This window comes from Mytilus californianus, unplaced genomic scaffold (assembly GCF_021869535.1).
Source record: "Mytilus californianus isolate M0D057914Y unplaced genomic scaffold, xbMytCali1.0.p SCAF_4, whole genome shotgun sequence".
NCBI lineage: Eukaryota > Metazoa > Mollusca > Bivalvia > Mytilida > Mytilidae > Mytilus > Mytilus californianus.
Window position 1 is genome coordinate 56365815 of NW_026262690.1, and position 62002 is coordinate 56427816.

At 30.9% G+C, this 62002-nt stretch overlaps 1 protein-coding gene across 1 annotated transcript; it reads left to right on the forward strand.

Annotated features, from left to right (window-relative positions):
* Positions 1–423: 423 nt before the first annotated feature.
* Positions 424–50381, forward strand: LOC127698452 (uncharacterized). The gene is made up of 6 exons (XM_052201904.1): positions 424–1049; positions 11698–11838; positions 24411–24463; positions 32198–32326; positions 44132–44276; positions 45151–50381. The coding sequence occupies exons 1-6, from the start codon at positions 866–868 to the stop codon at positions 47352–47354; spliced, it is 2856 nt and encodes a 951-aa protein (XP_052057864.1). The 5' UTR covers positions 424–865; the 3' UTR covers positions 47355–50381.
* Positions 50382–62002: the final 11621 nt, after the last annotated feature.

Genomic DNA, 62002 nt, shown 5'->3' on the forward strand with positions numbered 1-62002 from the left:
ATCTGACGATTCAATATTACAACTTATAAATATACATGCCACATCGTTTTGTCTGTTTCTTGTTAGTTCTCTGTTTGCAATTAACCTTCTAAATTAACACAGTAATAAGTAAATATCCACTTCGTTAATGTACAATTTAGTATCTATCCTTCATTTTATGGCATTCTACTTATTCTATCAAATTATTTCAGTGACATAAGAAATAACCGTTTTATTTGCAGTAGGTATTAGAACATGTCACAGTTTTTATTGAATTGTGAAAATATATGTTCTTGATAAAATCACCTTTTTGTCCAATAATTGCATATGAAAAGTGCCGATAAAAAGCCGTTTGTCTACTATCAAACGCAGTCTTATGTTTATTTTACACCTGTAGACAGGTAAATTCAAAGGAATGCGGTTTATCTACCTTAGCATATAGATCAATATTTACATGTGAAGAGACCGGAGGAATTCCAGTTATTTAAATAATATATCAACAAATAGAAGAACAAATTTTGTGATAAAAACATGAAACCAAAACCAAAACGGGAGCGCCAAAAACTTTTACCTTATATACTACAAAGTACTTGGTAATTAGTTGTTAATTAGTTTGTTCAGCGGACTATGACCACGGGTCAAATTCTTATAATTGTTACGTAGAAAGGGGTTGATATGAACTTACGAGGATTGTAAACAAGACAGTTCACGGGACCGTGAAGAACTCGTTTCACCGTACAACTTTGAATGACATATGATCATATCTCGCTAAGGAGTAAAGAGATATATATAGGTGTTTTTGTTCATGGAAATACGATGTAGATTTATCTGTTGAAATTCATCTTTTATTTTGAATTGCTCATTTCGTTGGATTTTATTTTTTAAAATGTGGAAATTTATTATTTTATACGTTTTAGTTATAATTCTTTCATTTGGAATAGTGCAGTGTGATGAGTGTGGTGGACAACCTGATGTTGCTGTTATAGTTGTTGCTAGTGTTTTTAGTACATTAGCTGTTGTTTTACTTATATTTGGAATTATTTTCTTTATATTGTGGAAAAGGAGGAGAGGTAAGAAATATTAATCAGTAATTACAATTAACAATTGTTTCACGGGATGCTAACAGATACTAATGAAAACCCGTCGAAACACTCCAGTTTGAAAACAAAATTGTTTATAATCTGAATATACACAGAAGACTATGTATGGTAGCTTTTAAACAGAAAAAATACATAGATTTTGCAATGCTCAGATAAATACTTTACACCTGATGGACAAGTCTGCAAAATAATCTCAATTTTCCGTTACTATACATAAAAAATTACCGATAATGTTTAGAATTTCCAATATAAATACAGATAAGTCTTTTTCGTAAGCGCCGCGCTCTATAACTGTCGTTCCTAAATGAATATTATTTTTTTTTTTCTCTTCTAATTTAAAAACCCCAAAAAGTTCACAATATTTCAACTTTTGTGTGTATCTTTTTCTTAAATAGAAAAAAGTCGAGGTTCGTTAAAGAAGTTGACGATTCAAATGAATATGAAAATAATTATTTTGATTTTTTTCTCCAATTTTTTATATTAGGTCACTATTCTAACTGTACGAGGACAATGAATATTGCCAGTTTCGTGACAGCAAACACTAAAACTTCCAAGACCATTCCAACGCACATTATTTATTTTAATTGAATTGAAATATCATGTCCCGACAATGCTACTACATGTACATGTATGCATGTCTGTGTGTTATCTAATATTGCAATAAATAAGGAGGATTATGGCATCAACGAGACCTTCACTGTCGTGTTGGACACATCAAATGTTGTTTGGTGGCTTTTGATGGATGGGTCCTGTTTGACTGTCATATTGTTTCACGAATTAGGATGGACAGTTTATATCAATGCGTCTTAAAACCTCTTACAAAAGAAAAAAGATTGACCTAAATCCATAAAGCATGTAGCTTAACCTTCGTTCTTTTAACGGAAGGCATTTCAATTTTTCTCTTGCTTCATATGTCGACGAAAAAAATATACCATCTTAAAAAATATGAATGAGGCAATTGTAACTTAAAAAGGGGTAACAGGAATCTGAGATAAAAGAGCACCTAAAGATTTAGACACCCTCTTGTACCGGGTTGATCATAGTGATTAGAAACTGATGTGATCTGTGTATTGTTTAAAACAGTCTTTCCATTCTATTCATTAATGTGGAAATCAATATTGAATAATGAAAGCTCAAATTTAAACTCATTCAAATTCTGAATAAGTAAATGCTGCACATTTCATTAAACATTTAAGTGGCTTATCCTTCCACAACACTTTTAATCTCCATTCAATAGTCATACGATTTCATTCATTAAAAACAACCTTTGTCAATATTATAGTATAATTTGACTAGCATGGGAATTATCTATCATAGATTTAAAATTATATATCAAAACACTGATTTATATATTATATAACCATGGACCTTAAGTTCGACTGATAAACCATGTAATTTCATTACATTTCCCACATAATGTATGAATATTTTCTTTGGCTTGACATACATTGTTTGTTCAAGTAAGAACTAGAACTCCCCTAGGGTGCGGAAGATCTAACTTCATTTTTAAATGTATAATTTAATTTTAAACAAAGTTACCAAAAGTAAAAATACTCTGATATCCATCGATGATGATGATTCCTTCCCAGTTTCTGTCGATTGAATCAAGCCATAATATATCCTTTGAATATCCCCACCTTTGTTCTTTTATTTTTATGTATGCCCTGGAAAAAATAAGGTACGAGAGAACGAAATCTGTTAATTAAAAAGAATCAAAAAGAATCAAAAAGTATAAATAATATTTTTACACACCCAACAAAAAATGGTATATAATATTACTCAATTTTCATTTTTACATAATTATAAGAGGGGATAATGATTTTTTTTTATCTTTCTGCGAAGATCATGGCATGCGATTTGTTTGCAGGATGTAATGAGGTATCCTTTTTATAAAACAACGTTTTAATGCGGCAAGCAAATACAATGTACAAAAAGGTCTCAATTCTCATCCTGTCTTTTTATATTTGTTGCCGACAATATAATTAATATTGAATGAATGTGTAACATTTTACATTCATTTCTAGCAAGAACATTTTACAAATATCTTTAAGTTCTTTAAGGTCTCTTTTAGTGTTCCTAAAGACTCTTTCACAAAAGTTTTCCATACACACGCTTGTAATATTTGTGAGGGGCAAGATTTTCAAATATTGTTTTGTTTTTTTAAGGATTGGAAAAGTTATTGGCCAGTTTGTTGGTGAAAGCGATTAAACATAAAGTCTCGGAGAAGATGGTCTTGACAATGACTTTATTGTTCTATGCTTTGATTACTAAAGCACCTTTTATCACGTCCTGGTATTTTAGGTGTATTGCAATTTCCTTATTTCTACATGCATGTAGCTTTGTGCCCATGTTTCTCTGAAATGTCTTTAAATCACTTAATAGGCCTTTATCAATCTGCAGCAGGTTAGTCCTAGTGGCATTCTTGGAATAAAACCTAATAAATTTCGATGATTATAACAAAAAAACTGAATTTGAGTGTCAATCCTGGAACAACACCTGTTCAGTAATTTGGGAAGACAACGCTCCTAGCTGTTTTACTGTCTCTGGTGTTATCACCGACACATAATCTGATTGAGTAGACCCCGGTCTCTTTGATCCAAGCATGAGGTCTCCACAAATGTCATGACATACCACTTTTCATAAGGTTTGTATTTCAATAACGTATACCCTTAAGCCAATGTATACAAGCTTTTAGCTTCATTATAATTCGAATAACATCTTCATCTTGGATTTCAAACTACAGAGCAATGTTTGATCGGTAACCAATATTGAATTACTTGAGGAATTTTACTTATTTTGAAAAGTTAAGAACTGTGTTTGTGACATGCTATCTTGTTTGTCAGTTACTACAAAACTGTTAAAAAAACTAATCATTAGCCATATACCCATGTATAAGATGTAAAACAGGGGCGGATCCATGATTTTGGAAAGGGGGGCGGAGTATGTAAAGTTCGTCGAGCGGAGCGAGGCGAACATTTTTTTGGACCTATTTTTGGCTAAAAACATAAAATAAGTGTAAAATGCACTTTTTTAACGGTTCCTAACGTCGGGCATGTATATTTTATAGTTAAAGTGTAAGGGTTGGACAGTTTTGATGCCGTATTTTCCCTATTAATTGTCTATTATAAAATGATTGGATGGTTCCAAAGCTATGTACTAATATATTTAATGTGGGATTTGTCAGTAAAAAATGGACATGGAAAAGTCTCTTTTGTTGTAAGGTTAGTTAGCATAACCTCTCAGATTTCTTGTTGAAAACAAGATATACGGCCATTCAATGAAATTTACAATACGACAGACACGAACAAAGACAAACTAGCAATTTTTATCCAAATGTTTGGTTGAAATGTTTCACCCAACAAGGGAAGTGAGGGGTTCCAAATCAACCAAAGGCTACGAATGAGTCTGAAATGACAACGAAGTTGTGAATGACGGTCGACAAATGGAGACATAAAGGCCACACCGAGCAGGCAGGTTGAAGTCGGGCCTTGAAAAAAGTATTCAGCATATCAGTTCGGAGAAACAGACATTCCGGTCAGATATGGGATTTACAACATGCAAACCCCCGGCCCCAAAAAAATTACGCCCGTTTTTCATTCAACATGTTCATTTAATGCTCAATAATTCTGTTTAAATCTTTGTTTCTAATAGCAAAAAAGTGGACAAGATTACCGGTATTGTTTTCAATCCAGATACGGCCAGAATTTTTTGTTTAAGGCAAAAATCAGGGTCAGAATTTTTTCTCTAAAATATCTGACTGCCCCCTCAAATCAAATGGTCCGTACCTTAGATTTTAAATCTATCTAGAGCTTACTGACTGGGGATTATTATTCAGCAATGTTATGAATGGGCTGGGGCGTGTGGGGTTAAACGTGTTTTTATAGGTAAATAATATTGCTGTGAACTTTTTTTTTCTTGAGAGTGTAATAGAGTATTACTTTCTGTTTGGTGGAATTGTGAAATAGAAGTCAATACGTTCTTGCTCGATCCTTACTCGCTTTAAAGGTGTCATGCTTGTCATCCTCAGCCTAAGCAATGTGTTACTGTAATTTGAATTTCAAAATGACTGAGTGACGTTTTTTCGACGCACTGGTCAACTCCACCGTAGCGAATCACATGACTTTGACATAATCAATAATATATTACAGTAAATACGAGAGAAAAATATCTTTATAAGTAAAGAATTGTCGCATAAAAATTAAATACGCGGGAAATGGCAAAGTTCACGAAGTCAAGTTTGATTTATAATCATTTTACCAAAAAAACAAAAAAAAGTCCAAGCAAAGGGGGGGCGTACGCCCTCTACGCCCCCCTCTGGATCCGCCACTGTAAAATATCCACCTCATGTTCATCAGGGGCGGATCCATTATTTTTGAAAGGGGGCATAATTCCCGATGATTGTATATAAACTGTCCAGTGGACAAACAAATTTTTGGACAATTTTATGATTAAAAATATATATCGTGAAAAAATGAGATTTTTTTTGCGATCAGAAGGGGGGCGTACGCCCTCTAATATTATTTTGAAAATCAGATACTGCAGTCTGGAATAAGAACAAATAGTTAAAATATACAGTAAAAGCCGTACGCTATAAATCATCGAATTTTAACTTTGAACGCCTTTTTGGGGAATTTATAACAGCAGAAGCAACTTTCAAAACCTCAAAAAGGGGGCCTCGGTGCGGTGGTCTAAGTTGTTCAACTACCGTATCACTAGCCTGTCAACACTAAAGTTGTGGGCTCAAATCCCGCACGTGGCAGGTGCGCTCGACTCCAATCTTTATTGACGAGGATTGTCATTTTCCAGCCGATGGTCGGTGGTTCTTCCAGGCACTCCAGCTTCCTCCACCAATAAACGTATTTACACCTTTTGGTATTTAGCTGAATTTTGTCTCCGAATGACCTTAGATCTGTCTCCGAATAACCTTCTGACGTCAAGCAACAATCACTTTTTAATTATGACGTCAAATTTTTTAAATTGTGATGTCAAATTTTACGGGAACTTGTGTGATTTTAAGTAATGGCGGACAAATTTGAATACAAGTGTAAATAAGTCTATAAAAACTGACCACCGCGAAATAGCAATAGTGCTGAAAGTGGCATGAAATACTAATCAATCAATCAATCAATCAAACAATCAATCAATCAATCAATCAAAACCCCCAAATTTATAAGCCGAGGATCAAGGATTTGTCTGCTATGATACCTTAGCAATACACCTTATCGCTAATCCCGCTTGACCCGAGAATCAGTCCCGCTCGAACTTTTGACGTCATACAACAATCACTTTTCCATTGTGGCGTCAGATATTTTCTTTTATGACGTCAAAATTTTACGGGAACTTGTGTGATGTCCAGTAATGGCGGACAAATAGCGATAAGGTGTATATGAACAAAATGGAACATAATAAAGATTAACCAAATCCTTCTAAAGTCAACCGATTGCTGAGGTAATTGGGAACTTAGTTCACTAGTAATTTCTAAATTTCTCCTGAGACTACTAGTTATAGCTGGGACTATTAGTATAATAGTCCCAGGTTATAGTAGTCTCAGATTTCTTGTATCTGAGACTACAACAGTGAATATTAAAGTTTTATTTTGATTCGGTTACATCAGAGACATATAATACAATTGTATTATATATCTCTGGTTACATCTGAGACTACTATAATGTGTTATAGTAGTCTCAGGTTACATATAAAAAAATACAAACATTGATAAGCTCTCTAAAGCTTTTTACGGAAAAGTGTTGTAATAGTCAGCTGTTTGCATATCGGATGTAATCCGATTTGATTTAAATATTAGTATTGTGCTTTCCTGTTTCCACAAACCATTCCGTAGACAGTCCTACCAGAGACATATAATACAATGTCTCTGGTCCTACTAAGATGCAACGATCGAATATATGTGAAGTCAGATTTTAGTCTACTTATTTTATCATCGATACTCATTAGCTTAAAAAAAATTGATTTCATTTTACTCAATTTTAGCATGTAACGTGAGGGTACCCAAATTGCACCTATGTTGACAGTTTTTTCGGCTACGAGCCTACGTTTTTTTCAAATACTTTTATTTATGATCCAGACAAAAGTTTCAATTCTGTGTTTATTTTGTAGATGTATCCTTATTTTACTATATAGTTACACCAATTTAATTTTGAATCCATATTGAATCATAGAAAAATGGGTTTGAACCGACCTCCAAACGATCCATGATTCTGTAATGAGGAAGGTATCGGGTCCGTTCGCCCTCAGTCAGTTCGCCCATAGAGTCCGTTCGCCCTGGGTCCTTTCGCCCTAATTTTTATAAAAAAAATAATATTAATGCTTTAATTTAAAGTTTTGTAATCTTATTCAGATATTTAAATGGTAAATATTAAAAATGTATATCTCCAAATTAATGAATAAACATTGAAATTAAAGAAAAAAGTTTTTTTTTGGAGCATTAATCAGGCTAATTGACTTCATTGTTACATTTGTTTTTATTCAGAATTACTTTTAAAGACTGTTGATTGTAAATAAACTCATCATAGATACCAAGATTAAAATTTTGTACGCCAGACACACGTATGTTTCATCTACAAAAGACTCATCAGTGACTCTCGAATCAAAAAAGTAATAAGGCCAAAAAAAAATAAAAAATTCAAAGTTTTGTAATTAAGAATGCTGATTAGATATGATTACGATGTCTTTGATATCACTGATTGTTGTAGTTATTGTTTTGGATGAATAATGAAATTGTTTTTTTTTAAATAAACAAGTCAGCTTGGAATGAGTTAAAACAATGATGTAAGAATTGTAAGACATGAAAGGGAAATTGTTTTCCCAGCTTGGCTTCTTTGATCTCAAGGTGTTGAGTGAGTTGGATCTTGTTATACCTGTTTGGATTGTTTTGTAATTGTTACAAGGTTTCAAAAAAGATAAATTCATACAGATAACTTGGTCTCCAGTTCTTGAACACTTCTTCTTCAAAATACTGTCCACATTCAACATGATGAATATTCTGGCAAGAATATTCAATGCAAATCAAAAGAAAAATAATTATCTGGTGGCATCAATACAACATAAATATTTTCCAAATTTTCAACAAACTTTAAGATAATTAATTCAAATAATTTACATTATACAAGACAACAAAATAAAATAGAAATCAGGGCGAACAAACTCAGTGCGAACAGGAATTAGGGCAAACGGACCCAGGGCGAACAGGTATTAGGGCGAACAGGTACTAGGGCGAACGCGAATCAGGGCAAACGGACCCGGATTCAATGAGGAGTACCCCTGGAGGGGTTACTTCCTATATTTTTAGTGGTACGAGTGTGTCGCAAAACATTGTCGCTTTTTCATGCCTTGCTGGTTAGAACAGGGTCCCTTTTCATGTCCTGCTGGTGAAAACGAAGTATTTGTCTAGAACAGGATTGCTTATTTAACTGTTTCAGATACAGTCTAGAACCCGGGTCTAGAACAGCATCTATTTTACATTTTCTTGAGTGTGTCTAGAACAGGGTATGTTTTTCAATATTTCTGTTTAGAATAGGGTATATTTTTCAATGTTTTCTGGTTAGAATAGGGTATGATTTGGCAAGTGCTATCGGCACAGTTATACCCAAAAGGATAGTCAGTAACCCCCCGGGGGAGTACCCAAATTGCCTCCATGTTTAAATTCACATCCTTAAAAATTGAATAACAGATGTTTTGTTTTATGTCTTCAAATATTTTGAACAATTTGACATTATTCCATGCTTACTATTAATTTTTTAAGAAATGGATGCTTGTAACATGTTTAATTTTCTCATTTTTAAAGATGACATTTTGAGAACGTCGCGACGTTTCAGTAGATTTACTTTTTCCAGGGAATGCTTCATCTGTTGATATATACTGTGAAAGTTTTGTGTATATTTAAATATATTTACCTATGTTGAAAGACGTGTATAATGTCAAATCATATAAATACCAATTGTTTAGTCTCAAAGAAAACTTGTAAGATTTCCACAGCTATTTTGTTGAATAGGTGCAATTTGGGTACTTGTATTTGCAAAAATCCAAAACACATAATTTATATAAGGAGTGTCAAGCTTTCAAAGTATAAAAACATGAATGTTTTCCCTTGTCTACCATATCCAGAAAACCACATGAAATGTTCAAAGGAGCGTAAACAAGTGGAATATAAAAATGCTATCCCATGTGCAGTACTATGTTGTGAAATATTTCACTGTCATTAGTTAATTACCATATTACACTTAAATTTACATAAATAACTATAATGACTCTCTGCTGAAATCATATTTATAACTGTCCAGCAAATGAAAAATATATATATATTATTATACGCTTAACTTCACAGAAATGATGTCAAAGCAAATTGTGTAGTCGGGTATGACAGGTTTTAGGGGAGGGAAGGAAGGATACAAAAGGCACATATTTTCATGTCATTAGGTCTTGTACGTCTCATAATTAATCAACCTAGATAAAAAATAGTATGAAATTAAAGCATCACCAATATCCAGCATATTTTTTTTTCCAATATTGGCCAGGTAACAACTAATATTGGACTGGTGAATTAGTGTTAAACACCTCTAAGGGCATAAGCCTGGTGGGGTATTTTTTTAATTACAATAAGTTTGGTGCAAAATGATAGCTTTAGGTAGTTGAGGCAGCCTTGCGGATTATTAAGGAATTGACCTTAATATTTTAGGACAATCATGATAAATGAAGGATATCCAATTACAGTTATTGACATCATGGTGTAAGTAAAGGTATAATTGGGTAATGGTTTTATTAATGGCCTATGAATTGGTCCTTGGCCAATATCTATGCCAATAATATGAAAAACTTTGAGCAATTATACAGTGTACTATGAAATAAAGAAAATAATAAATGTATATTAATATGGTACATGTATACTACAGTGGTACATACATTGTATCATATCTTCTGGTACATGTATGCTACAGTGGTACATACATTGTATCATATCTTCTTTATAACATCTGCCTCAAATTATGTTAAATAAAAGGTATCAGTTCTAGAAAGTTTTATGTTGTATATCTGAGTATGCTGAGTTTGTATATTCTGGACTATTTGGTCATCCATTATTGATATGATTGTAGCTTGTATCAGCCTCTTTTTTGTACATGCAATTGACAGTATAAAGAAGTAATGATTTGCAGCTCTGTGTTTTTTATTTCTATTATATTTATACATTACTTCTAGTCCCCAAATTAAGACAGGTATATTACATTTACACCACAAGCAGAAGTTGGAAAAATTTGAATAGTGTTTTGGAAATTTCTTACTTGTAAAAAACAAATTTACAATTTACAATTTAAACTAGAATAGATTTTTTTTTCAGCAAGTCATTCTTGTTTGTTCTAGAATTCTATAATTTCACATTTGTAAAAATTTATTGTAAACCAGGCTGCACAGAGATCTTTACTGTTAAGCATATAAAACATTTAATGACTATTCAGGCATTTTGTTGCTCCAATAAAAACATATTGACTTGAATTTCTGCTTTTTAATCTGAAATTGTCCAAACTTTAACTACAGTTATTTATAATCTATTGTGGAAGTATTATTCCACCTTCAGGTCTTCAATTAACACTGGTATTTCTCTTGTGAATTTTATATGGTAATATTATTTCTATGGCAAACAAGTTATGGGATTGTCATTAAACCTTTCTGTTAGGCTTAATAGAATATTTGATGAAAGTTGCAATAATACTGTTGTTGTTCAATCATTGTGTCTGGTATTTTTGGGATTAACATCATTTTTCTGATTTATGATTTGAAACAAGACTTGTCTTTTTCTGCATTGAAATTCACCATACAAAGATACTCAAATTTCCATTTTTGGTATTTGCTGTCTCTTTGCCAAGCAAGGAGTGAGTACATAGGAGTAAGAGCAAAGACTGGTCAGCTGGGAGTCCAAATAATGTGTATACCTAGGATGAAATGTCTACATGCAGACTGTTACCTTGTAAGCTAGCAAACTATAACTCAACCTGTCAGTGGAGTATTCATACCTTATCATGTTATCATCCTGAATTTGCATGTAATATTTGCAGCTGGACCCTAAGCAGCCATTATCATATGATCAATCACCCCGATATGGAATAAAAAATAGATTGGAATAAATCTACTAGTATGACTGACCACTTGGAACAATTGCAAAAATTTAACCATTCATAAAAGAAAGACAGAAACATTGCATGTCAACTATCAATGGTTACTTTTCAAACCAATAAAAAAGAACAGATTAGTTTAAGAGAGAGATATTGCATCACCTGAAATGATTTTTGGCCAAATTATCAAAGTGAAAACAGATACAAAACTTACAATCTATTATCATACAAATAGTCATTAATGGTAAACCATAAATCAAAGATATACACATTGTTGTATTAAAGCCATTATTTGTATCAGCAATGTTTGTTTGCAGATACCGTGAATGTATATGCCAACTGGTTGCATTACTGCATTTCATCATTGCATTTTCTTATTAAGTACTCATTTACATTTACTGCTAAATACACTGATATACCTGTTCATTAAATCATGGCATATTTTTTTTTTGTGAATTAATTTTAATTTTAAATATTATTTTACAATATTATTATAGATCTTTTAAAGCCTCAGTCCACACCAATAAAAAAGAATAGATTAGTTGAAGAGAGAGATAGTGCATCACCTGATGTAGGACATACCAATCCAGGGTTCAATGACAGTGACATTCCTGTAGATATAAGTTTAGCAGAAGAAGGTAAGTACAAATACATGCTGTTAAGGAATCTCCCTTTTAGTACAAAGGGTACTCTCTTATATTATGTATATGGTCATATATTGGAAGTCAAGTGGAAGAAAATACTTGAAAATGTAAGAAAAATATAGAATTAAGATGTAAATTGATCTGTTATATCTATTTACATGTTTTTTCAAGTCTAGAAAAAGGATTTGGTAGTAATTCAGTAAAGCTTTTTTGTCAGGAGACTTAACTTGTCATGAAATAAAAAATGCTCATTAAAAATTCATATCAGTCAATTTTTTAAATGAAGAAATCAGGTTAAGAGAAAATTTTTGGTAGCATAGGGTTGTCACAACCAGGGCATTTAAAAATGATTAAATAGAGTTTTAATTATGTAAAAACAATATGTTAGAACAGCCCTGTCAAATCTGTTGATGCAGACATTTTTTTTATCACGCACCATTAGCACTCAATATTTTATACCCTTCATATTTGAAAAAATAACTGAAAGAACCAAGGATCATAATTAGAGTCTATAAAAATGTGCAAATTATGCCAATTATTGTGATTTATGTAAGGTATATTTATGGTATTCAAAAAACAAGCAATCAATACCATAGGAAAGTATGTTAATCTAACTAACTTGTGAAATATTCAGTAAAATATAGCCCCTAGCTGTACATTATTTCACTTTTATACCTTAAGATGCATAAAAATAACATATCTGTTCATGTAATAAACAGCTGAATTATCTTAAGGTATTTTATCAAGGAAAGCTTTCTTTTCAGTACTAAAAATTTTCCAATTATTCAGTCTTCAAAATTTTATTTAAAATTCACATTGTTTGTAGTATGTAATACAAATAAATTTATTATTCCTCAAGCAACAAAGTTTTAAAGGTAACTTTTTGTCCGGTTTGTCATTCTGTCATCATTTTGTGTTGTAAAGCTCAATATGCCTTACTGTAACTTTTGTTGTTGGATCTCTTCAATTTTGAATGAAGGTTTACACTCATCAAAACCACCAATGAGAATGATAATCCTAAATGGGGCAAACATTTTGGGGAGGGGCCTTGTAAAAATATCCCATTTAAAATTTTTATTTAATGAATAATGCAAAAAATGTGAGTAAATATATATTGTATAGCAAGTTATTTTCGCGGGGTGTAAACTTTTGCCTATTTTCGCGGATAGAACAAAATCGCCAAAATAAATTCCGCCAATTTAAAAGTGCACATGCAATGGTATTGTATATAAGTTTTGAATCCGCCAAAATGATAACAGCCAAAATATTTTGCATACCTTTATCAATGAAAATTGCGAAATTTTACACTCGCGAAAATAGCCCGCTATACGGTATTAAGGTAAGTTCTACTTTTGTGCCAGAATGTTGAAATCAGTTGAATAAATGAATGTGGTACAAAAAGGCACTTCATAGCAGTTTGATATGTATGAAATCATTTTTATGTTATTTTCCCTAATTTTCTAATTTTGGAAACAGTTTAAAGGATTGGGTTATAATGTTACAAAGTGAGGAAATAAAGTCCAAAATCAACATGTTATATGTATTCTATTTAGGTGACTCTTAGCTTGAAAAAGGTATAAGCACATATAGAATTTCCATTAAAAGATATTGTTGAGATGTCAAACTTAAACTACCATTTTTTGAAAGGAGTTGAACTGAAATGAACCTTATCATTGAAAATATGTATTTTTTAACATGATTGATTTCTGACAACATGCTAATATATGTTATCATATAAGGGTTAGGTGTATCTAAATATTTAGATATATCTATGAAAATAGAACTAAATCTCTGATATAAAGAAAATTATTAGCAGTGTGAATTTAGCATTATTGTATACCTTTTGTATATCTTTTAAGTAAATGTTATTTTTATATTTTGAGTGCTTACGTCATTGAAGATAATAGGAACTTCTCAAATAGATAATTTACATAAGAAGTTAATAGTCTATATAAATATAATGTTACAAGAGCATAATAAATCCCCTTTCAGCTAAAATATAATTGTCTGATTTCACAAGTTTTTTAAAAGGTCCTTTGGCAATAGTGCAGTTTCACAAATCTCTGTACAACATTCTCTAAATTAAAGAATTTTATATGCTTTTGTAGTATAAAAATAAAACTATCAGGGAGTAACTTTTTACAGTTGGTGGAGGACTTAAATCTTGGAAAAAGTAATAGATGCATTTAAACAGTTTAATTAAAATTCTAAATATTTTGAATAACGTGATACATATGCATACTCTTATGCCGTACCATGGAAGTAGAAAGAAAAGATAATACTAATTAATTAAGAATTTATATTTCACAATTATTATCCGATGTTAGGCCCCAGTGGAGGACATTTTAATGAAAAACATTTGATCTTGTAGTGCCAAAATATAACCAATTTTAGCAACAGAAAATTAATCTGTATTTTACTTTTTACAACATATAATAGAAGAATGATAAATTACAATGTCAAAAAAGCACAACAATAAAATGTCATATTTATTCAAATACAGCACTAAAAGTCTAAATACTTTGCACAATAAAGTATTTTTCATGGAATAAGTACTGTTACAGTGACTTTATTTCATTTTTAAAAGATTTTGCTAAATGGGCTGTAGAATATACAGGGGAATGGATTATACCAACTCTGAAATGGGCTATATGGTCATGCTAAATTGATGTCCTGCACCCTTTAAATCCAGCAATTTCAGGTCACTTTTATATTGTAAATTCGCCTAAGTTATGTGTTTCTCAGAATATGCGAATAAAGAAATTTAACCACTGTCATATTCTGTTGTAGCACAAAATATTTCTTATGCATTGGAGTCACTATAACATACATTTGAAACTTGAGTGACAATAATTTCTTGATATATATATACACATGCTTTCAGTCAACAATTAGAACAGGATTATGAATTACACTTTGTTATAGTACCTTAATATATGCAGATGCAGGTTTTAGAAATTCATATAAGTCTTTTAAAAATTCTTAGATCTTTTTTTCATAAAATAAATTCAAACTTTATTGGTTTACACTAGAAACCCACATACAAAATTTATACCTATTCTAAAGATGTTCAGGGGCACAAGATAAAATTGGAGAAAGTGACATGTCTTGTTTACATAAGTAAATGGACTATTTTTGTAGGTCCTACTGACAATTGACAAACAAGAGATAGTTCATAAAGTTAGAAAAACATTTCACCTGTTGGAATTTAAAACGTTTTCATTATTTTAACCGAGTTTGAGATTGTTAACATGTTTCTCTTGTCATTTTAAATTGTAAGATTGAAGTTGTAACACAGAAACACATGAATTTAAATATTGGTATCAAATAGGATGGGCTTATCATAATGGGAACATAGGTATTTTTAAGGAAATTTCTCTAAAAAAAAATCTTTGTTGGAAAATGTGTATGCATTAAATGTATTTGAAACCATTTGATATTTACTAAGAAGTTTTTTTGACTTGTTATGCTGTAGATTTATAGTTCACTAGTCTCTTTTATAAATTCTAGTGCTTGCTCTTCATCAATGAAAAATTCAAAATGATTGAAACTAAGTCTTGTTAACCTCACATGATCGATGTACATGTATATGTTTTGACCCATTACAAAATTGAAACTGAAAAAAATTAAAGATTCTTAAGAACACATACACTATAGTTTCATTTTTATTTCAGTAATTTTCATGAAATTGATGGGTAAAGGTGATCTACAAATTGGTGTTCAATGAAATACAAATTTCCAGTAACTTGTATGCAGAATTAAAAAAAAAACACAAATGCAAGTTTCCCCCCAAAAATACAATTTTTCTCAATCCTGGAGGATTGAAACTCAAGAAAATACAAAAATCTGTAGTTGAGTTCAAGAATGATGTGCACATTTTATTTTACTATGAAGGAATAGACATTTAGAAACTAAAATAAAACCAAAGCAGACTGTTATTTAAAGAATTATGTTTTCTCTGACAGTACATGTAGTATGCATTGTTATAAGGGTTTTCCTGAGTGGTGACTAGATACTAAAAGTTTATGAAACATTTGTAAGACAAGTAAAACACCTGTCTTGACCACTCCTACATAAGGACAAAAATTTACATGATCATATAAATGTCAGTCAACATGGTGCTAAATAACTGACCATATCTAGATGGGTTAATACCATTTATCATAAATAATGTCCCTTTCGACTTTAATATTTGTCTCAAGAACCTGTCACCAACAGATTTTAATGAATTGGTCAATAAAGTTAATGACAAAAAGACTCTTTTCATCACATTCACAATGGTTATATCTTTTTTCAATGACCATATGTTTTGGACTCTTTTTGTTGTCTGTTTCTAGCGTGTTTGACCTAATTTTAAAACGATAATTGAAGTATAGATTTAACACAATTTTAAAAGAGCTTGCTGATTTCAAAGATAACAGCAAAATATATTTTGCAATCAAATCTGAGATATTCAAGGAAATATTATTGAAGATTTTCCCAATTTAGTGCAATATAGAAATTTTGTCACATATGTTGTGGTTTCAAGTGACACTGGACAATAACAAACATTCTTTTAAAAGCCTTTTAATCAGATGCAAATTATTGTACAAAACCATAGAACTAGCTATAAAAAGCACTCATTTTGAAAATTTTAAGTTGATGGTGCATTGAGGTGTGACATTGTTTAAATTCCTCTTCCTTTTTTGACACTATTTTAATTTGAGAACTAAATGAAAAAATACCTAAGGATACTTAAAGAATCCTCTGTAACAGAAAATGATAGTATCATTTGAATTATATTATGATAGTTTGGTTCCTTATGTTTTAAAGTTTAAGACATTAAGCTTATTTTATTTAAAAAATGATTTTATTGGCATATAACATTAAAATTGTAGATGGGAACATCCTCTTTTCACCTCTCAGTTTAACAAAAGGTCTCAATGACACCCTCTGAAGCATGACTTTTTTCATTGAGTCAGTTTAATAAGATTTTAAATAGACTGTAGGTATTCTCCAATAAATCTTAATGAGCATTAGAATAAAGTATATGATGAAAAAAAGAGTTAACACAGAGTTTTTTTATTTCTTCACATTCTATCATAAGTGAAAATAAAATTTTCTTTTTAAATGATAAGTTAAATTAAAGTTGTTCAGGATGAAAAATGAATTTAAAACGTATGTCAGAAATGTTATGAAACTTGAATTATTTTGTTTGAAATCTATGCTTTACAGAATTTATATCTACTTTTTTAAATGTAAAAATGTCTATGTATAAAAAAGAAGATGTGGTATGATTGCCAATGAGACAACTCTCCACAAGAGACCAAATGACACAGAAATTAACAACTATAGGTCACCGTACGGCCTTCAACAATGAGCAAAGCCCATACCGCACAGTCAGCTATAAAAGGCCCCGAAATGACAATATAAAACAATTCAAACGAGAAAACTAACGGCCTAATTTATGTACAAAAAATGAACGAAAAACAAATATTTAACACATAAACAAACGACAACCACTGAATGACAGGCTCCTGACTTGGGACAGGCACATACATACAGAATGTGGCGGGGTTAAACATGTTAGCGGGATCCCAACCCTCCCCCTAACCTGGAACAGTGGTGTAACAGTACAACATACGAACGAACTATAAAAATCAGTCGAAAGAGGCTTAACTCATCAGATGGATAAAAATACAAATACATTGTACTACAATTACAAGTGGACGTGACCGGGTACTTGTACATCCAAACAACAAAAAGACACTAAGTACAGATCTGAGAGTACTCACAGTTATACTGACAGCTAGTTCAAAACCACTAACAACTAATAAAAAAATCATGCATCTAAGACTAAATTATCAATCCGTACACATCCAACATCCAGTGGATTTAGTGTAAAGACGTCATAAACAGTCAGAGAAAAACATGACCTTGTGCAATGCTTGGTTTAAAGAGCATCATTTGATAGTGAAAATAATCAGGTTAATTTGGAGGAAAAGTTTTGAAGATTTGTCAGTTCTTTGTATATATCATTTGAGACTGAAATGATTTAAAAGTAATAGCTGATGTTAACTTTTTATTTCTCTCTCGTTTTACTGTTGTTAGTAAAACAACCAATTTATCTATGAGACAAGTTCAAGTGTGTTTGATTTGTAAGGTGAAAATGCTGATGAACAAGTTTACCCAATTTTAGTTATCTGAAAGTTTTAAAGCTACTGAGCAGTATTGACAGATTAAATTAGGTCTTTTCATAATTTAAACAGTTCATTGAATTTTAAAATATTAATTATCTTGAGTGAATTTTTGAACAGCCAACGAGCAGTAAAGATAATAATATTTATCTATAAGTTGAAGCAGCTGGTGAAAAGTTAGATTAAAACTTTGTAATCTGTAATTTTTAACATGAAATAAAGTCTATGGTGTTATCTGTCCTTCTTTAAATTATATTTTTTGCTCTCTTTGTATTTTTTTATTTTCCTATTTTGAAACAGTGACTGAATAGTCTATTAAGTTAAGTTATCTGTTAAGTTTAACCAGCGTGTTAACAGTCAAACTAAACATTTTAAAAGTAATAATTGCTGTACTCTACAAAAAACACACATTTCAACCGGGAAAGACTCATTAGATTTAAGTCAGGATAATGTATATGGATTGGGTGGCATGTCTTCAGACCCTATGCTAGCATATTAAAAATATGGCTTTTATTGCTGTTTTTCGTCTTGCCATTAATGGGAGGAATCTTTAAAAAGTAATTTAGAATCTGGCAACTTACAGTATAAGGATCAAGGACATCGGCATAAAAGCAGTTTAACAGTTATTTTAATCTAATTTTATAAATACTTATCATAAATTGTGACATCAGCCATATTAAAATATAATTGGTATAGAGAGAAATTTTAAGGCAAACCATGCATCTTTGCCTTCTGTATAATCTGACAAATATTGTAGGGAGACTTTATTGCTCTGAATCTTTATAAAATATGAATATGAATACCTGGTATGTTGTACGACAATATATCTTAACTGTTTTTCCTTAAGTAAGGGAGACTACAGTACAGATAATAAGTGGAGTTTGTTCAGTATATCTTACAATGTTTGTTTAAATAGAGTGGTCTAATCTGTATCTTGTTAGTGTATAGTCTTGCTGTTATCTGATAACAATTATAAATTAGGGATGTCATTGTACATGATAGTGACAATATTTCCTGAACACTCATTTTATTGGGTATTTTGACAGAACTTATCAGACTACTTTTGTTCTTGTCCAAAATATATGACCAGACTGCACATTATGATTTTGATGAAACAATTTGATATTGGTGTACTTCACATTTAATGTCATTACAAAAATTAATGTTTTAAGTACTTGTATATATATTTGAGAAGTATATAAATAAAACAGACAGCATAGAAGGGGATAAAGGAACAACAGAGGTGGGGTGGATCTGGATGGGTTTTATTTTGCCACAAAGGCTTGGAACCATTGTTTTTGCTGATTTCCTGATAATTTCATAAACGTCAAGGTTGCTGCCATGCTAGAGGGTTGTTTTCTGTGACCTGTGCAGAGATTCAGTCCTTCACAATGGATCTGAATCCTAAGTGTCAACATTCAAAGAAAACAGCTCTTTCTACAGCTGTCAGGGAATGACAGTTTCTGTTAGGTAAAAATGGTCAAAATTCTGAATTTTAAAGATTTGTTTACAATACTTTATACTATAACTTGAAAAAGGCATTGCACCTTGTCAAAACACTGAAACAATATTTCTCATCATGTTAAGTATGCTTCTGGGCTTTGCAGTTCCTATTTTGCATCATTAGAAATAATACTGCCCACACTAGAAAAAAAAATTATGTCATTCCTATATTTCTAAATCTGAATTATTGCTTGGGTCAGTTCTGACTTCTTTTAGATGTATAGTCTATAAATCTGAAACTATGGATCAACATGGAGACTTAAATGGAAAATTGTACATCATCTGTCACGAAAGTAAGGATTTTGAAGTAACATTCGTGTTTAAAATTAAAGGTTAAGATGTCTGCCTATCTTGTAGATCCTTACTATAAATAAAAGATTTAAAAGCAACAATTTTCTAAATTTCTAAAAGACATGCTTGATATCTTGGGAAATTTTGAATGTCATCTATTATCAGAAACATTAAGATTGTGTTTAACATTACAGTATGAATTATAAGATTTTAATTACAGACACCCAGGTCTAACCTTGAATATGCAATAAGTTATTCAATACCTGACTATTTTATCACATGCATTTATTCAAAGGGTGTTAATATCATCCATTCAATATAACAAGAAGGAAATCCTTAATCCTCTAATTACAGTACAAAATTAAAGGGGGTCTCATCTTTGATTCAATATGTTCTCAATTACATAAAAGTAGTAGAACATTTACCAGAGTGATTGATATCAATACCATAACTTTCTTTCTTTCAGATTTACACCTCCTACTGAACAAAGTTTTTGAAAAAAAATGAAATATTGATTATACTGGTAACTCAGATTTTATAACAAATGTAATAAATTAAAAATAAGTCCATTTTCTTTATCTTTCACATCTTTTCAATATATATTTTGTTTGCCTCTGTAGTACAAAATGCATATTAGACCCTACTCACAGAGTAACTATACTGCAATCAACTTGTTCACCTGTCCTTTTGTTCTTTATTAAAGAATGATTTGGTATGTTGGTCCGGACCTTATAATGTTCAGTTGTACTGTGTATGAGATTGTCAGATCTGCTGGGAAGTCATTTCCTTTTTGACAATACTAAGAAATTTGATCAAACCCATTAAGCATGGGATTTTTCTTCATTGTCTAGTAACAAGTAGTGGTATACTTAGCATAACAGTGCAAGGAACATTTTGTTAATACATTTATACAAACAAGTTGAATTATTGATATTCTAGCAGAAAGACATTCAATTTACTGAAGAGCTGTAATAATATTGTTTTTGGGATTAATACTTTTCAGAATTTAACCTCATTGGTAGTCTCTTGGCAGCTGGTTTGTCTCGAGGGTCAACCAAATACTTAAAATTGAGAATGGAAATGGGGAACAACCCGACCAAAGAGCAGACAACAGCCGAAGGCCACCAATGGGTCTTCAATGCAGCGAGAAAATCCCGCACCCAGAGGTGGTCCTCAGCTGGCCCCTAAATAAAATTGTGTGCTAGTTCAGTGAAAATGGACGTCACACTAAACTCCAAAACATGTAAATGAACTAAAATTAAAAAACATACAAGACTAACAAAGACCAGAGGCTCGTGACTTGGGACAGGCGCAAAAATGCGGCGGGGTTAAACATGTTTTGTGAGATCTGAACCCTCCCCCTGTACCTCTAGTCAATGTAGAAAAAAGTAATACATAGCACTACGTACATAGCAATACTTGGCTACTTCTTTACTAAACATGTGATATTTAAAAGTAAGAATGGGACTTGTGGGTTTAAAATAATATTCTTGTCATGTCATCATTAAGATTGTAACTCTGTGAGCTAGAATGTTAAAAATCAGACTCAGCACATAGATAGATATAGAACAATTCAGGATATATTGATATAACATATTATTGTCCTGAATATTCCTGTAATACTTTTCCACTGAAAGCAGTAATTATTCAATCAATCGTCAAACAATTTTGTGGTAAAGTTTATAAAGATATTATTTTAAGTTTTGATATGTTACTAAAGAATATTTTTACCTACCCTAAATTCCTACCACTCAAGTACATGTTTACATATAAGTGTACAATCAATTATGGTTGTGGTTTGTGGTTAGAAATTCTTATCAATTTTGATATGCATTATACTAAATATGAAAGACTTTTTTAATTTTTAATTATTTTTTTAAAGGAATTCAAGGAATTCAAGGTTGTATCACATGTTTTTCCCTTTATTTTTGTCATACAACCACTTTTTCCTACTTTTTGCTTGATTTCCAAATTTTCCTTTAAAATTCATAAGATTAAAGAATTGTTAGCAGTCATTTGCATTGCTTAAACTTGTCATTTCTGAAGGTAACATAAAAGAAGTTTGTCAACATAAAATATCAAAACCAAAGTACTTTATGTATTGTCAATGTAAAAAAAAAAATAGTTTTCCCCTTCACAAGCCAAGACATTTTACACTGGTTTAAAATTATGTCATAACAATTTGTACAGTAAAATATCAATAGTTACTTTGACATATGAGATATGACTAGCTTGTAAACCTACACCAGCTGTTGAGGATAATGACATTTTTTTGGGTCACATTGTCTTTAACATTGCATTTATAAATATTTTTAACATTGATTTTATATGCTAAACTAACAGAGGTGCATGGGCAGTCCATTCCCACGTGGTAGATAGAAGGGTTTCTCTTTTTGTGGTGCTATCAGGTTATGGAAAAAATGTTTGAACTGGGACCATATAGGGTTGATTTTTCAAGAATTCCTTGTTTTTGACTCTACATGTTAAACTCCTCTTCAGAAGATGTATTGATAAAGAGTAACAATTGTTAGTCAGTTTTAAGCAACACTAAAAGCAAGCTTTACAAGTCTTACAAAACCTTCTCTTAATTGTTAAAGGGGCATTAGCTGTCAAATTTTATGATCACCAATTCGACTTAAATTCTCATATTTGATTCATAACATACTAAAATGTAAATCCAAATTACAAAATGTTCAAAAGAAACAATTAACAATGCAAAGACTCGGTATAATGTATCAGCATTTAGTGCATATTTTAGGCTAGATGCCATCTAATTAACCACCGGGATTAACTCCGAAGACTGCCGTAGTCATTTGACCAGATATAAACATAAATAGACTGAGAAGCACGTTGAGTTGTGTAATAGTGATTTTTCAAGGTCTATTTGATATTTTAGATAAAAAAAAAACATGTAAATCATGGTTTTACCTGGATATGAATGATTTTTTGTGGTCGGAATCGGTCAAAGAAATGTTTTTTTTTTTATGGTGAATTCCTTGTTTCACTTTTCAATGTTGACATCCTTTTCTTTTTAATAACTGAACAGGCTAAGGGCATGTGTAACCCATCTTCAGCTTAAGGTCAAGTTAAGGTTACATGAATATGGATTCAACTGAGGTTGAATTATTCACTTGCAAGTCAATGATACATTTGGGATGTTTTTCTATCTTATTTTGACCAAATTTAACCAAACTGATGGCAAATAGTGAAATAGTATTTCATTATTCCACTTTTTTAACTGTTTGAAACTAAAAAAAAAATCATATTTTAATTTTTTGTCTAAATGACAGCTAATGCCCCACCCCATTAAGGTTGTAAGTCTATGACATCTAGTATGCTGTTGCAGTAACATCAGTATATCTCAAGATTCATAAAGTACATTTTATATAAATCGAAAGATCAACAACCTTTTAAGTAGTCTTTTATAGTACAATCAGGTGAGACATACTTCTGTGTCCACAATTTACAAACAACCAAGGAATTCTTATAAACATGTAACATATTTTATCCTTGTGAAGAATTAGAAATATTCTAAATCTGATTCAGCACTGCATATATTTAACATTTATTTTAATGTTTAATGAAGTTGACAACATAAATAAGATTTTGCTGTCAGGAAGATTGAATCGACCTACATACCTAAATCATACATGATTATTGCTGTCCTTGTATTATTGATGTACAAGGTTTTACTTCACGGAACTTCTGATGTATTACATTTATTTCTTGCATGTGAATTTCATCACCTAATTACTGGTATCAAAAATAAATAAAAACTTAAGACTGAATTTATAATTTTGTGGTATTTTAGTTTTCTTTTTAATAATGTTCAGCATAGATACATTAAGTTGATGTTTAGGCAACTAATGCTTGGCAATATGTATAATTCTGAAAATATAGGCTAAATACTGGATTTTCTCTCTGAAAATATTTATTGCCATACAGTATTTTGGAAAACTTCTATTATTGAGACAAACATATATAGTAATGATTAACATTAAGTTTATCCCTTCATTGTGAAGATTTTAAAAATATCATGTAGGAGTAGATTTTTGTTATTTAAACCTATAAACCTGTGGAAATTGATCTGCCCACTTAATAAATTTCATATGTTGAATAAAATTGCAGAAAATTGAAATACATTTTAGTGCATAATTGTGTTTTCTTTTCTTTACGTTTGAAGCATTGAATTATTGATGCACATTGGATGATTAAATACATATACTAGTTTCCCAATCATACATACAAAGATTTAGGTACATATAGTTGAATAAACCACCCACATGTCTTTATTGGTAATGGTTGATCCCAAAGGAGAAACCAAATGTAGGAAATGAAGAAGTATAAAAGTTGCGACCATGCCCTTGTTGTTACTTAATTTATTGCATGTATATGCCATTTAAGGCCTAAAAAACCAACGAACAATTTGTTATGTCTGTATTAGACATTACATCAGCCACTAAATGTCAGTATCAATAAAAACCTGTTACTGGCAGCAAAGGAAAGACAAAAGCTGTTTATTATGCTTTATCTCTTATTACTGATTATTAAAGTCAAGGGACAGCTATAAATATGTTTATCATTACTATTTTGTAGGTGTTGGTGGCTACATACAATGTCAGGAATACACATCACCTGCCAAGAAAAAGGTAATGAATATTCATGCGACCTTGTTTAATAAATGATTACAAATAAGGCAAGCTTGTATTCCAGTTAAATGTTTACAATAGTACCACTCACTGGTCAATTATTGATAGACATGTATTAAAAATTTATGCAAAAAAAGAAAAGATAACAGGAATTGCTAAATGCATATTTTTAATCACAGAAAACTGTACACAACCAACAAACCCAGAAAGGAGTCACAAGACACTATAACACATTCCCATTTGCCATTCTCTTTAGTACTATGGGCTAGACAGCCTGGCTAAAAATCTTGTTGGTTTATCCAGACTTTAGAGTAACCAAACCCCAGTCTTGCTTGTCTAAACCATAGGGTTTAAAAGTAAGGCATTAAAAAACCTTCTCAATGCATCTACCAAAAAAAGATATGAATTAACTGCATTAAATAAGAGACTGGAACCAGATTTGGAGAGCAGCAAAATATGTTTAATGTCTAAATCATTTAATGTTTTACTTATATAAATATTATATCTTTGAAATATTGGCAAATTTAGATGAATGCACTTGTTTAAATTAAACTCAAAGGAATTAATTGATTTATTGTTGATTGCTTAATGTCCAGTGGCAAATACAAATCAAATGGACTACACCTGACTAAAACATCAAGTTATCGTTACATATAGATAACAAGTGAGTTGTAAGAGGCTGGAAAGTTCAGAATAGCATGACAACAATATGTTCAGTGTACTGGAGTATGTTCAATGTATAAAAAAATTTAATTTCACTTGGTTTTTTCGCCTATTCTGGGTTTTATATAGTATCTGCTTAGTTTAATTCAGATTCAGAAACATAAAATTTGTTCAAGAAAGTTAAAGTATTTAAAACTGTGTCTTTTGGTGAATAGTTAACTCATTGGAAATTATTCCACATCTCTTTGTTTATATATTGTTTCTGATAAAGATAATGAATCTGTAAACTTAAAAATTTTTTTTTTTTTATTATAAAACAGTTATACGGTAATCTTACTTTCATCTGTTTTTACACAACTGAGGATTCCTAAAGATTCCATGTCTGAAGTCCTGTATGAATTAACTTGTAAATACTAATGTTACATTACAATATCTGGCCTGTTCAGTAAACACTAATGTGACATTAGAATATCTGGCCAAGTGTTAAATAACAATATCTGGCCTGATCTGTTAACACTAATGTTACATAACAATATAAAAAGATGTGGTATGATTGCCAAGAGAAAACTCTCCACAATAGACCAAATGACACAGAAATTAACTACAGGTCACCGTACGGCCTTCAACAATGAGCAACTCCCATGCTGCATATTCAGCTATAAAAGGCCCCGAAATGACAAATGTAAAACAATTCAAAAGAGAAAACTAACGGCCTAATGTATGTATAAAATAATGAACAAAAACACAAATATGTAACATTAGTGTTTACAGATCAGGCCAGACATTGTAATGTAACATTAGTGTTCACAAACCACACCAGTTATTGTAATGTAACATTAGTGTTCACAAACCAAACCAGTTATTGTAATGTAACATTAGTGTTCACAAACCAAACCAGTTATTGTAATGTAACATTAGTGTTTACAGACCATACCAGATATTGTAATGTAACATTAGTGTTCACAAACCAAACCAATTATTGTAGTGTAACATTAGTGTTCACAAACCAAACCAGTTATTGTAATGTAACATTAGTGTTCACAAACCAAACCAGTTATTGTAATGTAACATTAGTGTTCACAAACCAAACCAGTTATTGTAATGTAACATTAGTGTTTACAGATCAGGCCAGATATTGTAATGTAACATTAGTGTTCACAAACCAAACTAGCTATTGTAATGTAACATTACTGTTTAAAGACCTGGTATGGTTTGTGAACACTAATGTTACATTACAATATCTGGCCTGGTATGTAAACACTAATGTTACATTACAATATCTAGCCTGGTCTGTATACTGAATGCAATTCTTTTTGAGTAAAAAGTAGATCATACCCTTGACTTAATTTGAATTATTTTCTATAGGAAGTGTCCTTGTCACATACCATGAATATATCTATTGTTGGTAAAGTGTAAACTTGTGCAGTCTGTGATAACCAAATGTTCCATATCAATGAGCCCAATGAAGTTATATACCTATATTACTTTAAAGGTGTTATTTTGACACAGTTCTTTTGTTCTTATGTTACTAAAGATACTGTAAGAATTTAAGTTCATAGATACTTGATGAGATAAATGATATAGAGATTATAAAGAACTCTATCTCTTGTTATTGTTTTGTAAGAGGATTATAGTGAATATAATGTCAACATTTTATATAAATATATGGCTTATATAAGTTGTCAGTGTTATTCCTGGATAGGTTAATTTTTTATCTCAAGAGTGCATGCTTATATATATATATATATATATATATATATACGTATATTTAATTTAAAAAACAAGCTAAAAATAAAATTCATACAGCTATATTATTTTCAGCCTCTTTCTCAAAATTATCTATTTTGTTTTTTAAAAATTTTAGAATGAATGTTACTGAAATGTTTATAAAAAAATGAATTTTATTGTTCATGCATAGTTCACTATTGTACACTACACAGCAAACTAAAGATTTGGCAACTTAAACCCCACCAAAATCCAGGGTGACTGTACAATTTATTAGGTGCTGAGGGAGCTATTTAGTGATTTTATCTGTACCTTAATGTTTTCTTTTTATGATTTTGAAAGAACAATTTTGCTTGATATGTAAATTTGTGACACTGACCTCTGTTGTTTTTAATTCTTTATCTTGTCTAAAGCAGATTGGAGTATAGAATATGTGTCTAGTCACTTATATCTTGTCTAAAGCCTCAAGTTGGAGTATAGAATCTATGTCTAGTCACTTATATGTTGTTTAAAGCCTCAGATTGGAGTATAGAATCTGTGTCTAGTCACTTATATGTTGAGTAGATCTTTTTAAAGATTAGTTTAGCCTTTTAAATGGTTCCCCCAGTATTATTTTTGCTTTTGAATTGGGAGTGTTAAGTATTATTTACGGACAGCATTAAAAAGAGGCATTGAAAACTTATATAATTTTGATTAATTAAAATCTAGGTCACAGCATTCTTGGGTGTATAGGGTAGGCATGTATGGCATGTAATCAAATCTTTTAAAGGTCAATATTTGACTATTAAAAAATGTCTTCAGCTTGTATAAGGTTGCTCATCTTCCAGTGAATGGGATGTCAACATGCAATCTTGTATAGATTCTGACAGTAAAACGATACATTGTTCTCGCCTAGTAGTATCGCTTGCAGACGCCATTCATAATAACTACTGTGGGTTTAAACTATTCTTTAAAACACTAATCATCCATTTAAAGTAACAAGAAATGGTAATTTAATTAGGTAACCAGTAAGCTTTATGGTAGCATTCCATATTTTTTTTAATAACTGCTCAATAATTTGTGCTAAAAAATCAATTATAAGATTAGAAAGACATTCAGGGTATAAACCTGGTTTTCTGTTTGCATGTTTGTTGCTGCCTCGTTAATAATCAACCCAAAATTAATATTTTATTCATATTCTAAAAAAAGAGATCTTTTACAGCAACCATTATATAAATTATATAAGTGGTTCTGAAGTTTAACCTAGGACTAAAGCAGGTCCTTATAACTATTTTATATACTGTGGATTCATTATTATTCGTGGGATACCAGTTTTCATCGATTTTGTTGGTATACCGGTAGGTGAACCTCGAATTCAAATGTTCAACGAAGTGCAGCTATTCTTTAGGCTTGTATGCTGTCTTTGGCAAAACCACAAAATCAAATATTCACAAAAATATGAATTTTCCTCAATCCACGAAAAATTAGTACCAACGAAAAATAAATAAATCCACAGTACTTTCAAGTATGATAAAGCTTGAAATTTAACATATTGAAATTGTAGAAGTCTTTACACAAAAAACACCCATTAAAGGTAATGAAGATTGTGTATGAAATTTTTCTAAAGATAACTGTAGAGTGGGGCGCACATATTCGCCGGGGACACAATTTCACCATTTTATGATTTTGAGGTGTAGAAACTTCAAAGGATTGCTGAAATGGAAGAAATATGCCGGTAAATTATATTTTTATAACAAATATGAATTTTTTTTAAACTTAGAAAAAAATTCGGCACTTACCGCAAAGGACCGAAAAACGGACAACGATTTTCTGCCAATTTCCTGAATGAAAAAAAAAGATTTCAAAGAAGTATTTCTTAGTAATTCATTGACTGATTGCCCTAAATTTCAGTTCTTTACTCCTTTGAAATGTCTGCTATTCATCTATAATGAAATTGATTTGATAAATATTGTTTAAAGCTGCAGATATTTGGTTTTAAATAGATGTGTAAAAAGGGCGAATATGTGTCCCCCTATGACAAAACATCAGGAAATTTCAAATAGCCTTTAATCTAACTTTTCAGATGAATTTTTTCAGAAAAACACGTTTTCAAGCTAAGAATATTTTGCTTTTGATGTTATCTTCATATAGAAATATCAGCATACTTCAAAAACTTAAAGGTCTGAACATAAACTGCAAAAAACATGGAAAATTATGGCGAAAATGAGCACCCCACTCTACCCTTGTTACTACTAGTGTGAACTTTGTCATTTGTTGTCCTTAATACAAAAACTAATCTGAAGCCACTTGGCCAAAAGGAATGAACCTGGATGTGAATAATGCCTCAGGTGTTTAGTTTCAAATAGTATTTGGTGATTTAACCAACCTACATGACCAAGTATGGTACTAAGAATAAAAATCATTTTTAAACACCAGAGTATGCAACCACGGAAGATCAAAGTTGGGAAATTTGTCCTTTGGTAGTCAAGTTTAAGATTTATGTTTGGTTGAACCTAATTGTTATATGATGGCCACAGGTACTATAAATGCTAAATTTCTAACCAAAATTACATATCAAAAAGGCTGGCTGATTTATTGAAATATATTTGTGAATTTGAATTATTTACACAGGAACTTTGCTTTACATAAAGTTTTTTTCCATACTAAAATTTTTTTAATTTTATATTCATTACCAGGAGTGAAAAAATCCTACCTTTTAAAATGTTAGGATACTGATGCTCATTACCAGTGTTGAATGACAATTCTTTCTTTTATCTTATGCTTAACTTCAAATTTCCATTAAGGGATTCCTTGATAAATTTCCTTTAAAGTACATCATAAACTAAAATGATCATGAAATATGATTGATTTTTAATCATCCTTGACTGTTTAATAAGTTAAGAGTTTTACAGACAAATTGACATACTTGTATTGGTTTCTAGAAAAAATACCAGAAATTCATCACATCAATGTCCATAACCTAATAAAAATTGGGGCAATTTATTATCTTATGTATTTAAAAGCATTTCAAATAAATGTTATTTTATGACACCAATTTCTTTTTTCGTGTCTTGAAAATGAACAAAATATAAAGTAACTTGTAATATATTCAGAAAGTCAAGGTCAGAGTACATTTATCCCATTAGCATGTTAAGTGTTATAAAATCGGTCAAGTGAAACTTTTGATATGATTTGAATACATTTTCAGTATTTGTTATTTTCTTTGGTGATGTAATGTATAATTTATAAGGTGTCAAGAAGTTACAATGAATGTCTAAACTTGTGTAGTCTCATAGTGAAAATTTGTCATAATCTGTAATGCTATGTGTTATTAACACATCATCAAAGGTTAAATATTTGTTTTTAAAGTCACAAAATCTTGTAAAAGATTCTGTATTTTTTTGTATTTTGATTGAGAAGACAGAATGACGTGTTTTGATTGAGAAGAACAAGTTAACTAAGAGATCTATAGTTCATTGATCAACTTTAATTATTTAAGTACAAGTAATCTTGTTTTGGTAAGTTATGATCCAGAGAACTTTCCTGATAAATATGCATTTCTCCTAACTGATTTCTCCTTTTCAATTGTATATTAAATTTAATCTTATTTGCATGTTTAAAAATATTTCCATGTAAGGCTATGTAACTTGTAATGGAACATATTTTATCTAACAGGTATATTTGGTGGGGAAAATCATAATGCTTTTTATCTGTAAATATATTATTTTTAGAATATGTTAACTTGTTTCAAGCACTTGAAAAATTTGAACCCCTCATTTTTCAATAAAAAAAAATGGTTTGGCATGACATTGGGCTCTTATTGTGTTGCATAAGGATTACTGTTTTATCTTACACCATCACCCTGGGAACAGTATATCTAACAATATATATGTTCCTGCATCACCTTATGCATTATCCATGTCAAATTTTGTTAATCATCTGCAACATCTTGAAAATAGTTTTGCAGAATTCAACCAAACTTGCACAAATTCTTGTACAGGAAATGAAGTATCATACCTGCTTTCTTTATTTTTGTTCAGATTGGTTTTTGGGATTTTACATAACAAAACAGGTGACACAAACCTTTCCTTGGAAGACTCACACATTTTAGAATAAGATTTTTATGTTTTATTTAAGAATTTTTGTTGTGAAATAGTGTGGACTGTAAGTTGTGTAGTGATTTTTGTAAGATTTAATGGACTTTACAAGCAGTGCAGACTTTTGATATTTATCATTCAATGGACCATATATGACTATTATGAAAAATTAAAAACCAATGAGAAAAAACTAATTATAAAGGTGTGACATTATTGAAATTCAATTCAGCATTCATTTTTGATGTTTTTATATATCAGTATAACCAGAAAAAGAGTAAAAAGTTTTATGGATAATTAGCTCTTGGAATCTAACGTTCCTTCAAAGGTTACAAGGGATTGACTGAGTGTGGCACTCTGTTCTGGTTATACATTTATATGAAATTTCAAATTTTATTGTTGATATCAGTCATTTGAATTCCCTTCTGATAAAATGAGGATATGATTTTAACTAAATATCATGTCAGCTTGAAATTAAAAGCATATTTATTTTAATTCATATTTATAACTAATATAGATGTTGGCATATGAGCTCTTGAGATTTATGAAATACTATTGTTGATATTTCTGTCTACAATCTCAAATAATGAAACCTTAGAAATATTAATTTTCATGTGTTTAAATTTGTTGGTCTTGTTTTAAATTTGATTTCATGGGGATTTACTTTCGTAGATTCAAGTTTGTGAAAGTAATATTCTTTGCAGGTTAAAATTTCAGTGAGGTCATGGATAATATCTTTTCATGAAAATACTAAATAAAAACCGCAACAAAATTTTCCACTTTTACAGAACATCAATTTAATCTTTTGGTGAGGGCTAAAGCTTTAGACATTTTTATAATTTGAAAAATCATTTCATTTTACAATAGCTAACATTTAGTTTTTTCTTGGTTTGGTCAGTTAGTGGGTTTATAGAATCATTGTAAGGTGCACTTGTCTGTCTGACAGGTTCATCTGATCTTGACCTTATTTTCTTGGTTGAATGATTGAAGTTTGCTTTCCTGTTACCGTCAATTTCCATGTTTACTTGGGTAGAATATCAAATACATGTGGTTTATTTGGGTAGAATATCAAATACATGTGGTTTATTTGGGTAGAATATCAAATACATGTGGTTTATTTAATCACTGCAAGATGTACATATCTGTCCAACAGTGGTTACCTTTTAATTGATTAAATGCAATTTAAATGACTAAAATGTGTTCATAGTATCACATATTGAACATATTTGAAATACTATAGTGCATAATTGCAGATATATAATCTTTTTTCCAGTCTCCAAAGCTATCTTCTGGTGAGGGACCATCACATAAACCCTGGTCATCACTACCAACATCAGACATTCCGCCAGGCTTACAGAGAAATGGGTCAGTTGGATCTTTTGATGATACTTTCTTTGGAGTGGTAAGTTTATAACAAACTATAGATACCAGTAATAATGTAAACTGTCTTTTTTCTGTCAGCTGTATTCTAATAGCATATTGCCTGTTAAGGCTTGACACGTACACCATTGTTTGTAACAGATGCTAGAAATATGTGGAGCAACAGAAAAACCATAGAACAAGAGTATTAATACAAGTATATAAAACTAAATGCTACATAAAAGTTCCTTTTCCTTGACAAAAATCTCTTACATGACTTGAATCTTAAAACTTTTATATGAGTTTTGTATTGAAAATTTTTCATTCTTTAAAAAAACATGCACTTAACATATTTCATTCACAAATCTTATGAGAAAGACACCTGGCAACATTTTATTTGTCAGATTACTTGGCTTTTACAACTCATAAAAATTTATCATTACTATATTAAGGCTATTTTGTATAATCATGTCCCACAAGTGACAGAAAGACAAATATCTGTAACAGGTTGTGATGTAAAACGCAAATATTTGTCTCATAACATCATTGTTTTCTGTATTCAGAGGAACCCCTGACAGATGAGTTACATATAATAAAAGGTTTTATTCTATTGGAATCTTTTTGTGAAATGGCATTTTTGTTACTTGTATTAAATATATAATGTCACAAGGAATACAGATACAATGTTTTGGCTGAAGAAGTCTTCACTTACCAAATTTTTCATCAGTGCCTAAAACAAAGTTGAGGAATACTTTTGGGACATTGCGTAGCTTCTAGATTCATGCAATTTGATTAAAGATCAACTTTTCTGTTAACAAAATAGATTTTTGACTGGTACAAATTGACAGCTTTTTTAACTGTTGAAACATTCTGATCTCAATCTTTCTAAAAACAAGCAACATAGAAGTCCTTGTTGGATGTTATGTTGGCTCCTTCTCATGGAGTGTAAATTTTAAGTTGGTTTGATATGTGTGTATTTGGAGCTGTTACAGTTATAAAAAAGTGCAAACGTCCTGCGCCTGTTTGCAGTGATGTTTCAGATTTTAATGAATGTTTACTGCAGGGATATTGATATCATAATTCGGCTAATACTGATTAGATTATCACACTAATATAAAAGTATAATTCCACCTGCAGCAACTATATAAAAAGTGGTATTTGACTCCTAGCTTATTATGGTAATATCATTTTTGTAAAGCTATTATTTTAAGGAATCATCTTTTAAACCTTTCTTATTGGCTAATGTGTCTGTTATTTTTAGATAATAATATCATTTTGCTAATTTTTAGTTTGAATCAACTACTCTGATATACACCCACCACTATTAGAGTGTAGGAGGATATGATTTCATATCTTATGTATTTGCATTCAGTATTTTCTACCATTCTTTTATACAGTATTTTGACATTATGGTTGTATTTTTATGTTACTAGTATTTGTTTTTGTAATGTAAGTGCTTTTCTGGTTAAGATTTAGATTATGTTCTTTTATATTGCACTGATTTAGATTTAATTGAGGGGGTTGATATGTCAAAAAACTATTTCAACACAAGTGTACAAGTGCTTGTCCTAAGGAACCTAGTCAGTGGTGGTTTTTGTTATATCCTATTTTTTGTCATTGAGGGGAAAATGATGTTGATCAGAGATCTTTGATTGTCTGTGTTAATTTTATTCACAACTTTTTAGAATAAGGGCAATTTAGAGTTTGACATATTAAATAGACATCTGTATATTTGTAAAGACCATCATTGTACTCTAGATTGGTTTGCTGTCTCATTGGTGTATACCTCATCTCTCATTTTATTCATAACTTATAAAAATCTCAATATGGAACTATACCATTAAATCTTCTGGCAACCCAGAATCATTTAATGTACTGTAGCAAATATATATATTGATAATTTATCCATTGATTTGAAATCTGATGATTGATAAGGTCACGGTTTGATATTTGTTTCATCCTTTGTGATGGTTGTAATAATCGTATTACATAGGCTTTACCTCTGGAATGTATTAGATGACCACTCAAATCAATAAGGTTGATTGTTTTGTACCTAGCACCATCTTATAAGATCTTTGGGCATTATCTGTTTTTGTGTTAAGAGGAATTCCTCATATAGGTCAAACTAGTCAAAGAATTCAATATTATTTTGGAAATCCTTGAAATGTTGCCTTTAACTATTCCAGTAACTTCAAAAGGTATATATTCCTGATTTCAAGGCAGACAGTTGTATTGATGGATGAAACATGATGCCTGGTATAATTCACATGTTGTCTAAAGTAGCTTGCCACAGATTACCAGGTACATCCTGGTAGATAAAGTACATCTTATCATTTTTGGCAGTAGAGAATTTGAAACCCTTCTGTAGTGATATCTGAGTAGATGTCAGGAATTAGGGAACAACTTTTTAACTCTTAGGACGTGGGGTTATAGTTTATATTTTCAAAAAAATATTCTACACGTATTTCCTAACTTTGAAGAAAAAAATATTTTGTGCTTCACACAACTAAAAAAAAAATTTATAGCTTATGCTGTACGAAAAAAAAAATCGATTATCCAAAACTCAAGAGTTATATGGTCATTGGTTTCCTTACAATATATCTTTCATCAAGTCAAGAACCAAATTCAAATACAAAATTATATATAATTGGTTTTTTTTCAGAGTATTCAGAAGATTCATGTCTAAATAAAAACTTGTGTATGAAATTGATTTTAAAAAAATCATAAACTTTTGAATGTCATAAACCTCATATATTGATTATAATGGATCAAGAAAATAGCATATATAAAGAGTCTGTTAAAGGAGTGGTTCTAATTCCATCTTTGTTGTCTCGTTCATGTGTAATCCATAAATGGCAAGTAAATTAACTTTCCGATAACATCTTCAAATTTTCCCTTGCAGGCAGACATAAAATGGTAGATTTTACATGCATGATCAACAATTGTAATATTGAACCCATGTAACCCATCAATTTGTTTTTACAAATTTTCTACCTAAACACTTAATGTGCTGAAATTTCTACAAACCTGTATTGTCATTAAATTATTTGATAGTTTAAAGGATTGGTAATAAACAGTCTTCATTCAATGAACTTTTGGACAATGTTGAACCTGTTATTACTTCTAATTGATGGTTTGCGATTAAGTATGTCTGATCGATTTTGTATATTGTGTTTTAATGGTCCGTCAAAAAATATAATTTTGGTCCTGTCACATTAATAGTTTGATTATAATAATTGGTATCAGTATTTATAGTTATTCAAAATATTAAGTATAAAAACTTTCAAGGTCAGATTAATTTTTTATTACATTTATATTGAATAAAATTGAGAATGGAAATGGGGAATGTGTCAAAGAGACAACAACCCGACCATAGAGCAGACAACAAATAAGTTACAACAAATAAGATCAAATAAGTTTGATCATATAATTAGGAGCAATTGTCTAGCTGTTCACAACAACGTGATTATGTTTCTGTGGATAGTAAGTATAATCTGATGTCTAGCTGTTCACAACAACATGATCATGTTTCTGTGGATAGTAGATATAATCTGATGTCTAGCTGTTCACAACAACATGATCATGTTTCTGTGGATAGTAAGTATTATATGAATTGTCTAGCTGTTCACAACTACATGATCATGTTTCTGTGGATAGTAAGTATTATATGAATTGTCTAGCTGTTCACAACAACGTGATCATGTTTCTGTGGATAGTAAGTATTATATGAATTGTCTAGCTGTTCACAACAACGTGATCATGTTTCTGTGGATAGTAAGTATTATATGAATTGTCTAGCTGTTCACAACAACGTGATCATGTTTCTGTGGATAGTAAGTATTACAAAAAAATGTATATGAATTGTCTAGCTGTTCACAACAACGTGATCATGTTTCTGTGGATAGTAAGTATTATATGAATTGTCTAGCTGTTCACAACAACGTGATCATGTTTCTGTGGATAGTAAGTATTATATGAATTGTCTAGCTGTTCACAACAACATGATCATGTTTCTGTGGATAGTAAGTATTATATGAATTGTCTAGCTGTCCACAACAACGTGATCATGTTTCTGTGGATAGTAGGTATAATCTGATTGTCTAGCTGTTCACAACAATTTGAAAATGTTTCTGTTGATAGTAGATATAATCTGATGTCTAGCTGTTCACAACAACATGATCATGTTTCTGTGGATAGTAGATATAATCTGATGTCTAGCTGTTCACAACAACAGGATCATGTTTCTGTGGATAGTAAGTATAATATGATTGTCTAGCTGTTCACAACTACATGATCATGTTTCTGTGGATAGTAGATATAATCTGATGTCTAGCTGTTCACAACAACATGATCAATGTTTCTGTGGATAGTAGATATACTGTAAAAGCAGAAATTTTCGTGGAGGATTTAATTTCGTTTATTTTGTGGAAAGAATATATGCACGAACTTAAAATCCCCACGAAAATTTAACATACATATAATATCACTTCCATTTAATGGAAACCACGAAAATTAAATCCCCATGAAATTTTATATAGAGACAAAACCACGAAATTTTAACCCCATGAAAATTAATGTTTCTACAGTAATCTGATGTCTAGCTGTTCACAACAACGTGATCATGTTTCTGTGGATAGTAAGTATAATATGATTGTCTGAAGAAAATGTGCTACACCAGAGAAGAGTTTATATAAAAATAAAGAGATGTGGTACGATTGCCAATGAAATAACTATCCACCAGAGTCCAAATGATCTGGGTGTAAGCAACTATAGGTCACCATACAATCTTCAACAATGTGCAAAACCCATACCTTATAGTCACCTATAAAAGGCCTTGACATGATAAAATGTGATACAACTCAATGTATGTTACCTTTTTGCTTTATAGAATCATATTTGAAACAAAATCCATGTCTTTTGGGTTTCTCTCTCATTCATATATACTGGTACCTCAAATGTCACCTTTTATACATGCTAGTATATATGTAAGACTCAGATCGACGTCCGGTCTCTAATCGACGTCCGTTCCTCAAATTGAAGTCCAAATCTGACGTACGTCACAATAAAATAGCATTCCAAATAGACGGCCAATTTTATGCCCCTCTAAGATAGCTTCTTTAATCAACGTCCATTTTATTGACTTGTCGCAGTGAAATCACAACTTTGTTAAAGGGCGGGTTGAACCTAAAACTCAAAAGGTTGTTGAAAAATATAAGTCCAAATCATAATACTTTTCAACAATTGGCTGTACATTTTTATTCGTTCTATTGTTTGAGTCTGTATACAGCCCTCTGGATGTCTTTCGATTATCTTTATCTTTGGGTGTTGTCTCATTGTCATACAATATATACCCACATATCATTTATTTATATGAAAGGAAAGGAAAACAACAACATAGGTTGAGAATATGAACGTCTTTTACCAAAATATTAATGTATGTACCGGTATATGTAATAGTAATATGATGTCAGTTATTGTATTATTGTCATTTTCTTATGTTTGTCCTTTTATTTTGATAACAATATAAGAAAACAGTTATCGTTTTTGTAAGAAAACAAAACGATACCGATAATATAAACAAAGATCAATTTAAAAATAAATGATTGAATGAAATTGGACATCGCGATGAGAAGAGACTCATCGAACGAACATCATTTTGTGATTCATGACGTCACATTGGATGTCGATTAGAGGATTAGAATTTTGTTCACTGATTTGAGAACGTGCCGTAAGATTTGGACGTCGATTTGAGAAACGGATGTTGATTAGAGACCGGACGTCGATCTGTGTCTAACATATATATGAAAGCATTACAATTCCAGGAAAGGATGAGACATCTGTCATATGGGGAAAAAGTAGACAAGTTTCAAATTCAGTTAAATTTATTTTTTAAAGGCAGTTAAAAAAACTACATTATAACATCATACATTGTTGAAATACATTTGTTATAGTATATTTAACACTTGATGCATAAACTTGAAATAACATAACAGATAAGTGTTGAAAACAGTATAAAGTCAAGCGTTTTAAAACATATCTTTTACATGTAGGAGGCAGAAAAATAAGTCAAAGCCTTAAGTATATGTATATATTTAATTCATACCTTATCCTACATAAATAGTTATGGTGCTGTAGGATTACTGGGATTACTTTCAATAATTTGGCCTATATTTGTATAGGGTTCAACAACATTCATGTATGGTTACAAAGATTACACATGCCCAAAAAAAAATCTGATTATAGGTCATTTTTGTTGCACATTTCTTACACTTCCTGAATATGGGAGTTATGTACTTTCAATTTTGTCCAGTCTTGTTTGGAATGCAGCAATGTGGTGCTGTTTTCTTTACTTTTGTAGAAAGAGTTTATCAGAGATTTTGTTTTTGTTTTTCTAAAGTGTAAAAAATTCTACAGAAGTCCTGAACAGCATTGTCTTCTTAAAGATGTTCTTAAGAGATTAGTTAGAAGACTGTGTACTAAATCTGTGTTACTGAAATTTACTGGTTCAGCTTTGGGCTTCATGATCTGATTTAGTAGTATACACATCACTTGTCTTTAATGAAATATGACAAAATAAAGGATTATGACAAAGCCTCTAGTCATTGTTTTCTTCTCCAATAATTTTGAACATAAAAAAAAAAACTATCTCCTAAAAAGGCACTTAATTACAAAAATAGAAAACCTCAGTATTTAACAAGTCTTGAAATTAGATAAATAAATGAGGGAGTTTAAAATCTTCGCTGGAAGCACATACCATACAGAACTTAAACCTCTTTTAAATAATTAGATATTAGCCAGTGTACTGGTACTATCCATTTTCACAACAGATGTATAGCCCAAAGCCCCAAAGCATTGGTCAGAATTTAACAAGTTCAAATGATTTAAATCTCTGCTTGAAATTTAAAACGTATCCTTACAAAGGTTTGATAGTTAAAATGAAAATAAAATATGTTGTATTGGAAAAAGGATTTAAGCCTATTTGCCTATCTTCTACCCAATTTTGTTATGGATTTCATAAAAATATAATAGGAATTAACAAAACTATTGGACACAACAATAAACTGCACCAGCCACCCATCAACAAATTAATTATCTAAAAAAAAAAAAAAAAGAGCACACAAACAAATACAAATAGTTCTTGAACAACTATCTTTTAAGAGTTGCTAACATCATATGGGTATTTTTTGCATCATCAATGATTTTTTTTACAGGCATTGCATAGTGGAAACAACCTAAATAAATAATTTGGAATCAGAAGGCCTTTAGATGCTTAACACACAAAAATCAGTGTATGCACACATCAAAAGATAAAATGTTCATTGAGCTTCAAAAAAGAGTATAAGATAAATTCTGCAAAACACAGTTGATTTCTTTACTACATTAATGTCATGGTAAAACATGACGATGAAGATAGAATTAATGGACATTCCCAAATTCGGTGTTAGTTTGATACATGGCCGCTTCATTTTGGATAACTTATAAATCTTAAACAGAGTTTCAGTTGATTTTGTATTTATTTTGGATCATATTGTAATAATTCAACATCATGCTGGATTCAAGTATTTTAATCAAAACCTTTTTTATGACATATTAACTGTAAAGTTGGTGGCAAACAGTAGAGAATGCAAAAAAAAAAGGTGTCTTTTTAAAAAGGAACAACTTATAATCTAAGTAGTCAGACTTTGTACAGGCACAAAAAAACAGTGAGATTAAATTTAGTTTGCAGGTTCATTTGCCTTTCTAGACCAATATTATACAGGTACGAAAACCAGGCTGAACAATAAAACTATCTAGATTTTGTGACTGGTTTGTCTGGAAAGTATACATCAAATCATATTTTGTCTCATGTCAAATAAGTAACGAAACATTCCCTGTAACATATATAGAGAAATATATCACAAGGAGCATGGCAACCAATCAAAATAGATTACAGTCATTTGAGTGCTTGAAAGTTAGGAATTAACACATAGAATCATATCAAAGATCAGTGGAAAGGAGTAGGCCCGGTAAGGGCTCCATTTGATTTTTATTGGGGGCTAGGATGAAAAATTTTGTCCTGCATTTTTAGTTGTAATCTCTGTCCTGCCTTTTTATTTTCATTCTATTTGGTGCTTCCTTTTTTTATTAGTTTATGCTGACTTTTTTAACATAAATTGTCATCCTGCCTTTTTTTACTGTCAAGTTCCTCATCCTGCCTTTTTTTTTAACTCAAAACTCCTGTCCTGTCTTTTTTTTCAAATTTCATCCTAGCCCCCCCCCCTAAAAATCAAATGGTAGCTCCCTAAGACTTCTTTTTGGCACCAAAATATAGCATTTTTACAAATTTGTTAAAATGTAAATTTTAAGCTATTAATTGGAAAGAAGAATACTTCTGTTTCATAATTATTGGCTGATTTTGACAATACAATGCACATTCATCAGGTAATAGCAACATAAATTCATGCAATATTACTGAAATCTTCACAATTTTAGCATTTGTGCTAATTTTAAGGCGGTTTTTGTCTTGGAAATGGAAGTGGCCGCATTTGTGCTCAGTCTTAATATTTAAATATATGTTGTATTTGATGATAATACATAACATATATAAAGGTTGAGACTGAACACGAATGCGGCCACTTACATTTTAGACAAAAACCATCTGAAAAGTGACGTTTTATGGCATATTTGATAGATTTTTCATATTTAAGCCTCCATTTGAGTGTCTTTAATTACCAAATCAGTCCAAATCTATTACATACACTAATTGAATCGACTGAAGTAGACACTTAAGTGTTAAAAAAATGTCAAAAATCTTTCATTAGATGTACTTCGAATATTAGGCCAAAACTAGCCCTTACTGGACCTTCTCCTTTACGAATTATAATTAATAATACACTAACTTTCTCATTGTCACATATAATTTGTTTTCAAATTTTAACTAACGCTAGCATTTTCATTCTAATTTCTTTGGGCTGTATCTGGGAAAAGTCATGATTCAAGACATAAATAACTTGCATAAAGCAAGCATGCACAGATCTGTAGGAAAATATGTGTATATTTACAGCAGACAAAGCAACTTTCTTTGTAGAGAGGGTATACAGACATAAAAGGTCTCATTTCAGGTAGATCTTACAGTGATTATGTAAATATTTTTCTCAAAGGAAGGGTGGATATATGAATCAGTTTGAATTGATGCCTTTTGTATCCGGATGAGCATTTTTAAATTATGTTAGTGATAATTGAAAAAAGTGCAAAAAAGAAGGGTCAGTCACATTCATTGCAAGTGATTTAATTCCTATACAGTTGGTTATATAATTTATTCAATTTAGAATAAATAACTTGTAGTGGATTGCTATATAAGTTTTTCATGTTTTAGATTGATTCATTATGTAATTTTCAAATGAAAATTAAATAGATCAGGATAAATAAGGTTTCTAAGTTAATATTTATCATTTAGCTGTTTACACCTTCATCCTACAGTATGTGTCATTATACAAACTTTCATACAAACAAACATAATTCAGATTTAATTTATGAGGTCATCATAGAAATGTATATTTTTTATAGACTTAAAAGGTAAATACATGACCATTTATACAAAACAGCTATTTGCCATAAATAAACTTTTTGACAAATATTTATTGAATCATAATCTTAGATCCTTTTGAATAGTATTTGTGTATATGATACTAAAAAGGTTCAATTTACAGAGTAGATACTGAATGTAACGTAGAAAAATCCTTAGTTCTTTATAGATACCTATTACCACAATTAATAAATTAAACATGAACAAATTATATCAATTTTGGTTATTTCCCTTGTAAAATCACTGTAGTCATAATGATCATAGTTAAAATGTTTTCTTTGAAAAAGTTGTAATTATTTAATTTTAATACCAATTATCCCAGACATCATTGTTTTTTTTTAATATGACTGATCTTTAGGTGATACAAAGAAATTTGTTTGTCAATTTTGATGATTTTTTCCCCTCAACTATCAAATAAAATTGTCTACCTGTGTTAAAATTCAGAACTGCATGACTGGGCATTTATAGTTTCCATAAACAGTTGTGAAGAGAGCTCACAGAAAGTTGTAACAAACAAGTTTGAATTGGGCACAGTTTTTGGGGTAAAGAATGAATTTCATGCAATCAAAACTCTATTTTCACTGACTTGATAGCTATATTTGCCAAGTCTCATGACTAGCTACCTTTGAGAGCACAGCGAGGAGAGCATTCTTAAGATCATGTCCATGTACATGCCAGCTATTTATAAATGATATATGCTCAGATTTTTTAACCATATTTATAAGTATACCCATACTTGTGAAGAATAGTATTTTATTGAAAATTACATAAGTTGTGCATGGTGTATGAATCTAATTGCTATAAAAAAAGGGGGGTTAAACTACATTTATATACAGAGGAAGATAACTCTGATTCAAAATATTGCCTGAACTTAATTCAATGCAATGTTTAATTTTAAGTTCATTTTGCAAAATGAAAGTAATCTTTACCATTCAGTGCTCACAAGCACTTTAGTTCTTGTAACACAATAGAGAATTACCTAAGTACATGTTATTTGCAAAAAGGAACAAAGGTGTTCGAAAAACTTCCCTATACACCAATCATGAGTTTACCTGCAGTTGATGAAAGTAAGCTTTTTCCCATTTTTTTTTAGTGTAACAACAGAAAATGTTTGGTGTAATTAACTGACCAAAAGGAATTGTTTCTTAAACATCATAAGGTCAACTGGCACAAAAATGAGGTCAAAAGTAGTATATTTGGCCTTGTGTATTTAAATACTAGAGATTCTGACTTTGATGCATAGCATAGCAGTGAATTTAAATAAAATCTTAGCATTACCAAGAACAGCGTAGCTTTTTATTACTGCGATTTCCAGTGCAATTTTTACTTTATAAACCATCTTTTAAATGAAATATGACATTATGAATAATGTCCCTTTTATCGAAATATTAAATTAAATACCCACTTCAAACAGTAGGCCAGTTTTTAAAGAGGATTATTCACACACAGGAATTCCAACTACCTACTAAAAAGACAAGAAATTATTGATAACATATCATTTATAAATGAAGACCTCTTCAATGTTATCGGTCTTGAAAGGTCCTTCAGAATTTAAATAGGGTAAACATTAATAATAAAGTAGGAAATCCTTCAAAATTAACGAACGATTTGATTTCATACATATTTGATAAATGTAGAACCTAGGTGACAACTGTCAATATCTCCTTCTGTATGTCACAAATGAATATACTTTGTATGTAAAATGAGTATTTGGTGTTTTATAGGTTTAGGAATAAATACTGACTTTTGATAGTAATATGAGATTTATACTCATAGAGTTGTAAAAGGCAAACTATATGTACAGATTTCCTCGACAGAAAAACATGTTCTTTTACAATCAAAATATTTTATTCACAGAAGAATTGCAGGTTCAAAGAAAAGAGACAGATTGTATGTGTATCAGAAATCAGCTCGCTGTTGTTTCATTAGAAAATTGCTGTTTTAAGAAAATTCTGTCAGCAAACCCACATTATTGTGAAGAATCTGTCTTGTTTGTTTGTAGAAAAGAGATGGCTGTTAATAAATGTTCTATTTTTTTTTAGAAGAATCGTAGTAGTTTGTTATAGTTTCAGGATGTAGAACTAACTAACAAATTTGGAAATTTAAGATGGAGAAAAAGTTTTCATAAGCCTAGATTAAAGTATATAGACCTCTATATGATCCATTAGTTCTGTATTCAATTTAGGAGCCACATGTGAACAAACTTAGGCAGAAAACCTAGGTTTTCATCAGAATTCTAAATTTGAGAGTTGCTTGTCATGCTGTTATTGTTTCTATTTTAAGGACCCAGAGGTTAGCAGTGTTTGGCTGCAGAGTCAGGATTTCATTGGTCTTGGATTTAATATAGCTGGCAGCATGAGGGATGGTATATTTGTCAGTCAGGTTCACAACAGGGGACCAGCTGTAGAGTCAGGACAATTTAAAGTTGGTATGTCGCTTAATTTTACATGAGAATATCTATCAGAATAGATATGGAACATACAAATTAAATATAATGTTTTGGTTTTTTTTTCCAATGCTATCTACAAAGTGCAAAAACAAAAACAAAAGAAATAAAAAGTTAGGTGGATGTTATAAAAAAAACATTGAAATAAGCACATGTAGTTCCACATTACTTTTTTATTTTTATTTTCTTTACTAGTATCCAAACGTACCATACTGCATGACTGATATTTGTGTCATGAATATGTTTATGTTGAGGTAACATAATTTAGGAGATTGTTCATTAAATAAGTTGATAAAACAAAACTGTAACAGAAAACAAGATACATTGATTGATGGCTGTTAAACATCCAGCAGCAAATTAAAAGCATTTTCAAAACTAGAACATGTTAAAGTAAAATGAAAATGAACCCTGCTTTGTGCTAGAGCAACATGCTGATCTGGATTCTTAACATGCTACTTCACAAGATAACAGTCTGCAGGAAGACATGTTACCTTACCCAGACACATTTTTCTAACTCCCAGCTGACCAGTCTTTGCTCTTACTTCTTTATGCTGCATGCTTAGCTAAGAAGCAGCTAATACCAATAAAAAAGTCTTTGTTTGGACCCAGTTGGTGATCCAACCCATCACCTCGCACACTTGAGACATGCACACTTCCACAAGACTACCTAGACGATACAAGATACATTGACATAGTTGTCTAAACTAACAGCAAAACAAAAAAAGTAAAGGAAATAATATGTAAATAGAGAAATAATTCAGCATATATAGATCTAGTTATTCAGGTAATATTGCATTCAATGAGTCATGTCCTATATGTGTAAAATTTCTTATTTGGTATAAATTTTAATTTTCAGGTGACCGCATTTTGAGTGTAACCATTTCATTTGAGAACATGGTGTATGAAGATGCACTTACTATTCTTAGTTATGCTTCACCATATCCTGTAAGAGTCACATTGCAAAAAGAGAAACTTGTACGTAAAGATCGTCGTGTCAGTGAGTCCCCTTCTACTCTTAGTCATCCTTTGTATAGAAGTCAGTCAATGGATACATTAAAGAAAATGAGGAAAGATTCTACATTGATGCCACAAAGGAGCTTCAGTGAAATGAGGCCAGAAAAAAAGAAGGAAAATCATCAGAGGTCATCAGCTGTAGCGTCTTTTTCTGCTAAAGGGGAGGCTTTCCCTACAATTCAAGAAAATGGAAGTAAGAATGATTTAAAGTTAACAAATGGTAGTGATGTCTTCAAAGAAACAGTAGTGACTGTAGAAAGAGAACCAACTAATGTGAATATCCCATCAGTCACTGTAAATATGGTGGACGGAAATGAAAAACATGACACATCAAATGCAACAGCTTTTGCTGCAAATTTGTTTGATAAACTGAATGAACAAGATAAGCTAGATATGTTGAGACTAAGTTATGAAGATCCAAATGATGACTCAAACAATAGTAAAGTTGTTGTTTCATCTGCTGAAACTTCATTCACTGAAACTCCCAAGTCAGTGGGTTCTTTAGACTTAGATGCAGTTGTTGTGGAATCAAAATCTGCTCCAATCAAACCAGAAAGGAGGAAAAAGAGCAGGTCTAGTGGAAGCAGTGTAACGTCAAGTGACATTTCTATCAGTCCAAGAGTTAGTTCATTACAGTCACCAGACAGTGAAGTAGTACAGGAAGTGTTCACGGACACAGACATACCGTTATCAGAATCACAACCAAAGTCCTCTGTATTTATAGATGAAGTATCTGAGGAAATTATCACACCTGCAATTAAAGATAGGAATTTTTCAGTCATGAGTGACAAAATTGAATTCAGTGATGTGGATATTACTGAAAAAAATGATACCTCAAGATCATCACCGGATATTGGCAGCCTAACACTTGTGGATTACAGCTTGTCAGACATGGAAAGTACTCTGAGACCGACAACTCCTGATAATAGACCTATTGTTGATGAGGAACTTATTACTCCAGAGCAATCAAAGAAAGATTCTTCTGGTCAGTCATTGTCAAATATGATAGCATTTAAAGGAACCCCTACTGAAAATGGTGAAAATTCAAGTATAGGATCAGATGTATGTAATGATACAGTAATTAAAGCATCCAATAGCAGTTCATCATTGTCTAGCTCAGGTGATGAAAAAAATGAATCAAAATTACAAAATACCTCAGAAGTTGACTTTAATGTGACAGCATCAAACCCAAGCTTGTTTTCTACACCATACCCAAGCAGGAATATGAAAGAAAAAATAAGTGGTATGTCTTATGATATATCTATGAATGAATTAAATGATATAGAAACTCAAATGAGCCAAAAATCAAAACAAGGAAAGGATTTACAAAAAAGAGGCATAGCTTTTGAAGTGAGGGATGATTTTACGACTGGATCAGTGAGAACGGTTGCCGTTGATTCAAAATCACCATCTGTTTTGAGGACAATGTCTTGTTTTGATAAAATTGGAAATTTAGAACAGTTTGAAAATACAATGCAAATGACAAGAACAGGTTCTTTCACAGAAAATGTGAAGAAAGATACCACTGACAATTTGTTAGAGTGGTCAGGAAAAAGGTTAGTTAGGTCAGGTTCATTTTCTGATATTCCACAGGATGATTCGGTTAAAGATTGGCGAGATCATAATGTAATTGATGATAGCGATACCATTAACTCCCGTACGAATGAAGATATTATTTCATCAAATGATAGTATCAATGAGGATGAAAATGAACAAAAAGGACTGAAAAAATCAAATTTCTTTCGAGCAAGAGAAAATTTAGCAAACTTGTCGGACAATTCTGAATCACTGCAGTCATTACAGTCTTTGACAGAATCGTCAAGTCGTAGTTCAACACCACCACCTCCATATACTGCCAATGGGAAGGACAATGGTCTCGGTTCTTCTCCAGATTCCATCAAACTGCCCAATAATTTATCAACAACCGATGTAATTTTCAATACTGATAGTGACAATAATATTATTCCAGCTGTAAAAATTGAAAATAAAGAAAACATTCGTGTGTCAGTTTCCACTTCGGGACATGATGATGACACAGACTGTTAACTTTACCAATTACCTCATGAACTGTTCATTTGGGTTAAAATATTTGGGCATAAATGTTAAAACCTATAATCATAGTAGAAAACTTTATGTTTGGAAAAGTCTTACGGTGCTGTTCAAAATATGCATATTGTTGTATTGAAATACTAACAATTTATAAATCTGTTTCAGACATTTTCTTGTTGGATGTTTTAAAACTTTATAAATACCCACCAATATATTTCTCCTACTTATAGTACTCTAAATTGTGCAAATGAAAATCTACTTGCATCATACAAAGAGTTCCATTCTGTGGCTATTATATGTCGGTTTTGGTAATATCTGTATGTGTAACTATGTGTTGCTCATGGACTTCTACCTCATTTCAACATCCATTTATAATTGTATTGGTGATTATATTTTCTGCAGCCAAATAAAGGATGGCATAGAATAAATTACAGCTGAAACAAAAGGATGAACTTTTTTAAGATCAGAACAAAGCATTGTATAATATTCTATGAACTGGTGTGAAATGTTAATTAAAGAAACAATTGTTTCTTTTACATTTGCATTACAAAGGGTATTGAAGATAAACAACACTTCTATAGTGACTTTATCATACTAATGCTGGCAAAATTTACATTTTTATTTAGCTAATTAAAGTATTAAAGAATGTTTGCAGAAAAGTTAAACACCATCCAGTATGAATTGTTTCAGGGTGATATTCTAAGTGATTATGACAGTAAACATTTTGAAATTGTTCATACTCAAATTGTATCATATATATATTGTATATTTAATTATCCAATGTATAATTTTTTTTATAGTATTAATGGTACCATTTCTCCCAGAAATAGGATCCTGTTTTAAAATCTATGCAAAAGTCAAAAAATCATAATATATAAGCTTTTAGGTGAGACCCCAGGTTTTTACTTTAATTGATGAGTCACATATACATTTTATTTGTTAAAGTTATATGCCAGTATAATAAACAAAATTTAAGTACTTTTTCATTGCATTTTGTTTTTAGTTTTTGCTTAAATTTTATAAACATTAGCATTGCTTTTCGATATTCTTTGCATGTTTCAGTGAAACTGAAAGGCCTTGTAATTTGTAAGTTAAAAAGACTCTACTAAGACATTTTTCACTAATGCAAAAGGACAAATTACATACCTGAACCTTTTTATTATTTAAACAATTTTTTCCTCAGTAGAGGAGGATCACTGGATAATTTCCCTTTAACTACAAATGGGATTTTATAAAAATTAGAATTTGAAAATTGACATCATATGCATGTTTAATCAATGTTAAAAATATTAATATATATGGTGCTTAATTTGTTATATATAAATTCACAGGGTAGTTTGTTCTTCTGAGAAAGACATTTATTCTCTGTTTTATATTTGATTAAAGCTATCATGGTTGACATCCCTGTTTGCTACAGCTAGTATACAAAAACATTTTTGTTATGCCAAATCATTTCAGCAGTGCTATTTTATATTGTCTTGTTTAAGTATTTATATTCTGTTCATGTTTTTGTAATTATGAATTGTAGATAGCTGTTTAAATTGTAGATTAATTATTAATTTGTATATTAGTGTAAATCTTATAATCTTATAATATTAAGTGCAATACTATAGTCAATATATATACATATTTTGCATTTTAACATCAGGTTGTTTTAGTTGTTTATCATGCATATATACACATTTAATGAAATGGATAAAATAATTTGAAATATTCAACCAATATTGAGCAACAAATGTTGAATATTAAGAATACACAGATTTTTAAGAAATGGAAAACAAATATGGAGGTATTTTTTTAAAATCTTTTGTCACATTCCATAATATTTAATACTTATTTTTTTATGCTTAGACAATTTTTTTTTTAAATTTCAATCATTTGTTCTAAAGTTTTATTTAAAATATTGATTTAATTCTGTTTTTAAACCTCATTTAATTCCAGTTGTCATTATTGCTCATTTTTTTATATTTATTTTACACATTTGTTTTAAAAAATTTAGACCAAACATTAGATATTAGTATTCCATGACTATTAAATAGCAATATGAGGGTTATTGTAAGTCGTATAATTTCAACTTGTAAAAACAATATTTTTTAATTGGGTTTTAGGTTGTATTTGTGAAAAGAATGACTCATTGTTTTGTTGTTTTGAGTTAACTTTTTGAGATCTAGTGTTTTGAAACAGGGTTATTCTGCAGTTTTTAATTGAAATAATTTTTTTTATCTTTTTCAAGGAATATTATTTTTTTAATTTGCTATTCCAGAAAAAAAGAATGTGTAATTTTATTGGACTATAGCCAGTAATGTCCACTTTGTTCAATAAATGTCAGTATATGATGTTATGAAATTTTAGATTCTCGTTATTTTTCCCCAGCAAAAATACTCACTTGGATATAGACAAACAATTCAGAATTATTAGTACAGTCAAAATATAATTTAAACTATGATATATGTATTAGTATTTGAACAGTTTATTTGTGGGGTTCTGTAACTTTTCAGGAAAAAAAACAAATAATTTGCATAGTTACTGATCTTATATGTATTTTCTGGTACATGAGGGACTTAAAATTTTTCATTATGATTTAGATACAGATTGTTTAATAATTCAAAAGCCAATCATTTGATAGTTCATGGATTCTATTTTTGTTAATATTAAGTAATTTAATAGTTCCAGAAGTAATTTTGAGTTTGCTCCTAAAAAGTTTGAATGATTATATTTGGTGAATGTAATTGTTATGATTTTTTTTTTTTTTTTGCTATCTTATAAATATAATACAGATATCATACACGAACCTTATGACATAATTTTGTCCGTTGACACAGTTTTTTTCTTTCTTAATATGTTAAAGCCTTTTTGTAGATGCTGTTTAAGGATTTTTTTAGGGGTAATGAGAATCTAAACAAAAAGATTTTTTAATAAACAACGAAAAAACCCATTTTATTAACTGTATAGCAATGACAATGTAGATAAATATGTTATATTTACAATATTTGTGTATCATGACAAATAAAACATACTCAGGTTTATTGTCTTCTGTCATTTTTAGTTCACCTGACCCAAAGGGTCAAGTGAGCTTTTTTCATCACTTGGCGTCCGTCGTCGTCCATTAAGGTAACTTTTACAAAAATCTTCTCCTCTGAAACCACTGGGCCAAATTAAACCAAACATGGCCTAAATCATCCTTAGGGTATCTAGTTTAAAAAATATATCCGATGACCCCGACCACCAATCAAGATGGCCGACATGGCTAAAAATAGAACTATGGGGTAAAATGCAGTTTTTGGCTTATATCTCTGAAACTAAAGCATTTAGAGCAAATCTGACAGGGTAAAAATATTCATCAGGGCAAGAATAAATTTTGGAGTGGAGGAAAGGACATTTTTTATTTTTTGTTAATTATCTTGAATATCATTATAGATTGAGATAAACTGTAAACAGCAAAAATATCAAGCAAAGAAAGATCTACAAATAAGTCAACATGACCAAAATTGGCAATTGTCATCTTATTGGAGTCCTTTAAAGTTATATTCTGCAATTTATTGGTAATTTTTGTAAATTTTTTCAAATTTCTTCTGCTTTTAATTTAACTACTGGGCCAAATTAAACCAAACTTGGCCTCAATCTTTATTAGGGTATCTATATGATTTTAACCTTATTTTACTTTATTTCCAAAACCACAGTAGACACAGGTGAGCGACACAGGCTCTTGAGAGCCTCTTAGTTTCATTATACATTACATATTCTACATATAAAAGTATAGCAGGAATCATAAAAAAATTATCAAACTGTACAGCTGACCACATCAACCAATAAAATAAAATAAAAGCACAAAGTCAAAACAACAAAGAAAAAAATATTGCCCATGACTTGGTACAGACACAAGCTCTTTGTATAAAATAGGAACTGCTGTCTTTAAACATTTAGTATTACATAATGCAATAGTCTCCATTGCTGTTCAATAGCATGCTTTTTCAATTTTAATATGTTGTTTACTGATGGTAAAATTGAGGTTAAGTTTATATGAATGATTTTCTCTTTCGTTTTTCAAAGGTAATCTTCCTTGATTGATTAGAAAATGGCACTTTTTGCTGTTTCCATGCAATATATTATGAACCCTTCAACCAGTGCATTTTCAAAGTGTGTTGTGACTTGTGACAAAATGGAGGTCAAGTTCCATAATGATGATTTTCACTATGGTTCTTGATTGATTGGGCAATGGCACTTTATATAATTTCTGTGCAATAAATTATGAACCACACAGCCAATGCTTTTCAAAGGACTAGGTGCAATTATTTGGCCTACTTTGTTAATGAAATATAAAATTTTTACTTAATATTTTTATTGATGTCTGTATTAAAGTTGGGTAATGCAAAATTAAAAACAAATAGTTATATTATCCATGACATCATAATAATTGCAGTTGTGACATCATGAAAAAGCTCTCCTATGAGTTTTACTAATGCTTTTCAAATAGCAATATGTTGTTACTGATGAAAACAGGGTGTAAAGTTCTACATTGACGGTTTTCAATTTTGCTGTTCAGGTGTTATGGCTCTTCATTGCTATAACAATGACATTAATAATATAATAAAATCCTTGGCTTGCTTCATTTTGACAGCCTCTTGCATATCATTAATCAAACAATGCTCTTTGTGTTCTCTACCACCACTAGAGGTCCTCCAAATCAGGTTGATGGGCAATAACTATGTCAAGGTTACAGAATTAGTTGATAGTTTACATCTAGAGGTCAATATATCTTATATCATACATCTAGAGGTCAATATGTCTTATGTCATACATCTAGAGGTCAATATATCTTTTGTCATACATCTAGAGGTCAATATATCTTATTTCATACATCTAGAGGTCAATATATCTTATATCATACATCTAGAGGTCAATATGTCTTATGTCATACATCTAGAGGTCAATATATCTTATATCATACATCTAGAGGTCAATATGTCTTATGTCATACATCTAGAGGTCAATATATCTTATATCATACATCTAGAGGTCAATATGTCTTATGTCATACATCTAGAGGTCAATATATCTTTTGTCATACATCTAGAGGTCAATATATCTTATATCATACATCTAGAGGTCAATATGTCTTATGTCATATATCTAGAGGTCAATATATCTTAAGTCATACATCTAGAGGTCAATATGTCTTATGTCATACATCTAGAGGTCAATATATCTTATGTCATACATCTAGAGGTCAATATATCTTATGTCCTACATCTGGAAGTCAAAATATCATGTCATACATATAGAGGTCAATATGTCTATTGTCATACATCTAGAGGTCAATATATCTTATGTCATACAAATCTTAAGGTCAATATGTCTTATGCCGTATATCTAGAAGTCAATATATCTAATGTCGTACATCTATTTCTGAAATGAGTAAAAACTGATGAGGATATTTTCCAGTTGATCAACTTTTTTTTTTAATAACAATTAACCCTTTAATTTCAACAGTCTGAAGAAGTTTTTTGATAGTTTTACATCATATTATCTTCTATAGAGCAGTCTCCTGCTGAGATAAATTAATTGGTTTAACTGACTAGAAAAGATAAAGAGAATTCAGTATGGGTCAATAGCTGTTGTATGTAGTTTAAGCATAATTGACATAGATTTGTGAATAATCTATATGTGACACAAAAACATCAATCAATAGTCTAGATATAGCTTACAGAAATTATGATTTCATTGTCATATAGCTTCATTGGAACTTATACTAGAAACAAGGATTTTAATGTGACATTAGTACTGAAAACGATTACCAAGAGTCTGCTCTCTTAGATTTTTGCTGTGTGACTTTCACCTTCAACTTTACTTCAATTTTGAAATATGACAAAAGATTTATTTGTATGCACTAATATTGAGGAATAACCCTTGTATAATATTAAAAACCAATTGCACAAAAAAACATGTATTTCAATATGAAAATAGGAAAATTCGGTTTAAAATGTCATTTCAAACGTCAAATGATAGCTTATTGTAAGCTGATTCCAAAAATATATGGTTTCTATACAATATTTTTTAAATAAGGTAGATAATTTGTTACTTCCGGTTTGAAAAATGTTACTTCTGGTATTATTCAAACGTTTAATCGACACTGATACCAAAAATATCTGGTTCTATAAACTTTTATATGAATTAAGTACAAAAAATAGCTACTTCCGGTTTACACAAGGTCACTTCCAGTTGACTTTTCCAAGGTTAAATGGCATGAAACCTAATGCAAAAAGTCCCATGGCTTTATCATGTATACATATGAGGTAAAAGCAAATGTCAAAATCTAGAACGTCAATTTAACCTATGACCTTGAGCTCAATTTCAAGGTCATCAACCAAGGACCTCAAATCAAAAGACCCTAGGTCTTATATATATTTGATTCATGAGTTATATCACCATATGCATATTTTTAAATAAAAGAAGGGAGGAAACTCTAATTTGATGTAAGCATGCCCTTTAAACCAATATGTATGTGTTACGACATGTCGCAACTAACAATCAAGTAAAAATATGTTGTCGATATCTTATATCGTGTTTGAAAAAGGTGAAAATAAGCCAAAATCCAAATTTAATAAAATGCTTCGCTGGGGCGCAGCTTGATACGACCGCAGAGGTCGAACCCTGAACAGTTGGGGCAAGTATGGACACAACATTCAAGCTTGATACAGCTCTGAATTTGGATCGTTATTAAATATTTGACACAGCATAGGTTTCTGACACAGAAAGAATGTGGTCTAAGAACTTGAATTATTTTAATTTACCTATTATGGTCCAATGTCCAAAATCAAAATACATGGTTAGATTCAGCATATCAAAGAACCCCATATATTCAATTTTTGTTAAAATCAAACAAAGTTTAATTTTGGACCCCAACTTGGACAAACTTGAAAACTGGGCCCATAATCAAAAATCTAAACACATGTTTAGATTCAGCATATCAAAGAACCCCTAGAATTCAATTTTTGCTAAAATCAAACTAAGTTTAATTTTGGACCCTTTGGACCTTAATGTAGACCAATTTAAAAAACGGGACTTAAAATTAAAAATCTAAATACACGGTTAGATTTGGAATATCAAAGAACCCCAATAATTCAATTTTTGATGAAATCAAACAAAGTTTAATTTTGGACCCTTTTGACCTCAATATGAACCAATTTGATAGCGGGGCCCACAAATAAAAATTCTAAATTCATGGTTAGATTCAGCATATCAAAGAACCCCATATATTCAATTTTTGTTGAAATCAAAAAAAGTTTAATTTTGGACCCCAACTTGGACCAACTTGAAAACTGGGCCCATAATCAAAAATCTAAACACATGTTTAGATTCAGCATATCAAAGAACCCCAAGAATTCAATTTTTGTTAAAATCAAACTAAGTTTAATTTTGGACCCTTTGGACCTCAATGAAGACCAATTTAAAAAACGGGACCCAAATTAAAAATCTAAAAACACGGTTAGATTTGGCATATTAAAGAACCCCAATAATTCAATTTTCGATGATATCAAACAAAGTATAATTTTGGACCCTTTTGACCTCAATATGAACCAATTTGATAGCGGGGCCTACAAATAAAAAATCTTAATACATGGTTAGATTCAGCATATCAAAGAACCTCATATATTCAATTTTTGTTGAAATCAAACAAAGTTTAATTTTGGACCCCAATTTGGACCAACTTGAAAACTGGGCCCATAATCAAAAATCTAAATACATGTTTAGATTCAGCATATCAAAGAACCCCATATATTCAATTTTTGTTGAAATCAAACAAAGTTTAAATACTGGACCCTATCTTGGACCAACTTGAAAACTGGGCCCATAATCAAAAATCTAAACACATGTTTAGATTCAGCAAATCAAAGAACCCCAAGAATTCAATTTTTGTTTAAATCAAACTAAGTTTAATTTTGGACCCTTTGGACCTTAATATAGACCAATTTAAAAAACAGGACCCAAAATTAAAAACCTAAATACACGGTTAGATTTGGAATATCAAAGAACCCCAATAATTCAATTTTAGATGAAATCAAACAAAGTTTAATTTTGGACCCTTTTGACCTCAATATGAACCAATTAGATAACAGGGTCCACAAATAAAAAACCTAAATACACGGTTAGATTTGGAATATCAAAGAACCCCAATAATTCAATTTTAGATGAAATCAAACAAAGTTTAATTTTGGACCCTTTTGACCTCAATATGAACCAATTAGATAACGGGGTCCACAAATAAAAAATTCGTAAGGGTTCCGCGGAACCCAGTGTCTCGCCTACTTTTGCTGTTAATCGCAGGCTCAACAAAAATGAGAAAAAAAATTAATAAAAATATTCCTCTCTATACTATCTTTTGATTGTAAGTAGCTTCTGTCCAAGTTTGGTAAAAATCCAGGATAATTTATGAATCTAATAAATGTTTTAAAAACTTAAACTGCAGAATGTATGTAATGTTGACTGGAAGAAAAACTAAGTCCATTTATAAGTAAAATACAGAAAAAATGGAACAAAATTTTATCAAAATTTCATTCTAGATACTAGCTTTTGATCATAAACAAGCTTCTGTCCAAGTGTGGTAAAAATCCAGGATAGTTTAAGAAAGTTGTTAAAATTTTAAAAACTTTAACCACAGAGTGAATGTAATATTAACTGGCAGAAAAACTAAGTCCATTTATAAGTAAAATACGGAAAAAATGGATTTTTTTTTTTTACAAAATTTACTTCTGGATACTATCTTATGACCATAAACAAGCTTCTTTCCAAGTTTGGTAGAAATCCAGGATAGTTTAAGAAAGTTGTTAAAATTTTAAAAACTTTAACCACAGAGTGAATGTAATGTTAACTGGCAGAAAAACTAAGTCCATTTAAAAGTAAAATTTGGAAAAAATGATTTTTTTTTTTCACAAAATTTACTTTTGAATATAATCTTATGATCATAAACAAGCTTCTTTCCAAGTTTGGTAGAAATCCAGGATAGTTTAAGAAAGTTATTAAAATTTCAAAAACTTTAACCACAGAGTGAATATTTGTGGACGCCGCCGACGACGACGCCGACGACGCCGACGCCGAAGCCGACGGAATGTAGGATCGCTATGTCTCGCTTTTTCAACAAAAGTCGAAGGCTCGACAAAAATCTAAATACATGGTTAGATTCAGCATATCAAAGAACCCCATATATTCAATTTTTGTTGAAATCAAACAAAGTTTAATTTTGGACCCCAATTTGGACCAACTTGAAAACTGGGCCAAAAATCAAAAATCTAAATACATGTTTAGATTCAGCATATCAAAGAACCTCATATATTCAATTTTTGCTAAAATCAAACAAAGTTTAATTTTGGACCCTTTGGACATTAATGTAGACCAATTTGAAAACTGGACCCAAAATTAAAAATCTAAATACACTGTTAGATTCGGCATAACAAATCAATAAATGTGATCAAAGATTTTACAAATCTAATGCGCCATACTGTGCAATTAAAGATTACTTCTTGAAATTTTTCAATATTTGAAATTTGAAAAAAAAATAATATTTGAATAATTCTTTTTAATTTCTGAAATCTGAAATGAGACAAAATTGGCCCCCCACAATTTCTTTTTATCCCCCCCCCCTTTTTCCCCCAAAAAAAATCTTTCCCTCAAGATATGGTCATAATCTCAATTCAAATTTCCAATGGAGTTGGCAACCATAATTACCCATTTAAATTTACCATAGTGCTAACTTAATCTATTTTATAATAGAATTAATAAAAATATAGTGTCAAATCTTTCATATGGATTTTTTTGTAAAAAAAAAAGATGAAAACATTTGCAGATATTTTTACTGGTCTTCCTTTATAAATATGCATTTCTTTAAACATAATTTAAAAGCAGTGTAAGGGAAGTAACCAAAACGTTGTATTTGGATTACCTCCCTTACACTGTTTTAGATAATCTTTATTGTTCATTAACCATTACTTTATACATAATTTAAAAGTAGTGTAAGGGAGATAATTTCAATGATGTATTTGATTTATCTCCCTTACACTGCTTTAAATTATGTTTTGTACTAAAGTATTTGTCCATTAACCAGGACAACCTTGTTTTTCCCCCTTTTTTGCCCCTAATTCCTAAACGGTTTGAGCCATAACCCCCCAAAGCAAATCCTAACCATCCCTTTGTGATATGGAAACTTGTAGTATTATTTCAGAGAGATCCATACACCGTTCCACAGTTATTGTCTGGAAACTAGAAAATGCTCATTTTTGGCCCCTTTTTGGCCCCTAATTCCTTAATTGTTGGTACCTTTCCCCCCCAAAATCAATCCCAACCTTCCTTTTGTGGTATTTAACCTTATGGTCAAATTTCAAAAAGATCCATTCACTTAAACTAAAGTTAGAGTGCGAAAACCAATATGTATTCGGACGACGACGCCGGACAACGACGACGACGACGCCAACGTCATACCAATATACGACCACAAAATTTTTTTGCTGTCGTATAAAAATGACCTTGACCTTTGACCTTGACCCTTTTTTCTTTTTTTTTTGACCAAGGACCTCAAATCAAAAGACCCTAGGTCTCTATCACTTATGGTATACCAATTACAATTACATTTTACTTATTTATGTAGTTATTTATATATGGAGTTTCCGGACCGCTTCGGTCAAAATTATTCTTAAGATCCTGAGGATATAACGAGCAAATTGGTGACATAAATTTGTCATAAATTTTTATGGTTGCGAAGGAGATGTGTACACAAGAAAAATAGTGTTTGGGGAGATAACTCTTACAATAAAAAGTGTTCGGTTAAACAGGGTCAGTTTCAAAGCCGCAATAACTGTTCGATATCATATGCAAACAAGAGTGCACACGCTGAAATGTCTCGCCTTCTTTACTAATCATTGATATTATGTTGATAGTCCTAAATATAAAGCTTTATTACAACTGTCACATAAACTTAACATTAACCAAGTAAACTAAACATTGACCAATGAACCATGAAAATGAGGTCAAGGTCAGATGAACCATGCTAGGCAGGCATGTACAGCTAACAATTCTTCCATACAACAAATATAGTTGACCTATTGCTTATAGTTTAAGAAAAACAGACCAAAACACAAAAACTTAACACTGAGCAATGAACCTTGAAAATGAGGTCAAGGTCAAATAAAACCTGCGTGAATGGCATATAGATCAAAAAATATTTCCATACACCAAATATAGTTGAACTTTTGCATATAGTATTAGAAAAAAAGACCAAAACTCAAAAACTTAACTTTGACCACTGAACCATGAAAAAGAGGTCAAGGCCAGATGACACCTGCCAGCTAGACATGTACACCTTACAATCATTCCATACACCAAATATGGTCCTATTGCATACAGTATAAGAAAAACAGACCAAAACACAAAAACTTAACTATAACCACTGAACCATGAAAATGAGGTCAAGGTCAGATGACACCTGCCAGTTGGACATGTACACCTAACAGTCCTTCCATACACTGAATTTACTAGACCTATTGCTTATAGTATCTGAGATATGGACTTGACCACCAAAACTTAACCTTGTTCACTGATCCATGAAATGAGGTCGAGGTCAAGTGAAAACTGTCTGAAGGGCATGAGGACCTTGCAAGGTACGCACATACCAAATATAGTTATCCTATTACTTATAATAAGAGAGAATTTAACATTACAAAAAATCTTAACTTTTTTTTCAAGTAGTCACTGAACCATGAAAATGAGGTCAAGGACTTTGGACATGTGACTGAAGGACACTTCGTAACATGAGGCATCCATATACAAAGTATGAAGCATCCAAACCTTCTAAAATATAAAGCTTTTAAGAAGTTAGCTAACGCCGCCACCGCCGCCGGATCACTATCCCTATGTCGAGCTTTCTGCGACAAAAGTCGCAGGCTCGACAAAAATCAAAGCAACATCTTGCGAAACAAAAAAGCACCGTCAGAAAAAAAGTAGCGGAAGAAGAAAAAAATAATAATAATCAGAAGAAAAGTGGAAAGACCTAATAATACCAAATGTTTCCGACACTTTTCATTATGCACTGCTCCTTGTACACCCATTAGGGCATGAGTACCTTGAAAAGTATGGAATGTCACAGACACCATCAGGACTGCTCTGAACTAATTATCAAACATAATTTAGTTGCTCTGAATTGGCTTTCAAGACAGCCACTTTTTTGCTTGAGTCGGACACCACAAATAATAAATGTTTAACATTAGCATATCAAAGCAGCTGAAAACAACATGTAATAATATTGAGTTTTCAAACAGAAAATGAAAAACAAATTATTGGGTAATCTTCTTGTATAAGTACTATTCAGCAATTTTTGCTTTTTCTCAAATATGGTGTTCCAAAATCACAATATTGCATATATCTTGTCATAAGGGAAAAATTTTGTAAAATTTTATGTTTTGAGGGTATGTCTGACCAGATCAAATAAATCAAACTTGAGGTACTATGTAAGACGGTGCTTGTATTATTTGTCTAACAGTGATTTAGTCTGTAATTCTGGAATAACAACCTGAACATTGTCAAACTCAAACAGTAGCTTGCTTTCATTGAACCAAAACAGCATGTAAATTTTTGTTAAAGATGTACCATACAAATTTGAGTTTTTGTGAGACATGTTTAGAACTTGGCAGACTTCCATAGAGACAAGGGTATACAATAACACATCCAGTGTTGACAGGCTTTGAAAAAGAAGATGTATCAACATTAAATTAACATAAAAAACTGCCAATTTTACATACAAACCATAGTGTTTGTGAACTTAAGAAATAAAATGCTCGCTGGGCGCAGCTTGATACGACCGCAGAGGTCGAACCCTGAACAGTTGGGGCAAGTATGGACACAACATTCAAGCTTGATACAGCTCTGAATTTGGATTGTGATTAAATATTTGACACAGCATAGGTTTCTGACACAGAAAGAATGTGGTCTAAGAACTTGAATTTTTTTAATTTACCTATTATGGTCCAATGTCCCAAATCAAAATACATGGTTAGATTCAGCATATCAAAGAACCCCATATATTCAATTTTTGTTGAAATCAAACAAAGTTTAATTTTGGACCCCAATTTGGACCAACTTGAAAACTGGGCCAAAAATAAAAAATCTAAATACATGTTTAGATTCAGCATATCAAAGAACCCCAAGAATTCAATTTATGTTAAAATCAAACAAAGTTTAATTTTGGACCCTTTGGACCTTAATGTAGACCAATTTGAAAACTAGACCCAAAATTAAAAAATCTAAATACACGGTTAGATTTGGAATATCAAAGAACCCCAATAATTCAATTTTTGATGAAATCAAACAAAGTTTAATTTTGGACCCTTTTGACATCAATATGAACCAATTTGATAGCGGGGCCCACAAATAAAAAATCTAAATACATGGTTAGATTCAGGATATCAAAGAACCCCATATATTCAATTTTTGTTGAAATCAAACAAAGTTTAATTTTGGACCCCAATTTGGACCAACTTCAAAACTGGGCCAAAAATCTAAAATCAAAATACATGTTTAGATTCAGCATATCAAAGAACCCCATATATTCAATTTTTGTTGAAATCAAACAAAGTTTAATTTTGGACCCCAACTTGGACCAACTTGAAAACTGGGCCCATAATCAAAAATCTAAACACATGTTTAGATTCAGCATATCAAAGAACCCCAAGAATTCAATTTTTGTTAAAATCAAACTAAGTTTAATTTTGGACCCTTTGGACCTTAATGTAGACCAATTTAAAAAACGGGACCCAAAATTAAAAATCTAAATAGACGGTTAGATTTGGCATATCAAAGAACCCCAATAATTCAATTTTTGATGAAATCAAACGAAGTTTAATTTTGGACCCTTTTGACCTCAATATGAACCAATTTGATAGCGGGGTCCACAAATAAAAAATCTAAATACATGGTTAGATTCAGCATATCAAAGAACCCCATATATTCAATTTTTGTTGAAATCAAACAAAGTTTAATTTTGGACCCCAATTTGGACCAACTTGAAAACTGGGCCAAAAATAAAAAATCTAAATACATGTTTAGATTCAGCATATCAAAGAACCCAAAGAATTCAATTTTTGTTAAAATCAAACAAAGTTTAATTTTGGACCCTTTGGACCTTAATGTAGACCAATTTGAAAACTAGACCCAAAATTAAAAAATCTAAATACACGGTTAGATTCGGCATAACAAATAAATAAATGTGGTCAAAGATTTTACAAATCTAATGCGCCATACTGTGCAATTAAAGATTACTTCTTGAAATTTTTCAATATTTGAAATTTGAAAAAAAAAAAATCTTTGAAGAATAATTCTTTTTAATTTCTGAAATCTGAAATGAGAAAAAATTGACCCCCCACAATTTCTTTTTACCCCCCCCCCCCCCCCTTTTTATCCCCCAAAAAATTCTTTCCCTCAAGATATGGTCATAATCTCAATTCAAATTTCCAATGGAGTTTGCAACCATAATTACCCATTTAAATTTACCATAGTGCTAACTTAATCTATTTTATAATAGAATTTAAAATATAGTGTCAAATCTTTCATATGGATATTTTTGTAAAAAAAAAGGATGCAACATTTGCAGATATTTTTAATGG

What these genes read in the sequence shown, in the direction of transcription:
- LOC127698452 (XM_052201904.1), top strand. Translation starts at nt 866, where the DNA reads ATGTGGAAATTTATTATTTTATACGTTTTAGTTATAATTCTTTCATTT. An exon ending in ATTGTGGAAAAGGAGGAGAG is followed by an intron (nt 1,050 to 11,697) that starts GTAAGAAATATT and finishes ATATTATTATAG; the next exon opens with ATCTTTTAAAGCCTCAGTCC. An exon ending in TATAAGTTTAGCAGAAGAAG is followed by an intron (nt 11,839 to 24,410) that starts GTAAGTACAAAT and finishes ACTATTTTGTAG; the next exon opens with GTGTTGGTGGCTACATACAA.